Consider the following 72,089-nt stretch of genomic DNA (forward strand, 5'->3'; position numbering starts at 1 on the left):
TTTAGATAACATGATAATAATTTAACCTGTCTGAAACATGTTCTTTCTCCTTTCCACTCAAATCTTCATTCCAGTTCGATAAGCCATTTTAGTAATTGTAATGCCTACTAATATATACTTATTCCAAAATAACATAATAGTACGAATTATATTATTTGATCTCTTATGAATGTGTATAGAAAGAAAGAAAGTGAAGTTGCTAAGTTGTGTCTGACTCTTTGCTACCCCATGGACTGTAGCCTACCAGGCTCCTCCCTCCATGGGATTCTCCAGGCAAGAGTACTGGAGTGGGTTGCCATTTCCTTCTCCAGGGGATCTTCCCAACCCAGGGATTGAACCCAGGTCTCCTGCATTCCAGTCAGACGCTTTAACCTCTGAGCCATCAAACTTGACCATAAGCGTCCTAAGGCAGATGACAGAAAAAGTTCTCATGCATCTAGTTCAATATCTGGAACATAGTAGATAGTAATTATTTGTGTCAGTCAGTTTAGTCACTCAGACGTGTCCGACTATTTGCCACCCCGTGTACTGCAGCATGCCAGGCCTCTCTGTCTATCACCAACACCCAGAGCTTGCTCAAACTCAAGTCCATACAGTTGGTGATTCTATCCAACCATCTGATCCTCTGTCGTCCCCTTCTCCTCCTGCCTTCCATCTTGCCCAGCATCAGGATATTTTCCATTGAGTCAGGTCTTTGCATCAGGTGGCCAAAGTGTTAGAATTTCAGCTTCAGCATCAGTCTTTCCAATGAATATTCATAACTGATTTCTGTTAGGATTGACTGGTTGGATCTGGCAGTCCAAGGGACTCTCAAGAGTCTTCTCCAACACCACCCTTCAAAAACATCAATTCATTTGCACTCGGCTTTCTTTATAGTCCAACTCTCACATCCATACATGACTACTGGAAAAACCATAGCTCTGACTAGACTGTCCTTTGTCAATAAGGTAATGTCTCTACTTTTTAATATGCTGTCTAGGTTGGTCATAGCTTTCCTTCCAAGGAGCAAGTGTCTTTTGATTTCATGGCTGCATTCACCATCTGCAGTGATTTGGAGCCCAAGATAATAAAATCTGTCACTGTTTTCCCATCTATTTGCCATGAAGTGATGGGACCAAATAAGCTACCAAATCCAGTGTTCTTGGGCTTCCCTAGTGTCTCAGCTGGTAAAGAATCCACCTGCAATGTGGGAGACCTGGGTTTGATCCCTGGGTTGGACAGATGCTCTGGAGAAGGAAATGGCTACCCACTCCAGTACTCTTGCCTGGAGAATTCCATGGACTATATAGTCCATGGGGTTGCAATTATTTGTGTAGGAACTATTGTATCTTAACTTCACAAACCTAAGTGTCTCAAAGAAATTATTTTTCCAGAGACAAATTAAATAACTGATATACAGAGTTCCTAAATTTTTATTTAGCAAAAGAACAATCAGACAATGAATTATAACTTTTCTAAGAGTTTTGTTAAATCGCTTCAGTCGTGTCCTCTCTTTGTGACCCCATAGACTGTGACCTTCCAGGCTCCTCTGTCCATGAGATTTTCCAGGCAAGAAAACTGAAGTGGGTTGGCATTTCCTTCTCCAGTTTCTAGGAGTTAATTTTCAACCTTTTATCATCATAAATCCCAAAACAATAAGAAGATCAATTACCATATATTTATTAAGGGGAAAAAAAAAAAAAGAAAAATTGTCTCTTAATGTAAATTTTTCCAAGTGTTTTTTAACACTAGGTACTCCAGAAAACAGGAGGTAAAGTATGAATTGAAATGTGAAAACAATTTCACATGTTAGTAGTCCCAACACCTGCCCGTTGTGCATCAGTCTCCTCCCTTGAACATCTTTAAAGGCAGAAAAAATGCTTAATTTCTGGAGAAATGGCATAAGGAAGCTCTGGAGTCAAGAAAACTAGATAAAATAGGCACAGAGCTGGAAACAGAGTTTTAATCAGAAATTTAACCTGATGAACTTTGAACTTCATTGGAGAATTCCATTTACCACATAACTACATGTGTAACATGACTCACTCAGAGAATCTGACATAAGACCACTGAGAGAAAGACTACCATGGGTTACTAATTAGGATACAACAATTTTAAAAAATCACTTGTTTCCTAATAATATTATAGCAATGAATCCTAAACTGTAGCTTGCATTAGAATCACCAAATAGCTTATTAAGGCACAGATTTCTAGGCATTTAAGGGACTTGACAATTAAGTGGGAAAATGGCAAATGAATAATTAACCCTAGAAAGAAAGTAAAACCCATATGTAACAAACAATACAAAGTATCTCTTAGTTTAATGTGAAATGCTTTAAGCATTACATAGTGAATTAAAATGGAATAAGTTTTGAGAAAATACAAATATGGATGTAAAAAAAAATGAAAATCTCATCATCAGTAGTAGAAAAAAAATCATCATATCAAATTAGCAAGTAAAAATAGCAGAAACCTATATTATTTAGAAACATACATTTTTAGAACCATGAAGAAAAAGAAAAAAAATTTTGAAAAAGTTGTCAAATTGATGGCACTTAGGAAAAGGATGGTGAGAGGTGGAAGACATCTTGTGAATTCTGTATACATATTTTATATTTCTGTCTTATTTATAACCATCCACATGAGTGATTTTAATATAAATAAAATCATTTTCACAAATGTAACTTAGATATTCCCTTAATTTATAGCCATAATCAGCTACACTATTTTCTTTATGTAAATTTCTAATATGCCTGTGTTAATTTGATAACATATTTAATGCAGAAGTCCCAGGGTTTGAATGCACTCTTTTCAATTTGAATAACATATATGAATTCACTATGAATGCTTTATGGAAGACATTTTATCATTTTTGTGTAGCTTTATGATGCTGAAAGTGTGAAAACTTGAAAGGTCATTGTATAAACATTCTTTCAATTACTATTTTTTTAATTGCACCATACATATAGTGATAAATATACTTCTGAAACTTTATAGAACAGATGATTTCATCTTGTAATAGCTGATTAGTATTCAAAAGTATGTACTACTGATATTTGTATTGGTGGCATAATTTTCTATAGAATTAGAATATATACAGGTAGATAGATACATTTCTGTATTAAGTTAATTCTTTTATAACATTCTCCCCCTTCCCTTTGTTACTATTCTCTTTGGTGCATACAAATTCTTCACTAGTATCCATAGAATAATCAAGTGGAAGTAATTGTTTTGAGATTTTATGGATCTTTTAATACCTTTTTCACTTTCTAACCTAGAGGTTATTTGGATAAAATAAATATGCCTAATAAATCCTTTAATGGAAACCAATATTTCAAAAATTTTAAATCTGCTGTGTATTCTAGCTTCCATTTTTATTATTGAGATGATTTATGACATTTTATTTTCTGACATTTTCCTCTTTATCCTCTAGGTATATATTTATCTATTCCTTCTCTCTTTTTTCACTCATTTTTTATATATTTGTTTATGTATTTTTTGGTTGTAATTTGTCTGTTTGATGATGCCTTGTCCACTATCATTGAGTTTATGTGTGTATGTTTTCTCTACATATTTATACTATTTAACTTTTTAAGGGAGATGATTTCATAGACAAACTCAAATATGGTCAATCAGAACTAGTCTTGGGTGTGTCCATCTTCTGCTGATACAAAAAAAATTACTTCTTTCAACTATTATTTATTTAGTAGTTACTATCTACCATGCAAATACATATTTTTTCTAGTGTACATATAATAGTCATGTAAATTCAATTATTCAATAAATATTTTTTTATACAGTTATGTCAACTGAAAAATTACATAACATTCTAACTGGATTTTGCCAAATGAAAGAGACAGAGTAACAAAGGAGAAAGAGAGGAAGAAAGAGAGCAAGAGATTTACGACTATGTCATGATTTTAATCTACATGGAGAAAGAAATAAACACTCATTACTGTGAAGGTTAGTTTTCTGCATCAACTATACTGAGCCATGGGTTTCCCAGATAACTGGCCAAACCTTACTCTGGATATTTCTGTGAGAGTGTTTGAGATGGGATAAACATTAAATTGGTAGAATTAATAAAGCAGATTGCCCTCCTTACTGTGACTGGACCTCATCCAATTAGTTTTAGGCTGAATAGACAAATATCCTCTCTTGGGTATGAGAAATTCCTCTTGTCTGACACCCTTGAATTATTAGCTTTTTCAGTCACTAGCTTGCTGGCCTTTGCATGGTAATTATACCCCTGGCTCACTTGGGTATCTACTTTACTTATTCACTTTCATTCTGCACATCTTAGGACTCATTAGTCTTTATAATCACATAAGCCAAATCCTTTTATATATATATATATATACACACACACATACATAGTATTCATACATATTGCAATACCTGTGTGGAAATACATATAGTATTCACACATATTTAAATACACATAATATATGTATTGATACCATTAATAAATATTATATGTATTTTTTTAATACATTTCATTTCAAGAAATGTAGATACTTTAGTTGAACTGAGAAAACTTCAGTTAATTTTTGGTTGAAGTTCTGGATAAACTTTCAGCTGCATTAATTTTAATATCAATCCTTCAACTTTTGAATCCTTGTTTTTCATGATATGTTCCATTTCCTTGGAGACATCTTTATAAGAAACAGAAATCTGAAGAACTTATAATATCTTTCAATGTAAAAATTCATCTAATATTTACATGCATATATGAGATTCCCTGGTGGCTCAGACAGTAAAAATTCTGCCTACAATGCAAAAGAAGAGCTTCAATCCCTGGGTTAGGAAGATCCCCTGGAAAAGAAAATGGCTACTCACTCCAGTATTCATGCCTGGAGAATTCATGGACAGAGGATCCTAGTGGACTACAGTCCATGGGGTCACAAAGAGTGATTGTCACTTTGAGCAAATGAGATAATACATATGAAAGACTTTCAGGTAAAAAACGAATTGCTAATTAGCTGTTAGCTATTATTTGGTATTATTATCTAATCTGTTGTCTAGTATCTTGAACAAATAACATTATATAATAAGCACTCATTAATCACATGATGAAAATAGATATACACACTTACACACAATATATATATGCAGTCTATGAATTACATACACACATACATATACATATATATAGAGATGTAAAATGATACAAAAGGCAAAAGTAGCAAGCTACTTTAACAGTGCTTCCAAAATGATAACATACCATGATAATATAAAAATTATAAATGAAAATGAAATGAGAAAAATAAAATTAAGTAAAAATCAAGGACAAATAAAATGAACACAAGAAAGAACATTCTTCCTAAGTACTCCTAGTTGGATTATTAATATTTCATTCAGCAAATATTTTAACTACTTATTCACAAAAGAAGCTTTCTAGTTGTGGTGAAGGACACAAAGAATTGGACAATTTACTGTCATCAAGTCATTGCAAGTTAGAAAAGCTGAAGAATAAGTAAGGCTATCAGGTTGCCTAACCCCACTGTTATCATAAAATAGCCACCCAAAGGAAAAAACTGGTAAGGAAATCAAGCCTTTATTCATCTATATACATGCTCTTGGCTTGGCCCTAATAGTAGAAAAGTGATAATTTACATTGTCCTAAGTTCTTTCCCTTTTTGTCCCCCTTGTAAGAGCAAAACTGCCTATATGATACTTTTTTCTTTGGCTTTAAAAAATGTACCATGTAATATTTCTAATTTAGGTTTATTCATTGGTTAGCATTATGAATCTTACAATGCTTTCAGAAAAAGAGGTTCTGAATGAGAACTAGTTTGTCAAAGACTCTTTCATATTAAAGTTACCACCATTGTGCTCCTTGACTAAGTACTCCTCTTCTCTTATTCCTTCAAATAACTGAACTTAGCATAGTTCTGTGCCATTGTGATGTTTTCATAGTTTAAAAGTACTCTTCTCTCTGTGACACATTGTGTAGGAGTCTGCCTTAGGCTACTGAAGACTTGATGGAATAATGTCAAATGCACGATACAAATAATTATTTCAATAAACATCATTTTCTCTTTTCATTGCTTTAAGACTGTCTAGTTATACAATCACATTAGTGTTTTGACATTTTTCTAATGATAAGAAAATAATATTCAAGCATTTATTACCTCTCTTCACTATCCAGGCTGTGCATGTCAAGTATTTTATTAGTACTTTTAAATTTGCAAATAGTTCTAATTTCCACAGCTTGCTACCATATACTCATGTGCCTACTGATAATTTACTTTTGTCAAATTGTGTACAGCATTCACTGCTAGAATCTGTATGATCCAGCAAAGATTATAAGCATGAGAAAAATCACTGTCCCGAATAGTCTATGAGTCCTATGTGTTCATGCTTTTAGAATAAGACTTGAGATGGCATAGTCCTTTATAACTTGATGGAGAGCATACAAATGCATCACTTTTTTGAATCTATATTAAATAATAAACAGCAATTAGATTTCCCTTGTAAAGGAAAGGATGTCAAGAGAGAAGAGGAGCTATGCTAGGGTTTCGCAGGTGGTGCTAGTGGTAAGGAATCTGCCTGCCAAAGCAGAAGTGAGTGAAAGTCGCTCAGTTCTGTCTGCCTTTTTGTGACCCCATGGGTTGTATAGTCCATTGGAATTCTCCAGGCTAGAATACTGGAGTGAGTAGCCTTTCCCTTCTCCAGGGGACCTTCCCAACCCAGGGATCGAACCTAAGTCTCCCGCATAGGGGGCAGATTCTTTACCAGCTGAGCTACAAGGGAAGCCCAAGAATACTGGAGTGGGCAGCCCATTCTTTCTCTAGCTGATCTTCCCAACCCAGGAATTGAACCTGGATCTCCTTCATTGCAGGCAGATTCTTTACCAACTGAGCTAACAAGGAAAACCGCCAATGCAGGAGATTCAGGTTCAATCCTTGGACTGGGAAGATATCCTGAAGTAGGAAATGGCAACTTGTTACAGTATTTTTTTCCTGGAGAATTCCATGGACAGAGGAGCCTGGTAGGTTACAGTCTATGGAGTTGCAAAGAATTGGACATGACCGAGCATGGATGCACTACTGCTTGAAAATCTTCAAATTATTCTTAATGGGTCTTTGTTAGATTAACATTTAGAATTTGTGCCAAAACATTTTAGTTGCTAAATGTCTTTATATTGAAATGTTTATTTTACATTATTTAAAAGCATAAAAGTGCTATAGTTTAAAAGAATGTAGACAGCATGTTTCATCTTACAGATAATATTTAATTACAAAAAAATATATATTAATTCTCATCATGCATCCTCATGCTGAGAAGATTAAATGAGTTTGCTTCTATAGTACATAGCCTGAAAATAAATAAGTGAAACACATACACAAGTGTTAATTGCTCCATCATGCCCAACTCTTTGTAATCCATGCACTGTAGCCTTCCAGGCTCCTCTGTCCATGGAATTTCCCAGGCAAGAATACTGAAGTGGATTGCCATTCGCTTCTCCAGGTGATCTTACCGACCCAGGGATCAACCCAGGACTGCTGCATTACTGGCAGATTCTTTACCATCTAAACCACTAAAGAAGCCCAGATATGAAAAATAATTGAAGAAATCAGTCATTTTACTGGTCATTTTTTCAGACTTATCTTGAAAATTCAAGATTTTTGTCTGTTTGGATATTTTGAACTTGATTTTCCAAAATAACATTAAACAATATCCAATATTGAGGATTTATAGCATTCCTGTGGCAGTTTCTTCATTTCTTCAGGTGTTTTTTGAGCTTCAGTAATATTCTGTTACACTTTTCCCAGTAGTTTGGACATAATGTTGGCGGATTTATTTCTGGTGACTGTGCTATATTTGTTGCTATCATAAATGGTATTTTTAAACTTCTATTTTATTTTCTTACTAGTCATTGATGCTAATGATTCTCATGAATGTGTTCTCTGTAGATTATATATGATCTGCAAAGAATAATACTTTTATTTACTCCTTTCCCAGGCATTAGCTTTACTTTTTCTCCTTTTCTTATTTTTACTCTGACATACACTGTACTTTTGAATGCAACTGAACCACTAATGTTCTTAATTCTCAAAATATATGACTAAAATTGCTTTATCAAGTATATTTACTGTAATTTTTTGATTATTCTATTATATATGAAAATTTTCAGATGATCCATTATATTTAGATTCTTCTTCACAAATGCAAGTTAATTTTTATCAATATTTTGTTCTGTATCTATGAGAAGCTTTACTTTCTTCTTTACTGTTTAGTGTCAAGTGGAATAAATTCATAAATATTTTAATGTTGACTGAACATCATGTTACCTAATTTTACTCATTAAATGAACTGCTATATAATATTTGAAGTTACTTCTATTTAAAATTATATGATCTATACGTTCAAATAAATCATGTACAATCTTTATTGATTACGTATCACTTTTGATATCTAGTATTCCCTGGTGGCTCAGACGATAAAGTGTCTGTCTACAATGCCGGAGACCTAGGTTCGATCCCTGGGTTGGGAAGATCCCGTGGAGAAGGAAATGGCAATCCACTCCAGTGCTATTGTCTGGAAAATCCCATGGACAGAGGAGCCTGGTAGGCTACAGTCCATGGCGTCACAAAGAGTTGGGCACGACTGAACGACTTCACTTTCACTTTATGTAAGTAACATAAATTATTTTAGTTAGAATAACCAACATTTTATATTGTGCAAGAGCTGTATAAGACAACCTATGAAATTATTTAAAATTATCTAGTGTTTTACTCGGAGAAGGCAATGGCAACCCCCTCTAATACTCTTGCCTGGAGAATCCCATGGACAGAGGAGCCTGGTAGGCTGCCGCCCATGGGGTCACTAGGAGTAGGACACAACTGAGCGACTTCACTTTCACTTTTCATTTTCATGCATTGGAAAAGGAAATAGCAACCTACTCCAGTGTTCTTGCCTGCAGAATCCCAGGGACGGGGGAGCCTGGTAGGCTGCCGTCTCTGGGGTCGCACAGAATCAGACACGACTGAAGCGACTTAGCAGCAGCAGCAGTGTTTTACTATTAAAACATTAACTCTTTAAAATTGTAATTGTATTTAAAACTTAAAATGTTTCTTGGGTGAATTTAGTGATGAATTATTTTCTAGAAGAGATACCCAACACTTTTAAAAATGTGTGTATTGTATATTTATAATATTATGAACAATATATTCTTAAAATTTGGTCCACCTATAAGTATGCCCCTTTTCATTGCTAACAATTTTTGATAGGGCTTTGTATAAGTTTGCTTATTTTAAATATGTTACAATTATAATTTTGTCTTTCATAATTATTCATAATACATACTGTCATCATTCTTTATTTCATATTTTTTACTAAAAAAAAAAAAAACTTTTCCTAACTTATGGTAAGGAAAAGTTACTTATAAGTCACTTCATTCGCTTGAAATCTTCCTAATTTATTAGTAACTGCATATAGCAATATATATTTTCTTAAAAATCCATTTATAACAATGCTTTGGTTCCTTGATTATAAATATTTACTTTTTGTTACTATCATTTTAATATCAATACATGTTGGTTAAGAATGTGTTGTTTTAGAATTCAAACACAAACTTTAAGTTTAAATAGTTTTACTATTTTGTTTAAGTAAATGAATGTTCATAAAAATAAGTATTTATTTGGAAAATATTGAGAATTTAATAGTAGTCTGTGATTCTTATTTTGTAAATATTACCTGAGTAGCTAAGAGAATGTCTATTCTTTATATTTAGATTTTAAACTTTCTATGTTTTATAAGAAAGATATATTGAATTTTCAATTTTAATTATTTTAAGACTTCTATATTCTCGTTAATTTTCATACTGAATTAGAATAAATATAAAATTTGATATAGTTGTATTAACTTCCTTGCAAATCTGTATTTTTATTTAAAACAAAATTTGCTTTGCTATTTGGTGCACTTATACACATTGAAGCAGAGCAATTTCTTCATTATTTTAATGATTAAATAATCATTTAATTTAATGATTAAAATAAAATGAAATCACTGCTTTAATAATAATTTTAAAATTTAAAATATAATATTATTATTAATACTCATTTTAAATCTATTTAGTCTAATAGTATTGTGTATTAACACTTCATTGTGTTATCATTTTTTCTCTCTGTTGTGAAATATAATGTGTGAAAAAAATAAAAAACAGTATATACTTTAGGATTCTTTTTTATTAAAATTCCAGAAAATCAAACTAGTCTAAAATAATGTTTATGCTAAACCACAGTGATACAAGTTATATACTGCTACTGGGCATGCTAAAATATTATCTTCATAGAAATATATATTTAAATTCCTCAAATTTTAAAGTTTGCTGCTGCTGCTGCTAAGTCGCTTCAGTCGTGTCCAACTCTGTGTAACCCCAGAAATGGCAGCCCACCAGGCTCCCCCGTCCCTGGGATTCTCCAGGCAAGAACACTGGAGTGTTCCTTCTCCAATGCATGAAAATGAAAAGTGAAAGTGAAGTCGCTCAGTCCTGTCCGACTCCTAGCGACCCCATGGACTGCAGCCTACCAGGCTCCTCTGTCCATGGGATTTTCCAGGCAAGAGTACTGGAGTGAGTTGCCATTGCCTTCTCCGATTTTAAAGTTTAAGCTAATGTAATTTTGTACAATAAATTCACCCTAATAAAGCTCTAACAATACATTCTCTCCCTTTTTCAAAATATTAAAGTCAACTTTTGCTGTGTCACTGTATGAAAAACATTTGAACAGTAATATTTTTGTATTGTGCAAATATATACATGATTTATTTGGCATATGTTCTATTGCTGAACATTTGGTTTAATTTACAGTATTAAGTCACTATACTCTCTTTTCTATTGTGCATAGATGTGTACATGTCTCTTACCTTAATTTTCTCCATCCATTGAAGTCCTAGGAATTGAAAGAATGATGATATTTCCTGCCTACTAACAATAGCCACAAAGAATTCCTAAACTGTCTTGACATTTGCCTACATTCTCTTCAAACCCCTGAAAATAGCTTTATAAAATTCTTAAATTATCAAATTTGAGTAGGCTATCTCGTTTCTGCCAAGACTCTAACAGGTAATATGGTTGTCACAATTTTATATTTTATAATGTTACATGTTATAATTTAAAAGATCATAGAGAACATCACATATTTATCTGTTATTTTATTTTTATTATTGTTCATAATATCTTAGTTTAATTATATTGAAATTCCCAAATTGAAAAATTAATCATACAGAGTGTATTTAAAATTAACTTTTTGATCAGGAAAAAAAGAAAAAAAGATCTCCATTGCTTTTATTCTCTTATTTCTATTGTTTTTAAAAGTAAAACCCAAACCATTATTTTTTTTTTTTCTCTTCCTTCCAAAGTAGTCACTGTTTTTCAAGGCATCTAAATATAAGAATTGTTCAGTTACAAAACATGAATTATCCCAAAGCCATACAACTAAAGTGAAAACTGAGTCATTTATCTGTAGGCCTGTATTTCACTTGCATAAAAGTGAACTGTGAGTAACTCCAAACAGACACTAATTTTGGGAAGATACTTGCTTAATCCACCATTGTCAATTTACATAATGGAGAAAGATACTAGCTTTCCCCTCACTTTTCAAAGAGTTTATTTATTTAAAACAACAACAAAATCTTCCAGCCCTATATTGTACAGGATTTTTTTAGGGTTTTTGTTCTTTTTTTTTTTTAATGTTTTTTCCTCCATGTTTTCCAAACTATATTGAGACCAAACAAACAAAAAATGACAGTTATTTGGTTGGAAGACAGACTTCCATACTTTCCAAATTGCACCCTTATATCTTGTTGCTGTTGTTTAGTTGCTAAGTCATTTCTGACTCTTTTGAGAACCCATCACAACAATAACAACTGTAATGTTTATTTATATTCAAATAAAGCAAAGCAAATAAAACAGAAAACTAGCTTTTGGCAATATTCTAGATGTGCTAGAGAAATATTCACTCAACAAAAATATACTGGTAAGTTACTAAATATGAGTAATATTATTCTGCACTAAGGATATATATGTTATTGTATAATAAACAGATACATAAACAATTACATGTATGTTCATAGTAAATAAGGGCCGATAAAAACATAGTAAATAATAGATGATAATGAAGTATAGCAAAATGTAAAATAAAGAACACTAAATTTTTGTGTGCTTTGTAGTCTAAGTATGAATCTAGTCGATTGTACTCTGTGTGATTAAAAGAGTATTTTTGTTGGGAACTTCTATAGGATTAGAAAAACTAGGGCAATAGTTTTAAAAACAATCAAAAAGATTTTATTATGGCAGAGACTATGCTGAGAAATGAGAAACACTAAAGGAACTAAAGATATGTTAAATTCAGAAAATTTTCCACTGTTTGTATGTGATTGAGTTTTGTGAAATTGTACCTGGTGCCTTTCCTTGTTTCTTAGCTCTTTTCAAATTTTTCGTTATAAAATATACCTTTCCAAACTTCAATCTGTGCTTTTATCTTTTTGTTAGAGAAGAGGTTTTGGAAACATTTGCCATGGCTCAGAATGTGCTGTAGGCACAGATTCTGCTTACACATGTTTGAAGCTACTTCAATACTCTCTTGATTCCATAAAATGTTAGTCTGCCAGCCAGACTAAGAATCATTGATCTGAAAGGCGACTTTCAGTACATGTGATTTAGGCAGTTGTCAGTTAGCAGAAGCTTCTTGGAATATTTTTTCAAATCACGACACCAAGGAAAGGGTACGTGTATTGGTTTGTCATGATTACATGCATGCATGCTAAGTTGATTCAGTTCTGTGTGACTCTTTGTGACCTTATGGACTATAGCTCACCAGGCTCCTCTGTCTATGGGATTCTCCACGCAAGAATATTCAAATGGGTTGTCATGCCCTCCTCTAGGGGCTCTTCCTGACCCAAGGATCCCAAATTTGCATCTCATGTCTCCAGCATTGGCAGGCGGGTTCTTTACCACTAGTGCCTCCTGGGAAATCCTTTCATGATTACAAATCCACCTATTTATGGTTTAGTCATAAACTTATGGCTGAGTCACCTGGGAAGCACCTGAGGTCTTCCCACATGTGTCAGTGCTAAAGAATCACCTTCCAATGCAGGAGAAAAGGGTTGAATCCTTGGGTCAGTAAGAGCCCCTGGAGAAAGAAATGGCAGCTCTAGTATTCTTGCCTGGGGATCCCATAGACAGAGGAGCCTGGCAGGCTACAGTCCACAGGGTCACAAAAGAGTCAGGCACAACTCTGCTAATAAAGAATAATAATAAAAATGGCTTAGGTAAGTAGTATTGACCTTCAAGTAAAGTTGTTTACAGGGCTTCTCAGATGGTGTGAGTGAGTGAGTGAAAGTCATCCAGTCGTGTCTGACTTTTTGAGACTCCATGGACTGCATAGTCCATGGAATTCTCCAGGCCAGCATAGTGGAGTGGGTAGCCTTTCCTTTCTCCAGGTGATCTTCCCAACCTAGGGATCGAACCCAGATCTCCTTCATTGCAGGTGGATTCTTTACCAGCTGAGCCGCAAGGGAAGCAGTCAGATGGTGTAGTGGTAAGAAATGCACTTGCCAATGAAAGAGACAAGAGATGCAGTTTTCATCCTTATCTTAGGAAGATCCCCCGGGGTAAGAAATGGCAACCCTCCCATTCTTGTCTGGAAGAGTCCACCGAAAGAGAAGCCTGGCCAGCAACAGTTCATGAGGTCGCAAGGAGTCTGAAGTGACTGGGGACACACACACACACACACACACACACACACACACACACACATGAGTTGTTTACATTGGAGGAGGGTCCTTTTTAAGTATGATGTCATCAAAATTGCTCTGTTTATGACTTAGTGACTAAACCACCATTGAGTGCTTATGGATATGAACATACAAAGGACAGACTATGACAGTAATATAATATACCAAGAAATTGTGAGCGTTTAGGGAGAGAGTTTAGGGAGAGCATTTAGCCTGGGCAAGGCTACTCTTTGCTGATCTAAATAGCTCTCAAAAGACCTTGAGACATTAGATCCTGCTGTGGCAAGGCTACTCTGCTGGCAGGGATGAAAATCATGCAGAGTTTTCCTGAAGGAGATGCTCTTGGCAGCCATCAGTGGCGCCTTCCTTCCACTAGCATTGTGCTCTAATAACAAGGGGCTTTGGGTCTGCTTTGGCAGCTGGACAGCAGCCCTTGGTTGGTTAAACTAACTCTTCCAAGAACCAACTTGTAGAAAGATGCCTCAAATGAATTTAGACTTATTTCTTTAATCTCCCCTTTTCCTGGAACAATAGTGTGATTAATCTATCATTGTTTTTAGTATGTCATTTTCTTTTTGGCTTATTAAGAGACATTATTTTATATGCTATAGACTTGTAAAATATTGTTATAAATTATAATTCCTATAGTGAATCTGTGTTAATTAAGTGTTGGCAAAGACAATCTCAGTCTTTGAGCATAATTTGCTGTAAACAAAATGATGGATAAGTCAGATTCGGCCAACCAATGCTCAAATGTCATTATATGATTCACATTTAATATTTATATCAAATTTATTTTTTGGAGTGTTTATTTTCTATTGACATTATGTAAAAGAAAATAAATTGATGTAAATAATAAGTATGTTGCTGCTGCTGCTGCTAAGTCGCTTCAGTCGTGTCCAACTCTGTGGGATCCCAGAGACAGCAGCCCACCAGGCTCCCCCGTCCCTGGGATTCTCCAGGCAAGAACACTGGAGTGAGTTGCCATTTCCTTCTCCAGTGCATGAAAATGAAAAGTGAATGTGAAGTCGCCCAGTCACGTCCAACTCTTTGCGACCCCATGGGCTGTAGCCTACCAGCTTCCTCCGTCCATGGACTATTCCAGGTAAGAATACTGGAGTGAGTTGCCATTTCCCTCTCCTAAAACTATGTTAAGTAGATGTCTATTTGACATACACCTTAAATATATGTGAGTCCAAGGAAGCAGATTCAGTATATATGATAATGAAATATTATCATATATATAAAATCAAATAAAATATTTGATAATGAATGATACACATGTTTTTAAGCAATATATTTATTTATATGTTTAAAACAGCATTTCCTTTTTTTTTTTAGATATGCATGTAGGATCTTAGTTTGTTGATCAGGGATTCCACCTGTAGTAGAAGCACAGAATCTTAACCACTGGACTACCAGGGAAGTCCCCCAAATAGTATTTCTTGTGCTTATCTTCCATGAATGTGTGTGGCAAATTCTATTATTTCTCTTTATTTTTTTATTTTTTAAATTTATTAATTTTAATTGGAAGTTAATTACTTTACAATATTGTGTTGGTTTTACCATACAGCAATATGAATCTGCCACAGGTATACCCATGTTCCCCATCCTGAACCTCCCTCCTTCCTCCCTCCCTGTACCATCCCTCTGGGTCATCTCAGTGCTTTTGGCAATAATTGGATCTCAAAAGAAAGGGGACCTACTTAATTGTGTTAAGATGGTTATTACAGATATCAAAAAATAAATATGCAAGAAAACTTACTTTACATTAATTCCTTTATGATAGAAGCCAATCTGTGTTTGTACTACAAGGTTGATGTAGTTTTTCTGGGCATGGTCAGTCATATGCCTATTAAAATTTTATTCAATATTTTATATACCCTTGAAAAACTAAAACACATGAGACTAAGCCAAGATAATTTTTTTAATATCATGTTAATATATAGCATATAAGATATAAATTGTGTTTTATTTATTTTTAAAAATAAATTTATTTATTTTAATTGGAGATTAATTACTTTACAATATTGTATTGGTTTTGCCATATTAACATGTATCCACCACAGGTATACATGTGTTCCCCATCCTGAACCCCCCTCCCTCCTCCCTCCCCGTACCATCCCTCTGGGTCATCCCAGTGCACCAGCCCCAAGCATCCAGTATCATGCATTGAACCTGGGCTGGAGACATGTTTCATATATGATATTATATATGTTTCAATGCCTTTCTCCCAAATCATCCCACCCTCTTCCTCTCCCACAGAGTCCAAAAGACTGAAACTGGAACCTATTATACAGAGTGAAGTAAGCCAGAAAGAAAAACACCAATCCAGTATACTAATGCATATGTATGGAATTTAGAAAGATGGTAACGATAACCCTGTACGTGAGACAGCAAAAGAGACACAGATGTATAAATTGTGTTTTAATATACATTGAATACATATAAATCTATATTTTTTAGTAAAGAGTTATATTTAAAATAATTTAAATACAATATAGGTCAATAAATTATCCTGTATTCATGGGATTTCCTACATATTCAGCAAGCACCTAGAAGTCTAATAGCCCATGAAAACATTATAAACACTATGAAGGGAGAAAAAATCTTCTATGAATCATTTAAAAGTTTTAATATAAAATATGTAAGCCATTATTTCATTTTCTAGATTGAATGAAGTAAAGATTTCAAGGACCTTATAAACTTTTCTAAAGTTGTTACTCAGGAATAACCAATATTTGGATCAATAAATATTGAACTGGAGTTTGTTATAATTGAATTATGTAACTCCTAGAGAACCAGTGGTTTCATTAATTGAGTGTATATCTATGAAATACATAATGAAAAGGAACCCTATAGAAACAGAGGGGGAAAAAGTAATTAAATTTATAGAATTATTTTCCTTCTGTTAAAATAAGGACTTATAACCCAAACCAGACAATTGCAATAACTTGCTTTCTCACAAGCTAAAGCTTTTAAGTCTAGAATTTCTCTAGAAAACACTGTCTCTTTTCGGAATTAGGTATACTGTAAGGATATATATTGGTTAAGGTGGATGGATCACAAGTGCATTCCTAACCTGTTTGTTTTGTTTTGTGTTTTTTTTTTTTAATGTATCATTGCAGTTTTTGTTTATGAGGGCCATCACATAAGGCACATAAATAAGACCCTACACAGCTGTATTTGGCAGCTAAATAGAATAGCAAGGCTCACAGAAAAAATGAATAGAAGCAAAATTACTTCTAAACTGCTACTAAAGTGAATTATAATCCACATATTGAATGCTTTTTACATAAAACTAATTTGCCAAGTGTTGTAAGAAACAGTATGAAATATCTACTTATAAAAAGAATGTATCTTTTTTTGAAAAATGACTAAACAGAAAGAGGTTAAAAGAAGTTCAGGTTGGTCATAGTTTATCATCCAAGGAGCAAGCATCTTTTAATTTCATGGCTGCAGTCACCATCTGCAGTGATTTTGGAGCCTAAAAAATAAAGTCTGTCACTGTTTCCATTTTCTCCCCATCTATTCGCCATGAAGTTATTGGACCAGATGCCATGATCTTAGTTTTCTGAATGTTGAGTTTAAGCCAGCATTTTCACTCTCTTCTTTCACTTTCATCAATAAGCTCTTTAGTTCTTTGCTTTCTGCCATAAGGGTGGTGTCATCTGCATATCTGAGGTTATTGATATTTCTCCCGGCAATCATCCAGCCCTGCACAATGTACTTGCATATAAGTTAAGTAAGCACGGTGCCAATATCCAGCCTTGAAGTACTCCTTTCCCTATTTGGAACCAGTCTGTTGTTCTATGTCCAGCTTCTTGACATGCATACAGATTTCTCAGGAGGCAGGTAAGGTGGTCTTGTATTCCCATCTCTTTAAGAATTTTCCACAGTTTGTTGTGATCCACACAGTCCAAGGCTTTGATGTAGTCAATAAAGCAGAAATAGATGATTTTTCTGAAACTCTCTTGCTTTTTTGATGATCCAACAGAGGTTGGCAATTTGATTTCTGGCTCCTCTGACTTTTTTAAACCCAGCTTGAACATCTGAAAGTCCACAGTTCACGTACTGTCGAAGCCTGGCTTGGAGAAATTTGAAGTTTAGAAAGTTAAAATTCATTTAAGTAATAGATCAAGAAATGGCCAGTGTAACATATGCTTAAATGTCATTGGCAGAGCAAATAATTTGATTAGATGGAAGGAGAGAGTATGGCCAATAATTTTTAGGAAAAAACTGAAGACTAGATGGTATATTAGTTATGGTTTGCCAGAGAAAGAGAATCAATAGGATGAGAAGCAGAAAGAAAGGGGTTGAGAAACTTGAGGCGGGGCAAGGTGGGTGAGGCAGAGGAAGCTGACAAGTATAAAATTTACAGGGCAATTCAGCAGGCTGGAGATCCAGGGAGGAGACGTTGCAGCATGAGCCTGAAGAGTCATCTAGAGGCAGAATTCCTTCTTCACTAGAGAACCTCAGATTTTTCTGTGAAAGGCCTTTGACTTTCAGGAGGAAGCCCATCGACATTTTGGAAGGTCCTCTGCTTTACTCAAAGTCTAGTGATTAAAAGTTCACCTCATCTTAAAAACACCTTCACAGTGTTTTTGACTGACATCTAGACTGACTTTTGACCAACCATCTGGGTACCATGGCCTAAACACTTAGACACACAAGATTAGTCATCACAAATGGTGTATTTTAAGTTAATTTCAAGAATGTTCATCTGAAAGGAATGTCTAAAATCTAGTCCACTGCCCCCAAACTCTCTGCAAGTCAGTAGCTCACGATTGTAATGCTTAGTTGCACATCGGAATAAGGAAAACTTAGATGCCCATATGATGTAACTGATTATCTTATTATTTACTGTTTTTATTAAACTTATCTACAAATAACTTTTAAAATAAATGATTAACAAATATTACAAGTACCTGCATCTCAGATTTCTGTTCACGCCATTTTCCCCGCAAGCATTCAACTCAGTTTTACAGTCCTCCTCACTTATAAAATTTTTTGTCCTCATGGTATCTCATTTACAGTCTATGAAATTAGATAAATGTCTCTGATACATAGGAAGTCTTTTTTTTTAATATCTGATGAATGATGTTAACAACCTATAACATCCTTCACAAATAAAGTATTCAAGTTTGCTTTTTATTTAGTCACTGTTCTGATTTCTGGCTCTGGTCATGGATCCTACTGGATTTTCTCAAGCAATATTTCCACTTCATTCCTCAGTTCCCTCTAGATTTTTACCAGCAGAAGATTTATCTAAGTTATGATGTAAATGGGCGTAATTAACTAATGGATGACAACATTCATCATATGAAACATGAATTTGCTGCTAAATACATAGTGCTGCTTTTTTTCTTTTTTTTCATAACAAGTACATTTATTTGTCACTTGATTTCTTGTCAGATGGCAGGAGTGAGGAGTGAGGAGTTCAGCCCGAGGCCAAAATGCTACATGATTTCTTAGGTTAGATAATAGGCAATCACCAAAGGTTTTACGTAGCAGACCTTAGCAGGGAAATCTACACTCTACCCCTGGACAATGGACAGGCAATATACTGCAGTAAAGGACACCTAGCAGGTCTTGCTGTTTTACATATTTGGATTTCTAGCTCAGAGTCTTTATTCCTGATTTCATTCCTTCATTCCCTTTACCTGGGCCCTGGCCAGAGGTCTTCCAGGAGCCTTTGCTAAGGGCTTCTCCGTGGTGAGATGGAGGCGGGAAAACACTGGAAGCTCCTGAAAAAATATAGAGGCGAATCAAAATGATACTTTTTTAACTGAAAGCAATTGGCCTGGTCACTTCTTTACACTAAGGCTTTTAATATTTATCACTTCAGACAAGTTGATACAGGTCCACATACATACTTCTACAACAATTTGGGATCAAATACAAAATCCTTCAAGATAGGCTTCAACAGTATGTGAACCATGAACTTCCAGATGTACAAGCTGGATGTAGAAAAAGGAAAGGAATCAGAGATCAAATTGCCAGCATCCATTGGGTCATAGAAAAAGCAAGAGCATTCCAGAAATACATCTACTTCTGCTTCATCAGCTACAATAAAACCTTTGACTGTGTGGATCATAACAAACTGTGGAAAATTCTTAAAGAGAAGGAGATATTAGAACACCTTATCTGCTTCCTGTGAAACCTGTATGCAGGTCAAGAAGCAACAGTTAGAACAAGACATGGAATGACTGACTGGTTCTAAATTGGGAAAAGAGTATATCAAGGCTGTGTATTGTCACCTTGTTTATTTAACTTATGTTCAGAGTACATCATGTAAAATGCTAGGCTGGATGAAGCACAAGCTGGAATCAAGATTGCCAGGAAAAATATCAACAACCTCAGATATGCTAATGCTCTAATGGTAGAGAGCAAAGAGGAACTAAAGATTCTCTTGATTAGAGTGATAGAGAACAGTGAAAAAGCTGGCTTAAACTTAGATCATCACATCTGGTCCTATCACTTCATGGCAAAGAGATGGGAGAAAAAAGTGGAAATAGTGACAGATTTTACTTTCTTGGGCTCTAAAATCACTGCAGAGGTGACTGCAGCCACTAAATTAAAAGATGCTTGTTCCTTGGAAGGAAAGCCATGACAAATCTAAGTGAAGTGAAAGTGAAGTCGCTCAGTCGTGTCTGACTTCTTGCAACCCGTGGACTGTAGCCCACCAAGCTCCTCCGTCCATGGGATTCTCCAAGCAAGAATACTAAGCAGTATATTAAAAAGCAAAGGTATCACTTTGCTGACAAAGGTCTGTATAGTCAAAGCTATGGTTTTTCCAGTAGTCAGGTATGGATGTGAGAGTTGAACCATAAAGAAGGCTGAGTGTCAAAGAATTGAGGCATTTGAATTCTGGTGCTGGAGAAGACTCTTGAGAGTCCCTTAGATAGCAAGGAGATTAAACCTGTCAGTCCTAAAGGAGATCAACTCTGGATGTTCATTAGAAAGACTGATACTGAAGTTGAAGCTCCAGTACTTTGGCTACCTGTTGTGAAGACCCAACTCCTTGGAAAAGACCCTGATGTTGGAAAGATTAAGGGCAGGAGGAGAAGTGGCCAGTAGAGCATGAGCATCACTGACTCAATGGACATGAGTTGAAGCAAAATCTGGGAGATTGTGAAGGACAGGGAAGCTGGTGTACTATAGTCAATGGGGTCATAAAGAGTTGGACATGTCTGAGCAACTGAACAAGATTTTCTTTGCTTAAGCAAATTATCATAATTTATCACCATAATTTCAACTCTATTGAAATACACCTGGAAAAATTCGATGGAAAAAAAAGTGTACTTTTCCCACTGATACAGATATGTACATGCATTTATTCATTCATTATACATCAAACAAACATGTATTGAGGAAAGTCTGTGTGTCTTCATCTATATGAAATTATATGAAGCATGGCTAGCAAAAGGATGAAAATACATAGCTTCTATCTGAATAAGTAAAAATTTGGTGTAAAACAAATTTGTTAAAATATAAGTACTTAATTAAAAAATAAAGAAACCTTGGAGAGAAACATAGAGAAATAGTAAACCAATTTAGTTTGGACACATAAGATTTCATGCAGAATATAACACTTAAGCCACCTCTTAAACAATGAATAGAAATTCTCATAGACAGAAAATGTGGCAGATAATATTTTGAGAAAGGGAACAACTTCTACAGAAGTATAAAAATGTCACGAGAGTCTGAAAATGTATATACTGTGCCAGTAAATAATGAGAACTCAATACCACTGAAAGAAAGGCTATGATAGGTGCAAAATGAGACCAACAACAATACATTTTGATAGATAGTAGGTACCATACTTATGAGTTTTAGCTTTGTCATCTAAGGATGGGGTAATATAGAAATGTGCAAATCGAGAATTAATATGACAATGTTTTTAAGGTTGGGTATTCTGAGAAACTTACAGATGTATGCTTATGAGGAAATAAATTATTAAAAAGAAAGCCATCTAGGAGCATTTACTGAAAGCCAGAAACCAATAATAATTTTCACCAAAAAGCCTCATTAATATAACGTCTGAAGCTTTTAGAAAAGATAGATGTTTAGGTTCCAATTCATGTTTTCTGAATCAAGATTTTAAGATGAGGGAACTGATCATGTGTATATTAAAATTTTTAATACTTTTGTATTATGCCCATGATTTGTAAAGAACCATTGGATAATTACAGTGAACATAGAAGACAGGAATAGATTCAAGACACTTTTACAAACTGAATTCAATATACTTTGATGTTTTCTAATTGTTGAAGTATAATGCTGTGTTGGTTATAATTAAGTAGATAGCAATTATATCAACATTTGAACATATTAGAACACAGGAGGGGGAAAATCTTTGAAATAGTAGAAAGGAAATTCAATTTTCACTATACAGATACTATATTTCATCATAATAATAATTTACAAATTTGTTTAATTCACCTATGGATTCTTCATCATCTATGTACATTTATACAGATTTAAGAGGTACTTTATGCTTCAAGTAGAAGTTTTTATATGCTACTGGTGTCACTTATGTGATATTGCAGTTTCCATGATATTTTGACCAAAAATGGTTTCTTTATTTTCCTAGGAGAGATTCATAGAGATATTTGTGTTGTTTATTTTAATATTTTTTATCACTGGGTTGGTAGTCCATTTGAGTACTTTGAATTGACAGGTAACTTCCTTCCAAATTTGATATAAGTGACATAATTCCATTCTGAATCCTCAGGATAATGCTGCTCATTGCCTGTAACAAATATAATTTCTCATATGATGTTTACTGTCATCTCATAAATCTCCCTGGATTTACATGTCTAATCAATTATCTTTTTTTCTCAAGCAAGACATCTAATTTCTATAAAACTCTTGAATGGCTTGTGCTTAGTGTACATTTCTCAAGCTGTGTACTTATTTTATATTTCTGTATACACTTTTTAGAAATTCAATGTTTTCCTGGAAATTGAAATTTTTCTCAGAATATTTTATTTTTTGAAAGTCCAGAATTGTATGAAATAAATCTTTAAATGTACCAAATTGATATATGTATATCAATATATATGTATATATTGATATATGTATATATTGATATATATAGTGATATATATATATAATATGTATATTGATATATGTGTATATATATCTATAGTTGCAAAGATATTATTATGGCTATTACTTAAATATTAAGTTGCAATATTGACAGTTCAATTATCTGTCTATATTATTAGCTAATGGCAGGCAGTTGTGCCAGAATATCATTTTCTATTTTATAAGTGTAAAGACTCACAATAGGAAAACAGTAAGAACTTTTGCAAAAAATTGACAATTTTATCTTTAAGATGGTTTCAGTTCAGTTCAGTTCAATCGCTCAGTAGTGTCTGACTCTTTGTGACCCCATGGACTGCAGCATGCCAGCCTTCCCTGGCCATCAGCAACTCCTGGAGCCTACTCAAACTCATGTCCATGGCGTTGGTGATGCCATCCAACCATCTCATCCTCTGTTGTCCCCTTCTCCTTCTGCCTTCAATCTTTCCCAGCATCAGGGTCTTTTCCAATGTCAGTTCTTTGAATAAGATGGCCCAAGTATTGGAGTTCATCTTCATCATCTTCCAATGAATATTCCGGACTAATTTCCTTTAGGATGGCTTCAACCAACCCAAAATGGATTTGGAAAGATTTCTCTTATGAATAGCAATATTCTGTATTTGAAAGTACTTTGGGTAGACAGGATCTTAACATGATCCCCATGATTTCCGCCCTCTGCTGCATAATCTTGCATGCCCTCTCTTCTTGAGTTCTGGCAGAAATTGTGAATATGGGGAATATCACTCCTGTGATCCTGTTAACTTAATTTAATCAAAGTCAATGATCCCATTGGGCATGATTTGATCAAGTGAACCCTTAAAAACACTAGGTTCTTGCTCATTTCAGACATTGGCAATTGAAATACACTGTGAAGAAGAAAGGTAGCTAAGAGCTGCATGTAGCCTCTTGGAACTGGAAATGGTTCCTGTCAAACAAACAGCAGGAAAATGGTTAGGCAAACACAAGAACGGGATTCTTCCCAAAATGATTTGAATTTGAAAGAAGACCAGGAGCTCCAGAAAAGGTTATTCAGATAACAGCTTGCTTTCAGCCTTGAGACCCTGAGTGGGAAGCTCAACTGAGCCATGCATGGATTTCTGACCTGTAGAAATTGTGAGATAATAAATGAATGTTAAATAGCTAAATGCATGGTAGTTTGTTAAGTAGCATCGTAAAGTGTATACTCACCTTTCTCTGGAAATACTTTGATTATATGCAAATATAAATTGAGAGCTATATCAAAATTTGAATATAAAAATGCAAACTCTGCAATCTAAATGTAGCTTTGAATATTGTACTTTCGTACTCTCCTCTCATAAACCTATTCCAGCTATCAAAGAGATGTTGCTTTATTTTCTTCTTAGAGATATCTTATTTCCTTTCTGGGTAATGTCATTGTGTTTTAATTTTTTTTTTTTTTTTCTGTCCCGGTTGAATCAGATATTCCATGGAAGAAGGCAATAGCCAATAAGTAGATTGAGATTCCTCAGGGAATGCAACGTGAACCAAGAAATAGTCTTTTAACTTTAACTTTAAATTACTTTCAATACTAAAAACGGAAGACATTTCTTAAGGATTTATTAACTGTGAAATTCACAAAAATAGTGTTACCTTAGCAACTTATGACATAGAAATTAAGTTGTCAAAATCTCGATCATTCAAAAAGGGTCACTGATCTTCATGTCAACCCAACAGATGAAAAAGAGCTGCAGTGATATACTTTGCCAGGTTTTTGAACTCTAATAAACAAGTCAAGCTCTGTTTATGAACTCCCGAAAATAGACAAGGGGAGAATACAGTAGTATCAGTGCCAAAGTGAATTTACAGGTAGTTGGACATTGTACACACTGCCAAAAGAATACTGCCTCCATTTCTAATAAGGAATACCAGATTTACCACAAATTGTCAAGCAAAGATAAACCCTATGCTTGCCAGGATTCATGCTTCATCACATTATCTGTCACTAAGAAGAGATTCATTAGGTCAGTACTTCCCTTAAAGAACTCTAAGGTGTCTTTTGAGCTAATGCTTGGAGAGAAGTCAGCATGAAATTCTTCAGCACCTGAATATATTAAGTGAAGATATCACCATTGCCATTTCATTGAGACAAAAGAGAAATTGAGAAATAAAAATTTTTTAAAAAGTCCAGTATAACTCAGTTCCCTAATGTGACTTTAAATAAGTAGTGCACATTCATTCTAGTCCTTAATCTACCTTAATATTGTGTTACTGAGGAAGTTAGCCCAGAATGTACATTTCACATGTCTGCACTAGGGCCAGCTTTTGACCATATCATACCACATATAATAATTATGGCTAGGAAAAGTAGAAAGGATTAGGTTTGTTTTGTAATTGCATTTTTCTCTCAGAAACATTTTTTTTTAAGACATCTCTAAACCATACTTTTGAAATAACAGTTTCACTAAAACTCTAGGCATCTAATCTTGGTACACTTATATTAGTAACAGAAAGTTGTTTCAGTTTTAACATAGCTCAATCATGGTTTATTTTGACTGCTTTTCTGATCCTTTTTTCATCCTTGATTTCAAAAGACTGCAAGTATGATTACTCCATTCCATTAGACTAATCTAGGCTAATAACTACTGAACAATGGTTTCCCCAAAATAATCATACTCTCCTCCCTGGAAGCTGTGACTATATTTAGGTTACATGGAAAAAGGGACTTTATAGATGTAATTAAGATTACAAACTTTGAGATGGGAAAATTATTTTGGATTAACCAGACTGGAGTAAATCTAATTACAAGGACCAATAAAAGTGGGAAACGTTTCTCCTAGTTAGACTGATGTGGTACACGAATGATCTAAAGTATGGAAAGGACTTCATCTGCCATTGTTGGCCTTGAAGATGAGGAGGCCGCATGCCAGAGAATGCAGGCAGCATTTAGCAACTGAAAATGACCCCTGGGCCTAGAACCAACAAGTGAACAGGATTTACAATTGCATGAATCTGGATTCAACAAGAAATCTGAATAAGCTTAAAGTAAATTATCCTCTAGAATGTATAGACAAGGACCTGGGTCAGCTAACACTTTGATTTTGCTCTTGTGAGACCCTAAGCAGAGAAATCAAGAGAATCTATCAGATTTTGACCTATAGAACTGTGGGATAATGAATTTCTCTTGTTTTAAGAGATGGAATTACTGGTAATTTTTATGGCAGCAATAGGAAACGAAAACACTCAACAAACTGTTCAAACATGACATTTGGTCTCTGACTGCATCTGATCCCAAGTCTGTTACTTAGCAGTTTACATTCTTAATGTTTTCTATGGTTCTTTTTTTTTTCTGGTTCCAAGTATTCCCAAATATGTCCCACATGTCCACTTCAAATGGAATCCCAGACACTTGAAATTATGGCATTTACCTTCTTACTCTAGGAATGACTTGGGGAAGTACAGTTTTATAACTGCATACACTGTTGTCATACCTGAAAATCTAAGTGCTGTGATACTAACTAGAGAGCTTGTGTTTCCAAATAAAACCTGTCAGAGGAGTATTCCACAGACCAACAAGATAGCCCAGGGCTGGGAGCCAATTCTGGGAGTCCAGCCAGCACTAAATATCCAAAAGAAGTCTGGACTGTGGCCACAATCAAAGGAAGTAGGCAGAATACTCACATATTGCAAGTGGGCATATTCTATTGTAAGCTTAATTCCTACCCTGAATCTTGAGGAAATTGAGTCTTTTCAGATTTGAATGTCCTTTTCATAGAACACAGATATGTCAACTGGCAATTGCTGCTGCTTCTTCCTTCTCAGAAGGATATTTGTTGTTCATCCTCCTTCTGTTCCTCCTCCTTCTCCTCCTCTTCTTCCCTCTAAATATTGTACAGCTCTGCATGTATATATATTCAAACACCAATGCCATTAGGATTGTTTTACATATTCATATTTCAAAGACTTGTTTTACCTTTCTAAACACATTGGATGAGAAGAGTATGTTCATCTTATAAATGTGTGAGGAAATAACCCAATATACTATCTTGATTAACATTTAAAGAACAAAGCTTGTATGATATATTAGAAAAAACTCATATGGAATTTGAATATTTTCATGTAATCCTTCATATAAGAATACCATTATTTAGAATGGCCATTCTGATAGATGCTTTAAATGTAGTAATCATTACCCAGTTTTCAGGGTGTTTGAATAGGAGAAAGGTAAATATGAAAGGCTTCCTTGGTGGAGAAAACAATGGCACCCCACACCAGTACTCTTGCCTGGAAAATCCCATGGACGGAGGAGCCTGGTAGGCTGCAGTCCATGGGGTCGCGAAGAGTCAGACATGATTGAGCGACTTCACTCTAACTTTTCACTTTCATGCTTTGGAGAGGGAAATGGCAACCCACTCCAGTGTTCTTGCCTAGAGAATCACAGGGATGGGGAGCCTGGTGGGGTGCCGTCTATGGGGTCGCACAAAGTCGGATACGACTGAAGCAATTTAGCAGCCTTGGTGGCTCAGACAGTAAAGCGTCTGCCTGCAATGCGGGAGACCAGGGTTCGATCCCTGGTTCAGGAAGATCCTCTGGAGAAGGAAATGGCAATCCACTCCAGCACTCTTGCCTGGAAAATCCCATGGACAGAGGAACCTGGTGGGCTACAGTCCATGGGGTCGCAGAGTCAGACACTGTAGGGTCAACTGAGCGACTTCATTTATTCATGTATTTATTTCATTTAAATATGAAACAGACAAAGACATATATAATAGTGGGAAAATATCTCCATTACTTTAACAACATATGGGAATATCAAGATCTTCTGATGCAAGTTGGGCTATGTTGAGATGAAAAGCTTCTGAATGGTTTAATCTGAAACATAAAGATTGAATTGAAGTTGATTGAGCAAATGTATGAAAGTAGGAATTGACAAAATACTCTGAGGATCTTGAGATGGAAGATGCTGGACGTATTCAAAGAAAAGTTTAATAAGGAAGGAGGAGAATAGGCTAAGAATAAAAAAAAAAAATCTGTAAAGGCAAAATTATGATGGATATAAAAAGAATTGTTAAATCTTATGAACTTTAACCTAAGAATACTAGGCCATCTAAGTAAAAAAGTTAAAAGATCAGTCACACACACACACACACACACACACACACACACAACTAACCTCTCACACTTATAGATAACTTCCTAATGGATACTTGTAAAGCAGTCTAAGAATTGTGCAATGAAGAAATTAAAACTTGTAAACTATTTTTAGCATTTCCAAAATAATAGTTCATAAAATGCTGAAGATTCTCTACACAATACATTTCTTTACTTTGGCAGAAATTCTCATTACAGGAGGCACATGGTGCTCAGAGACTGAATATATTATAATACCCCAGATAATGTTTGGGAAAAACCAGTCTTTATATGAACAATGGAAATAAATATAAATGAGCCAATCGCTTATAGTGTGACTCTTGGGATGATTCTTTAGTACTTTTCAGTATTATAATTTTGGCAAATATAAATTATTCTCAATGAAGTCGGGTGCTCTTTCCCTCTAAGTGAGAAGGATGACAGTCCTTTCTTTCTACTTTGTCCTAAGGCTGATGTATTCCACAGGTTATCCTATGGGCTGGGAGTAGACATGAATAGTCTATGAATACTGGAACATTTAATTGTTGGTGTAAAGTGAATAGTTGCTTTCTTGTGGAAATATTTAATTGCTGATGTGAGATCTTCTGCTTCTTTTTCCTGGCCTGTAGTTGGGAGGATAAAGCCAAAGGAACAATCAGCATCTCTTAGTCACCACTAGGGGCTTCCCAGGTAGCTGCTACTGCTGCTGCTAACTCGCTTCAGTAGTATCTGACTCTGTGCAACCCCATAGATGGCAGCCCACCAGGCTCCCCCATCCCTGGGATTCTCCAGTCAAGAACACTGGAGTGGGTTGCCATTTCCCTCTCCAGTGCATGAAAGTGAAAAGTGAAAGTGAAGTTACTCAGTCGTGTCCGACTCTTAGCAACCTCAGGGACTGCAGCCTACCAGGCCCCTCCCTCCATGGGATTTTCCAGGCAAGAATTCTGGAGTGGGTTGCCATTGCCTTCTCAGGTAGCTCAGCAGTAAAGAATCCACCTGCAAAGAAGACGCAGGAGATGAGGGTTTTACCCTTGGATGGGGAAGATCTTCTGCAGGAGGGCACAGCAACCCACTCCAGTATTCTTGCCTGGAGAATCCCATGGACAGAGGAGCTTGGCAGGCTACAGTCCATAGGTCACACAGAGTCAGACAAGGCTGAGGCAGCTGAGCAAAGCACGGTCACCGTTAGAGCACCTACTGTTACACCAGTCTCCACAAGGGTGCAAAATAAACTTCTATTAGTTTATGCCACTAAAATCTGAGGGTTTTGTCTTAAAGCTCTTAGGATAGCTTAGTTTATCCTAACTTATTATTTTTGCCTTACGCTTAAGTTACCAGTAATATTAATTTTAGTTTAATGGTTCATTTTTAGAATATATAATTTGATAGTCAGGGAGAAAAAATGTAGGTTACTATATATCACATAAAGAAGACAAGTGAAATTCAGACTATTAGGCCATTTAAGTCAAGTCAAGGGTGCGCTCAGTCATGCCTGACTTCTTACGAGCCCATAGACTCCAGGTTACCAGGCCCCTCTGTCTCTGGAATTTTTCAGGCAAGGATTCTGGAGCAGGTCACCATTTCTTACCTCAGGGGATCTTCCCAACCCAGGGAGAGAACCCTTTGTCTCTTGCGTCTCCTGCACTGACAGGCCCTTCTTTACCACTTCATCACCTGGGAAATTAATATACAGTAACAAGTTAATACTCATTATATAAACTATTTAAAGTGAAAAAAATCCACCATTTTTGTTTGTTTTGCTGTTTGTAATATATGAGATAGTATTGACTTCAAAATGGTCACTGTCGACTTTTAAAAAATATTCTTTTCCTTGGGCTTTTGTAACATTTCACCGTCTGGTGAAAATTATTCTTAATTTATTCATCTAATGCACCAGTTGTGCTCTCAAAGGTTATTCTAAGTGGTGTCATTCTCCAGTTTTCTGTGCTCAATTTGTTAACACTCAAACTGAAATGTGTTAGTTTTTGTTGACATTTCCTTCTTCCTTCAAAACAGGTGGTAATTAAGCCATCAAGGTTCTTCTCTTAAAATGTGTATCATATTGTTCTGTGCTTTTAATTCTCAGAGTGTTGGGGGCTATCCTAAGCCATTTCTGAAACTTTACATAGATTTATATCAGCCACATAAACAAAATGCCTTCATGGTCTCCGCGGCCTTATATATCTTCAAACTGCTGAATACTGAATATCAGTCATTATAAGGCACTGTTTGGATATTACAACTTTCTTCCTAGTGGACTTTTCTGCCCCCCCCCCTTTTTTTTTCCTATTGAACAAAGTAAAAACACATAGTTCTAATATACAAGATTATTTACAATGCCAAAGTTCCAATCTTTTATACCATTCTCTATTTCAGCCAAAATGAAATCTCTCTTCAAACACAGTTTTGTTTTTCACATCCCCTTGGCTTGGCTCACTCAGTTCTCATCATGTGTTTTTATATTTCAAGGTATGGTTTGTGTGTTAAACCTTCCAGAAGATCAGTACAAAGTGTATAAAATTTGTGACATTCTTTTTCATTGTAATTAACTCTTGACTGTCTTTTACTGTAAGTCCCTGGAAGGCAGACAGTTGCTATCCATATACTTGGTTCTTAAATACTGCTGAATATAGTGACATAGTAATGCTAAGGCTCCATGTTAATATGTTTAACAACATTGAAACAAAGTAGCATGATTTATTTTTGATATAGTGTTCCATAGTTTACTTGCATGATATGAAAAGCACACAATTTTATTATCTCTTATATAAATGATAACAATAAAAAAGAAAATGCCTGAATTAGCCTTTCTCAACTGTCTTAGAAGTGAATCATATCTACTTTTCTGAAAGCCTCCCTCTTTGAAGAATATATGCTTGTCTCTGTATGATAGGGACAAAATAATAATTAGCATTTGACAATTCTGTACTGAGACTTGGAGTCTTAAATATGCACTGAAGTAATTTATAAGGCATTTGATAAGGTGAACCGATGATTAGATGTAGGTTAAGTCCCAGCATAAACTTTCTCAAATTGGTCTACTAAATTCAAGGCACTGATTAAGGGAGGATTAAGTGCTATTCAAGAACTACTTTATAATCTGTGGGGTAATACAGGGGCTATTTAATTCTTTTATCCTACTTTTAAAAGCTATTTTAAGAAAGAAGTAGTTCATACATCTATTTTACATTTTTATTTTCTTTGCAGTTTTGCTGTGTTTAGGCACTGTAGACACCTATAGTAATTTTGCTATTTAAGATGAATTGATTTTTTCCAAAAAATTAAGTGAATAAGTAGTTAGCAGTTTGTATTATACTCATTTTGTATTATAGAATTTTTTCTGATTAATCACATTATTTATTTTAACAGATTACTACAAATAATAGGACTCTCCAAGTTACATTAAGCATTGGAAAAATTAAGATCCATAGTCACAGGGTTATGCTCTATAACTTTTAAATTAGACATGACATAAAATCTTTTGAAATCTGCCCTGCTAACTTCTCCAAATGCATTTCCCATAGGTTATCTTGAGTCTTTTAAGGATCGCTAAACTACTCCAGGGAAGGCAATGGCAAAAGGCCACTCCAGTACTCTTGCCTGGAAAATCCCATAGGCGGAGGAGCCTGGCAGGCTGCAGTCCATGGGGTCGCTAAGAGTCGGACACGACTGAGCGACTTCACTTTCACTTTTCACTTTCATGCATTGGAGGAGGAACTGGCAACCCACTCCAGTATTCTTGCCTAGAGAATCCCAGGGACGAGGGAGCCTGGTGGGCTGCCGTCTCTGGGGTCGCACAGAGTCGGACACGACTGAAGCAGCTTAGCAGCAGCAGCAACAACAAACTGCTCATTTTCTTTACATTCATTCTGTACCATTTTTGTTTGTCTTTTCATATCCTTGAATGTTGGCAAGTACTATTTCCTCTATCTGCTCTACCTGGGATGCTTTTTATTTCCTTTTTTCATTTTGGAGATCACTCTTGAGGTGTTGCCTAAACACAGTGAAAGTCCTTCATCAGAATATGACCACTTTAAGCAAAAAGAAGATATAGAACTCATGTGTCTTTGACAATCCAGAACATGGTATTTTGCCAGATACAAATGAAACATTTAATATAATTGTTGACTGAACTGCTTGAGGGGGAAGGGACTACTTCTATTAAAAAATAAATGCCTAGAAGTTTAAAAGGTACAATAAATACAACTGGGAATGGCTCAAATGATTTTTGCAGTGTGTCTCAGGTTTTTGTTTTTGATAGACAGATCTAGATTTCTCTCCTACTTAGAAGTAGAAAGACAGCAATGTTTCTACTTGTTAATTTCCTACTTTATGTGTGTTCCTTTGATGAGTTTTAGAGAATTTAATGTTCAAAAAACTATTGATGATATAAATTAAAATGAAACAAAATAACTTCCCTGGTGGCTCAGAGGGTAAAGAATCTGCTTTCAATTCAGGAGACCTGGGGTTCAATCTCTGGGTCAGGAAGATCCCCTGGAGAAGTGAATGGCTACCCACTCCAGTATTCTTGCCTGCAAAATTCCATCGACAGAGGAGCCTGGTGGGATACAGTTGATGGGGTTGCAAAGAGTCAGACATGACTGAACAATTAGCATTTTCAATTTCAAAATTATTACACATAGAGTATGTGTTAGTCAACCAAGTGAGCAACTAACACTTACTTAATTGTCTGATTCATTGCTGAGTTTACATAAATACAATTTGTTTATACATCCATCAGCATAGCACCTGTTGCACTGCAAACACTGATGCCATATTAAGTACATGAATGAATGAGTTAATAAACTAAATATCAGTTTAAGCAAAGTGATTAGAGTAACTTCCTCAAATACAGTTAAGGGAATAGAAATAATCGAACTATTTCTGGTTCTTTCAGAAAGTTTGTCTAGTCAGGATCCGATGAAGAAAGAGAAACCTCATGCTTATTTTCATGGAGAAAGGTTAAATTAAAAAAAAAAAAATCTCTATAATAGAGAGTAAAAGTATACAGGAATAGCAGCTATAAAGTCACTAATTTTAGAGCTGACATAGAGAATCCAAGCAGGAGTGTACATCCATGACTCACTGAGTGGCAGAGAACTCACTGGTAGAACTTGATGGAAATTTATTCTCTAGGAGCTGAGAAAAGCTGTAGATGGGAAAGTGTCTCACCGGAGGCATTAGGCTAGGAGCCACTGGAGGGGGAGTCGATGAAAAGTTATGGCACAGTAATGCTGCTGACTGCCATGGAATTCCGGAATCTGCCACTAGTAGCTCGTGTGCACTACAGAAACTGGGTCCTGGCCATGTTCACACAATGAAGGAGACTTACACTGGAAAAATCAATGCACTATAAGGGATTGCCTCTCAGAAGCCACTGGTGCTGCAGAAAGAAGCCTGGAACCAAAGAACTTGCCTGAAATCAAAGAAACTGTTTCAGAAGTCTAGTCCCCAAAAGCAGCACAGACACTGCAGTAACTAAATACTGGAGAAGCCAGGTGGCTGCAGGAGATGATGACGAGGAGCACAGCAGAGCAGGAAAAGAGGCCACTTCCCCCGGCAGCATCTCTCTGGTGTTTGCCACTGACAAAGATTATCATCATACTAGTTGACAAAGGAGACAAATATTGATAGGATCAAGCTTCATTTTCACAGAACAGGCAGTGAAATTTAAACCTGTAGCTGAGAGGCAATCATTGCATAACTAGAACTCTCTGTGAATGAAGGGAGAAGGAACAAATATTAAAGAGAATGCAGTCAAAAGCTAGAGATGTTACCTGTTTGCTTTGAAGTGAAGTCGCCCAGTCATGTCTGACTCTTTGTGACCCCATGGACTCCAGCCTACCAGGCTCCTTCGTCCATGGCATTTTCCAGGCAAGAGTACTGGAGTGGGTTGCCATTTCCTTCTCCAGATGGGAGTCAAAGTGCTTGAGAAGAAGGAAAGAAGTGAGACAAGAAAGAAAGTCCTATGGCATGACGCAGGAAATTACCGACAATGAAATCATGGAAACAAGATTAGAAGAAAAATCAGGGACAAATTTTTTAAAGATATATGTATTTATTTTGTGTTTGTAATAGAATTCTAAAGTGATTTTCTACTAAGAGGATTGCTTTTCCACATTTCTATAGCTATATGTATGAGTGAGTGATTTACAGAAGCTCAGTCATGTCTGACTCTTTGTGACCCCATGGACTGTAGCCTGCCAGTCTCTTCTGTACATGGAATTCTCCAGGCAAAAATACTGGAGTGGGTAGGCATTCCCTTTTTCCAGGGGATCTTCCTCACCCAGGGATTGAACTCAGGTGTCCCACATTGCAGACAGATATTTTACCATCTGAGCCACCGGGGAAGCCTGTATATATATATATATAATCCCTAAAAATTACTACTGAAATGTAATTATAGAGTAGTTCAGATTATAAATCAGAAGCATATAGAGGAGGTACAACATTACACCAATATAGACTGTTTTAAAATTATAGCATTTAAAATTCCAAATGTATTTAAAAAATATATATTTAACAAATAAAGTTCCCAGTCAACAGCTTTAGGAATGCCCAGTATTAATTAGGTTCTCTTATTTCTAGACAGTATAGTCAGCACACCTATGTAATTATGGAAATGTTTAAATAATCAGGACTAATAAAACCTGAAAATTCTGGCTCATTTCTCTGTAATATATGAATAGCTATGCACTATGAAATAATCTTTTTTTATCATTGCATATATCAGAAGTACACTTAAATAGGAATTTTATACTATTGAATTGGGTTAAATATGTATTCATTAAGAAAGCAAAATTGACCCATAACTTGGCAAGACAGTCCTCTAAGAATATAACAGTTAGGGCTCTAAAAATGATAAGAATTGCTCTTTAATTGTGTTTCACATAGGCCTTAAACAAATAACTAATTTCTGACAGCTCTTGTTAATGCAGTCTTTACCTCCAAAAATGATATATTTCTTATTTTTAAGTGTAAAATGCTAGCAAATCTAATTTTAATGTCAATTATTTATATTTATTTTTTGTGATATTCTCTCCTCATCATACAGATTACTTTGAATTAGATCTCAGTCAAAAAGAGAATGTATCAAAGGCATCTATATACATTCATAAAAGTATATAGTGAGCATCTTAATGATTGAATATTTGGAATTTACACTTATCCTTTATTAAACTGAAAATAAAATGTGTTTATATGTATATTTATAAATTACTAGTGTTTAACAACATCATAGAGATAATATTTGCAGAAATTTTACTAAAAAATTAGTAATACTACTGATTGTTTTTATTGTTATCTAATAAAATCACTGCAGATAGTGACTGCAGCCATGAAATCAAAAGAGGCTTGCTCCTTGGAAGGAAAGCTATAACCAACCTAGACAGTAGACTAAAAAGCAGAGACATTACTTTTCTGACAAAAGTCCATCTAGTCAAGGCTATTGTTTTTCCAGTAGTCATGTATGGATGTGAGAGTAGGACTGTAAAGAAAGCTGAGTGCTGAAGAATTGATGCTTTTGAACTGTTGTGTTGGAGAAGACTCTTGAGAGTCCCTTGTACTGCAAGGAGATCAAACCAGTCCATTCTAAAGATCAGTCTCAAATATTCATTGAAAGGACAGATGCTGAGTCTGCAGCTCCAATACTTTGGCCACCTGATGCAAAGAACTGACTCATTGGAAAAGACCCCAATGCTGGGAAAGATTGAAGGCAGGAGGAGAAGGGGAGGACAGAGGATGAGATGGCCCAATGGCATTATCTGCTTGATGGACATGAGTCTGAGCAAGCTCTGAGAGTTGGTGATGGACGGGGAAGCCTGGGGTGCTGCAGTCCATGGGGTCGCAAAGAGTTGGACATGACTGAGCGACTGAACTGAATTGAACTTAACAAATGTAGAGATGTTTGGGGACAAAACAATCCTTTGACTGCTGTTAGATCATGGAAATAATTCAAAAGTGACAATTTTATAATACTATAAAATAACTATTAATATCTTACCTTGAATCTTTTATAAATGTTTATATAAAATATAATTGTTTTAACTAATAAGGAAAATACATAGAAAAGTAATTATAAAGCTAAACCAGTTACATTTTCAGTTCAGTTGCTCAGTCATGTCTGAATCTTTGCAACCTCATGAATTACACTTTAGTTTCTACCTTATATTGTTTGAATAGATTGCCAAATTAAATAAAAAGTGATGTTTGGTATGTTTATATAAGAGAGATTTGAGCTAGAACAGAAACCTTATCTGCATGAATAGTAATAGGGTGGTGCCTCCTAGAGTCATCATCACCACTGACTTCAGAAATATAAATTTGATGAAGCCAAATATTGTTGTTTTATCCTTATTTGACAAGAAAATGTGAGCCATGATTTTATTACCAACATAAATGAGGCTGCCCTAATTAAAATGCATGGTCATTTCCTGTTTGTGGCAAAATTAATGTGACCTATTACTGAAATGTGTTACTTGAAAAGCACCAACATATGTATTCTGTGATTATTTGCCTTCCGCATCTTGGTATCCGAGCTCCAGTCACTTTGCATTTTATTCTTTTAGTGCTCTTTCTGATCCAAGGCTTAGATTTATGGTAAAGTATTCATCAATCAAATAGGCATTGCTTTTAGTCACATTTAGGGTGAAAGAATGTTTGAATTTAATCAACAAATGCACATGTTTCACTTCTGGATATGTAACTGTAGGCTTCATTGCAGTTTTAATAGCTTAGTTTGGAGGCTTTTTAGAAAACTATCATTATTTATACAAATGCATTTGAATGTTGTTGTCTATTAGGACTTGAATGAAAAGAAGGCTATGCAAATTTCTTCCAGACGCTTAGTATGCCAAGACTGATACAGCTACTACTTAGACCTGTCTTCAAATGGACTACTTGACTGCCACTGCCAGTTGGATTTGCTTAACTATTATTTCCCGTTAGCCAAAGGCACAGAATGTAGGAAATCTATATCTATTGCTTTGGCAGAAGCTTAGCTATTTATCATTTGTGTGAGGATCAAGCAGGCCAGGTGTACTGTTTACTTTAATGAAGCCAACATAGAAAAGGGAGTTCAGAATAATGATATAAAGCATTGTTCATTTACTTGACCCTTTGCTTGCATTTGCAAGAATGTTGTAGTTTCCTAGACCACAAAATAGCCTGAATTTTAATTCATTTTCACTAATACTCAGAAAAGAAACCACTTCTGTTTAGACACCATTTACACTAGATTGTGCTTTTGTTTACTTGTTAAAAATGAAGATTTCTTTAAGAAAAAAGAAAAAGCTGATCCATATAATGCCTAAAACTGAAAGACAGAAAATTGTGGAAAAAAACTGATGATTGAAGTTAGGATACAGTCTAAATTGTACATTTATGGAATCACAAGTGGTTTCGAAGGTAATTTCAAAGTTCCCTACCTTCTTTCAAGTAGATAGTGTTTGGCCTGATTCCAATTCTTCTATGTATTTCTAAGTTCTAGTGTTGGGAGTGAGAAGAGTTGATTAGGCTCCAAGATAACAAGCAACAATGCTGATTATGATCAAAATGATCAGACTGACACTGAAACAATATGCACCAGTGCTAGTGGCAAGAATACAGTGAATATATGTATGACTGAGTCCCTTCAAGTTCAGTTCAGTTCAGTTCAGTCACTCAGTCGTGTCCAACTCTTTGAGACCTCATGAATCGCAGCACGCCAGGCCTCCCTGTCCATCACCATCTCCCGTCGTTCACTCAGACTCACGTCCATCGAGTCGGTGATGCCATCCAGCCATCTCATCCTCTGTCGTCCCCTTCTCCTCCTGCCCCCAATCCCTCCCAGCATCAGAGTCTTTTCCAATGAGTCAACTCTTTGCATGAGGTGGTCAAACTACCAGAGTTTCAGCTTCAGTATCATTTCCTTCAAAGAAATCCCAGGGCTGATCTCCTTCAGAATGGACTGGTTGGATCTCCTTGCAGTCCAAGGGACTCTCAAGAGTCTTCTCCAACACCACAGTTCAAAAGCATCACTTCTTTGGTGCTCAGCTTTCTTCACAGTCCAACTCTCACATCCATACGTGATCACTGGAGAAAGCATAGCCTTGAGTAGACGGACCTTTGTTGGCAAAGTAATGTTTCTGCTTTTGAATATGCTATCTAGGTTGGTCTGAACTTTTCTTCCAAGGAGTAAGAGTCCCTTCAAAGTTCACCTGAAATCATAGCAGCATTGTTAATCAGCTATACCCCAAGACAAAATAAAAAAGGTAAAAAAAATTGTGTTTAAAGTAGAAGAAAAATGGACAGAGAATAGGATTGACATTCTGTAGAAAATAGATGATACTTTAACATCCAGCTCCAGACCATGTCCATTATTTTCAACATTTGGGACTGCTCAGTGATTAATATCCCACTATCAAGTACATTAGATTTTAGAATAAATATGGGAGAACTTTAACATTGTATCAAGCTAATAGAGATACTATAAAAGATACATTGTCTCCTAGCTTTTCAAGTTCATTTTTTCTTTGATGTGTCTCAGAATGGAATGGATTTTTCTATGCCTTAGAGTCAACAGTTCTGAAGAACGAGTTGACAAAGAAGAATATTTCTCCAATCAGGTACAGTATTAGCAATATCCTTGCCAGACTCTACTAGGTATCACAGAAGCTTGAAATCTAGTAAGAAAAAAAAAAAAAAAAAGCTGAGAAATATTGCAGTTCTTTCTATATTGTCGTGGTTTCTCATAATGCAGACAGCTTAAAGGTAAACTCTCCGTTGAGGAAACCATCCTGTCCTAGAGGAGAGTTTCATGAACTAGGAAGAAAAGATATCTGAAATTGTTACAAAATTTTATTCCTCTTCCTGGAATGTCTTTCCCTAGAGAGTCACCTGATTAAGTATCTCATTTTGTTTCAGTCTCTTTGTAAAAATTTTGTGCCATTCGTCAATTATGTCATCTGGATTTGGAGATTTGCTTGTAAGGAAGACTTTCAGTATAAATTTAATTTCTTTAAATTTTTTTGTGTGTGTGCTTAGTCGTGTCTGACTCTTTGCAATGTCATGAATTTCCCAAGCAAGAATACTAGAGTAGGTTGTCATTTCCTACCCCTACTAATTTTTAATATAGGTCTATTCATGGTATTAATTTCTTCTTAAGTGAGGTTGTTAGTAGGTGTCTTTCAAGGAATTTCACTTTTTTTTTTTTTTTCTAACTTGCCAAATTTATTAGCCTAAAGTCTTGGCTTGGACAGTAAACAATCTACTTGCAATGTGGGAGACCCAAGTTCAGTCCCAGGGTCAGGAAGATTCCCTGAAGAAGGGAATGGCTATCCACTCCAGCATTCTTGCCTGGAGAATTCCAGACAGAGGAACCTGGTGGGCTACAGTCCATAGAGTCCCAAAGGGTCAGACAGGACTGAGAGACTAACACTTTTATTTTCAAAGTCATCTATAGCATCCCCCTATTATTTTATTAATATCTATATCATTTATAATGAATCTTCCCTTCTCAGTTTGGATAATGATAATTATTTTTCTTTCATTTTCTGTTGTCTTTTTTTGTTTAGATTTCTGTTGTCTTAGTTGATTGGGTTTAATTTATTCTGCTATTTCTTAAGAGAGAAGCAGCATCATTTGAATCATGCTTCCTTTTAAGTGAATATTTTTAATACAACAAATCTCTTGATAAGTACTGCAATATCAGAATCCCACGTTTTTTAACGTTATGAATTTTATTTTATTAAAATACACTCTATTTTATCTCCTTTGGTTGATTGCTGTGACTCTTTGGTTTGATATTTTACTAATTACTTTTGGGATTATAGTTTTAATCTTTAATTTATGGTCCATATTCATGTGATATTACATCACTTCACTTACAGTATAAAAATGTGCTATAATACACTTTCTTTCCTTTCCTGTAATATTTTTCTTACTGCCATCATACATTTTTACATATCTTAAAAGACTCAGACTAAATTGCCATTATTTTTGTTTAATGAAATTAATACATGTTGTTAACATTATATTTACAGAGAATTACCTATTTACGGAGATTTGGGAATTAAAAATTCTCTTAGTTATATTTTCTTTTTGTTGCTCTTGTCATGTATATTTCTACTGATCATTATCATCCTGTCTGAAGGACTTCTTTTACGTTTCCTCAAGTGAGAATTGGCTAATGATAATTTCTGCAGCTGTTATTTGTCTAAAATCTCTTCATATGCTCTTAATTCTTGAAAACTCTTTTCTGTAGTTATATACCTCTATCCTAACTCCCCCCACCCCCCCGCCGAGTACTTTAAGAATGCTGTTCTACTATCTTTCAAAATTGCATGTAAATCTTCTGTCATTCTTTGTTGCCAGGTGAATAATGTGTGTTTGTGTTTTCCTCTAGCTGCTTTTAAGATTTCTCTCTCTTTATTATTGGTTTTGAGAAATTTGATTTATAAGGTTTTTGTGCTTTTTTTTATGTTTCAGGTACTTAGATTTGGCTGAGCTCTTTGGACGCATAATTTCATAGATTTCATTAAATTTAGAAAATTTTGGTGTGATTTTATATTTTAAAAATTGCATCTCTGAGGTTCTCACAGTGTTACTTATTCCTCACCTGTAATTTATCCCTTGAACCTCAACCTCTTTTTTTTTTTTTTTTTTTCCTGGTATGACAACTCAGCCTCCTCAGCAAGGAAGTCTCATGGGCTCCTCTACAGTTTGCTTTTTCTAAGCAATGGCCATAAATAGTCATAAGGCACTAAACTTGGACAGGAATAAGACTTACCTTTTCCTTATCTTCAGTGATTACTACCTTTTATTTTCTGAAGCCCAGTGTTTGAAATCTATTGTTCCAATTCCTGCATTCAGCTGTTGATCATTTGTGGTGTAAGAGGAAATCAGGTCCCTACTATTACTTCTCTATCTTGCCCTGAGAACTTTAACCTGGCTATCCTGGATGCTTTCCTCAGTCTCTTGAATTAAGGAAGACCATCATATTCTGATTGCTATCCTTCTATGTGCCTATAAACTGTTTTCATGACAGTATCTATATAGATACAGTTATATTCACTAGGGTTCTTCAGAGACAGGAATTTATTTTAAGAAACTGGCTTAGACACTGTGGAGACTTTGGTAAATCCAAAATATTTAGGGTAAGCTGGAGGGCTGGAGACCTGGAACACACTTGTAATTTCTATCTAAAGACAGCCTGCTAACAGAATTCCTTCTTGCTCAGGAAAGTCTGTGTTCTGTTAAGGTCTTTAACTGATTGCATAAGGCCCACCCACATTATGAACAGTAATCTGCTTTACTCAATATCCAGCAGGTTAAATCTCAATTTCATTCAAAAAGTATCTTCATGAAAACTTCCAGAATAATGTTTAACCAAATATCTAGAAATCTTGGCTGAGACAAGTTGACACATTAAAATGAATCATCACAGTAGGATTTATGCAGTTTGTTTTCCATCTCTCAGGGGTCCTTGTCTTTTGATAGCTATTTTAAAATAGATGTTGTACACAGGGTGTATAGTCAATATTTTATAATAACTTTAGATGGAGTAGAATCTATAAAAATAAAAAAATAAAAGGATTACTATATTTTATATTTGAAATTAATATAATATTTTAAATTAACTATACTTCAATTTAAAAAATAAAATACACCTTGTGTGACTTTCAGCTTTTAAAGTATTTTATAGAAATGCACAAAATGTCCATTTTATTAGAGAAAAACCTTACTAAGCTTATATCCTAAATTTAGAGGACCATGTATCAAATCTACAATTGTAGTTATTGGTTAGATTGGAACCTCCTTGCCCCACCTCCCTATTAGAAATATGTAATTTAAAAAGTCATAGCTATAAGAGAAATAGACATACTACCAGTAAAACTAAAATTATCTGCAGCCTGATTTGAGGAAAAAAGAAGCAGATAGGATAATGTTGCATCAAAACAAAAACACTGATCTAAATAAAGACGCATAATGAATGCAATTTCCTCTTCTTTAAGAAAATTTACATCAAAAATCTCTTTGCTTTTACTTTTCAACAGAGTGAAGTATTACTTGCAGAGTTAATGTATCTTTTGAGAAAAACATTCTGGTTTTAATATAAAAAGGCAGCATTGTATATCATACTGCCATAATAGTTTTCTTTTATAACCAGACTGTATTTTCATACTTTATCCTTGATCATGAAAACAAAACTACATAATAGAGTGCAATAATGCAAATTAATTTTAATACATAATTACATGTATAATGACTCACTGAATAAAAGTTAAGTACAAATTAATCCTGTAGAACATAAAAATATTAACATAAAAAGATGCCTTTACTAATTTTAGCATCATCCTTGTCATTTTTCAGGATAATTTTATGGATAAAGCTTTCATTTTGTTTATCATTTTTCATCCACTTGAAAAATAAAATGGTTATTTAAAATGTACCTATTTATAAAACAGAAATAGAATCACAGACATAGAAAAGAAACTTAGGTTTACCAAGGGGGAAAGATGGAGGGATAGAAATGAGATATTGGGATTAACATATGCACACTACTATATATAAAATAGAAATAAGAACTTACTGTATCACACAAGGAATTCTACTCAATATTCTGTAATGATCTATATGGGAAAAATATTAAAGAGTCAATATATGTATATGTATTACTGATTCATTTGCTGTACAACAGAAACTAACACAATACTGTAAATTAACTATACTCAAAAATTAAATTAAAAATTAAATGTCTAAATAAAATAAAATAAAATCTATTTTTGATGGAACAAGTTCAGACTTCATTAGCAAAATTTTAATGATGGTTAGAAAGATGTAATCACAGTTTTCCATCATTGACACCAATTTCATCAGGTGGGGAAGTTGTCATCACAGGGGATGATATAAAGAAGTAAACAAGGTGACCTGAAATAGACAATTTTTTTCTGGTGTGAAGTTACTGAAACATCATTAAAAAAGTATCCATTATTTGTCAGCTTCTCATATGTACTACCTAATTTAATCATCATAAAACCTCAACAAGTTGTCATTTTTCCCACAGTAATACAAGGATTTCAAATAAGAATACTTGATTCTGAAATCTATGTTTCTGCTAGCATTATGTACAGAAAAGTTAATTGTCACTTTTCATATTGCCAGTAGTTGTAAACTATTTTAATCATTTGTTTGGGGCTTTTTCACTTGACTCAGGACCCCAGCTTTTCATTAGAGTTTGGGCATCAGATGCAATTTAAAAAGGGTCATAGTGCAATATTGACTTTACTTCTTAAAAAAAAAAAAATTAATTATTTATTTTATTTTTGGCTGCACTTGGTCTTCTTTGCTTTATATGGGCTTTTCTCTATTTTCAGAAAGTGAGAACTGCCCTCTAATTGCAGTGCACAGGCTACTCCTTGTGGAGGCTTCTCTTGTTGCAGAGCTCTACTTCTAGGCACTTGGACTTAGTTGTACTGTGGCATGAGGGATCTTCTAGCACCAGGGATGAAACCTGTATTCCTTGCATTGGCAGCCAGATTCTTATCCACTGCACCACCAGGGAAGTCCTTGACTTAATTTCTTCCTGACTTACTTTTACACGACTGTTTCTAAAAACTCTCAGAATGCTGCTGCTGCTGCTGCTAAGTCACTTCAGTCGTGTCTGACTCTGTGTGACCCCATAGATGGCAGCCCAGTAGGCTCCTCTGTCCCTGGGATTCTCCAGGCAAGAATACTGGAGTGGTTGCCATTTCCTTCTCCAATGCATGAAAGTTGAAAGTGAAAAGTGAAAATGAAGTTGTTCAGTCGTGCCCGACTCTTAGTGACCCTGTGGACTGCAGCCTACCAGGCTCCTCCGTCCATGGGATTTTCCAGGCAAGAGTACTGGAATGGGTTGCCACTGCCTTCTCCGAATGCTATGTATAGTAAATAATAGTATCAAAGTGAAAGCCACTCAGTCGTGTCCCATTCTTTATGACCCCATGGACTGTAGTCTGCTAGGCTCCCCTGTACATGGAACTCTCCAGGCAAGAATACTGGAGAAGAGAAATCTAACCTGTGGGTCTCCTGAATTGAAGGCAGATTCTTTACCGCTGAGCCATCAAAGAAGTGGTGATATGCATTCATTTGTTGACAGACATCAGGCTTCCGTGTCTTGGCTATGAGATTATTGTAGTAAGTGAAGTAAGTCAGACAAAGACAAACATTATATCACTTTTATGTGGTACCTTTTTGAAAATGATACAAATAAACTTATTTACAAAACAGAAATAGACTTGACATAGCAAGAGAGTTAGAGAAAAAAATCTATTTTTGCTTTATTGACTAAGCCAAAGCCTTTGACTGTGTGGATCACAATAAACTGTGGAAAATTCTGAAAGAGATGGGAATACCAGACCATCTGACCTGCCTCTTGAGAAATCTGCATGCAGGTCAGGAAGCAATAGTTAGAACTGAACATGGAACAACAGACTGGTTCCAAATAGGAAAAGAAGTATGTCAAGGCTGTATATTGTCACCCTACTTATTTAACTTGTATGCAGAGTACATCATGAGAAATGCTGGGCTGGAGGAAGAACAAGCTGGAATCAAGCTTGCCAGGAGAAATATAAATAACCTCAGATATGCAGATGACACCACCCTTATGGCAGAAAGTGAAGAAGAACTAAAGAGCCTCTTGATGAAAGTGAGAGTGAAAAAGTTGGCTTAAAGCTCAACATTCAGAAAACTAAGATCATGGCATCTGGTCCCATCACTCCATGGCAAATAGATGAGGAAACATTGGAAACAGTCATTGACTTTATTTTTCTGGGCTCCAAAATCACTACAGATAATGATTGCAACCATGAAATTAAAAGATGCTTACTTCTTGGAAGGAAAGTGATGACCAACCTAGATAGTATATTCAATAGCAGAGACATCACCGGAGAATTGATGCTTTTGAACTGTGGTGTTGGAGAAGGCTCTTGAGAGTCCCTTGGACTACAAGGAGATCCAACTAGTCCATCCTAAAGGAGATCAGTTCTGGCTGTTCACAGGAAGGATTGATGATTTAGTATACAGAAGTAAATGTCCCATTTATTTAATTATTTAAATTGTACCTTTCAGGAAAATTATATATATTTACTTTATACTATGTTTGAGAATAATGGTTAAATCATAATTTATTGTATTAATCTTTTTAAAAATTCTCTCATAAAAGTGGGGAAAATCATTAAACGTGTAGCAGTTTTTCTAGGGGCTTTAGGAAAGAAAATCAGTTCGAAGAGCCCAGTAAACTATGTTAATAACAACATTATCTCTTATTTGCTTAAATGAATTTTTTAAAAAATGATTTATATCTGTGTGCCCTGAGTGTGTTTTGATATTTATTTTGACATTTGCTTATTATATATCTACAATATATACCAACTTCTAGCTTGTTTTAATGGAGAAGGCAATGGCAACCCACTCCAGTACACTTCCTTGGAAAATCCCATGGACGGAGGAGCCTGGTAGGATGCAGTCCTGGGGTCGCTATGAGTCAGACAGGACTGAGCAACTTCACTTTCATTTTTCACTTTGATGCATTGGAGAAGGAAATGGTAACCCACTCCAGTGTTCTTGCCTGGAGAATCCCAGGGACAGGGGAGCCTGGTGGGCTGCCCTCTATAGGATCACACAGATTCGGACACGACTGAAGTGACTTAGCAGCATCAGCAGCAGTTTGTTTTAAATAAATATTCTGCATAATTCAAATATATCATTATTTAGTTTGAACTCCAAATGTGGATTCACACATTCGAGGGAATATTTTTTTTTTTCTTTTTAAAGACTTGTGTAGAATAAACTTCAGAGTAAACATTGTTGGCATTTTGGTAAGTGAAAACTACTAAGGTTGCCACTACTAATTTTTCTTAGGAAAAATTTTAATGTCTCAGGGGACACGAATGGATCTGGCCTAGGTCTTTACAAAAGATAGAAATAAAAGAGTTACACATCATCTTACTAAAAGTAAAAAATAAATAAAGAAATTTTGGTTAGAGAAAATGTGCGTACCTTGAAATATATTTTCTCAATATTTAACTATTCGTTAGCAAATGCAATTTTTACCATACTATGTTAAAATCTTCGTGTAGCCTATTAAGAACTTAGAGATATAATTGGCCTCAAATAGTTTATGATATATTTGTGAAGGCAGGATACACTCTTGTTAAAATAAATATCTAAGGATAGTGTGTATATATATATATATATATATATATATATATATATATATACATATAAAGATATTCAGTACAAAAATGATTTAATAAAAATATAGCTCCCTATCTCCTACCAAATCTTTAAGTAACTACTGTATATCATTACCTGGAAAGTTTTCCTAATACATATTAGTAGAAAGCAAGTCATTTATTCTTGTTCTATCTCTGTACACAAGGTGAACATCCATCACTCAAAAATGTTCATTTTATTTTACTTGACTTTTAGCCCTTTTGAAAAGTGATTCCTTAAATAGACATTACTGGAGAACATTCTAAGCCATTGTCAAAGTTTAATTTACATGTAATTTTAAATTTTTAGTTAACTCATGACATCATACCAGTACTACAGCTGCACCTAGTTTTGCTTAGAGTATAAACGGAGTGCTGATTGTTATAGATCAAGCCAGACATCCATGAACATGAAGAATCTGAAAAAGAAGTCTTTCAGATTTATATAAAGTAAATGAAAATGCTATTTTTACTAATAGTATTTTTGACTTATCAGAAATTCATAGTAACAAAATCAAAGCGAATTCTATTGCTAGAGTTTCAAGGAATAAGTGAAACTTTGGTGAATAATTTTGCTAATTTTGGAATAATGAAAAGAGTACAAGGAACATAATGCTCAATTGTCTTTACTACAAACTCACAGAAGTCATATTATATATGTGACAACTTAACTAAGATGCCAGCTAACTTATTTTCTCCTTGAAAATATTTGTTTGTAGTAAATTATGATTCAGAAATCTAACAGAAATTGGGCAATCTCAAATAACTAATCAGACAGCAGTACCCAACCTATTTTATTCCTCTTAAACTATATGTTAGGTAACTTGAATCAACAGGATATTAATCCAGAGCTGGAAAAGGCACAGAGGAGAAGTAAATAGAATAGCCAATATTTGTAAATATGTTGTTGTTGTTCAGTCACAAAGTCTTGTTCGACTCTGTGATCCCCTGGACTGTAGCATGCCAGGCTCCTCTGTCCTCCATTGCCTCCCAGTTTACTCAGAGTCAAGTCCATTAAGTTGGTCATGCTACCTAAACATCTTGTCATCTGCCACGCCCTTCTCCACCTGCCCGCAATCTTTCCCAGCATCAGGGTCTGTTCTAACAAGTCTGCACTTCACATCAGGTAGCCAAAGTATTAGAGCTTCAGCATCAGTCCTTCCAAAGAATATTCAGGGTTGATTTCCTTTAGGATTGACTGGTTTGACCTCCTTGCTGTCCAAAGGACTTGCAAGAGAATTCTCCAGCACCACAATTCAAAAGCATCAATTCTTCCCGCTATACTCAAATTTCTAAACAAAGTCAATCAATAAAAGTCTGTGTTGGAGTAACGCATACTTATTTCTTCTATTTGATTTTAGGTAAACATTGCTAAATTACTTACGTACAAAATGCTTTCTATTTTTAACCCTAAAGCTAAAAATAATTTTCAGAGATACTGATGAAATAGTCAAATGTTTAAGCTGTTTGTCTCTTGGAAAGACCGAATTTCTTGTCACAGCCATTTTATACACATTTCTAGATTAAAAGTCTATCTTGTATGTGACAGTCATCTTACAATGACAGAAAATGTGTCATTTCTTCTACTTAGGGCTACTCTTCTACAAGTGTTTTGGGCTGTGATGTAGCCTGCACCTTCTAGAGGCTCGTCTATGAACCTACAGCCAGCCAAGATTGCTCAGTTGTGTCTGACTTTTTGCAACTCCATGGACTGTAGCCCACCAGGCTCTTCTGTCTGTGGAAATCTCCAGGCAAGAAAACTGGAGTGGGTTGTCATTCCCTTCTTCAGGGGATCTTTCCAACTCAGGTTCTGAACCTTAGTCTCCAGCATTGTAGGCAAATCCTTTGCCTTCTGAGCCACCAGGAAAGTCCCATCTATGACCTCTACTCTCAACTAAAATTGTAAGTTTTCATTCATAGTCTTCTTATCATTAGAATGTAATATATTTTTCCATGCAAAAACTAAAACAAATAAAATCACCACTATCCACAAGAAAATCTCAACTATTATTTTTCTAAAATTTTCAGTAAATCTTCTAATATCCTCTTTATATATGTTCACAAGTTCTTAGCTCAAATTCTCTCCCCAGCCTGCTACAAAGCAACTTCTACTTCAGTGAAACTGTTCTGAATATGTGTAACAAGTTCTGGTTTGCAAAATCAATGTTTAAAAACTTTACCTCTAACTTTCTATTTTCTTTACCAATATTGACCACTGAGTTTGAATCACTCTGTTTCTTCATTTTCTATGATAACTTGATTTCCTGCTCTCCCAGCTGCTTCCCCAATAGAGCTTCTCTTTCCTTGTTCATTCTTTAATTTTTTTATTCTTCCTGAAGATGTTTGTTTGATTCTTACTCTATAATCTCATCTCATATGGTCTATATAAAATCCAATTTTGGCTATATTTGTGTGTCCCAAATCTAGATCTATAAGCCTTGTTGCAGTAAAGATCAGAGTATTAACGTATATTTTTCTTACTAAAAATTGGCATTTAGAGCTACAGAAATATTAAAATGGTGATTTTCAACTTCTCCTGTAAAATAGGAAAATTTCGGCATATTAGCTAACTTTGTTTGTGGCAACAATGAGCTTGAGCTAATTAATTTTTATTCTTTTTAAATTGGACATGTAAGACTTAAAGTCATTTGAGTTTTATAACTGCAATAAAGAAGAGAGATATAAATTTGGAGTTTAACAGACTAATGTCTTTTGGCCTAATTGCATTAGTCAAGCCAATTTCATATCTTTCCATCAATATGTAATATAAACTAAAATAAAGTGTACATTTACTAGGATTTTTATAGACTTAGCTAAATATCTCTTCTTTACTGATTTATTAGTGACATATATGCGCTTATGTAACATATTATGTACCATGTACTGAGTTGACAACTGGAGGTAACACACAGCTTCTGTTCCTGAAATTTTATGTAATGTGTGACATAATTATGTAATGAACTGTTCAGGTCAGTTCAGTCACTCAGTCATGTACAACTTTTTGCCACCCCACGGACTACAGCACACCAGGCTTCCCTGTCCATCACCAACTCCTGGAGCTCAAATTCATGTCCACTCAGTCGGTGATGCCATCCAACCATCTCATCCTCTATCATCCCCTTCTTCTCCTGACTTCAATCTTTCCCAGCATCAGGGTCTTTTCCAATGAGTCAGTTCTTCGCATCAAATGGCCAAAGTATTGGAGTTTCAACTTCAGCATCAGTCTTTCCAATGAATATTCAGGACTGATTTCCTTTAGGATTGACTGGTTGGGTCTCCTTGCAGTCCATGGGACTCTCAAGAGTCTTCTCCAATACCACAGTTCAAAAGCATCAATTCTTCAATGCTCAGCTTTCTTTATAGTTCAACTCTTACATCCATACATCACTACTGGAAAAACTATAGCTTTGACTAGATAGACCTTTGTCAGCAAAGTAACATCTCTGCTTTTTAATACACTGTCTAAGTTGGTCATAGCCTTTCTCCCAAGGAGCAAATGTCATTTAATTTCATGGCTGCAATCACCATCTGCAGTGATTTTAGAGCCCAAGAAAAGAAAGTCTCTTATTGTTTCTATTGTTTCCCCATCTCTTTGCCATGAAGTGATGGGACCAGATGCCATGATATTTGTTTTTGAATGTTGAGTTTTAAGCCAGCTTTTTCACTCTCCTCTTTCACTTTCATCAAGGGGCTCTTTAGTTCTTCACTTTCTGCCATAGCAAGGTATCATCTGTGTATCTGAAGTTATTGATATTTCTCCCAGCAATCTTGATTCCAGCTGTGCTTCATCCAACCCAGTGTTTCTCATGACGTACTCTGCATATAAGTTAAATAAGCAAGGTGACAGTATACAGCCTTGACATACTTCTTTCCCAATTTGGAAGCAGTCTGCTGTTTCTTCTAACTGTTGCTTCTTGACCTGCATACACATTTCTAGGAGGCAGGTCAAGTGATCTGGTATTCCCATCTCTTTCAGAATTTTCTGTAGTTTGCTGTGATCCACAGATCCGCACAGTCAAAGGCTTTGGCATAGTCAATAAAACAGAAATAGATATTTTTCTGGAATTCTTTTGCTTTTTCTATGATCCAACAGATGTTGGCAATTTTACTTCTGGTTCCTCTGCCTTTTCTAAATCCAGGTTGAACATCTGGAAGTTCACAGTTCACAAACTGTTGAAGACTGTGGTAGAGGATTTTGAGCATTACTTTGCTAGCGTGTGAGAGGAGTGCAATTGTGTGGTAGTTTGAACAATCTTTTGCATTGTCCTTCTGTGGCATTAGAATGAAAACTGACCTTTTCCAGTCCTGTGGCCACTGTTGAGTTTTCCAAATTTACTGGCATGTTGAGTGCAGCACTTTTAACAGCATCAGCTTTTAGGATTTGAAATAGCTCAACTGGGATTCCATCATCTCCACTAACTTTGTCCGTAGTTATGCTTCCTAAGTCCCACTTGATTTCACATTCCATGATGTCTGGGTCTAGAAAAATGACCATACCATCATCATTATCTGGGTCATGAAGATCTTTTGGTATAGTTCTTTTGCGTGTTCTTGCCACCTCTTCTTAATATCTTCTGCTTCTGTTAGTATGTAATGATGTAATGGTGTGTCATTAAATAAATAATCATGGGTTGTGCATAGCATATATGAGACAATAAAACTAGCTCTTTTAATATTGTATAAATTAGCTTGGAGCATAGAATTCCTAGAAATTAGAAATTAAATGCAGTTACATTAGAGTAGGAAAGTTAGAAAATTTAGCCACAGTTAGGATTTTATTTTGAAGATAATGCTAACACTGTTACTCTTTTATTCTTCAAGTGTCTTTTCAAAGAGTTGGGATGAACATTATCCATAATTTCAGATTTTAATAACACATATAAAATTACTGTGCATGTGTGTAAACTTACAATCAAATATAATGTCAATTATCAGTGTTGTCCCTCAAAAAAACCAAATTATAACCTTGCTTCTCCAAGGACTACAAATGTAAGTGGACTACCAATAAAGATAATAGGAAAATATTTTGCTGAGGAAAGGTAATTTGTACAAGTCCTTAAAATTATTAGTTTTATTTGTGCACTTTAAACTTTTTATCAGTATAAGTTGGTGCTTTAATGGTCCATTGTAATGAGATTCATTGCTATTTATTAAGTATTATAAAGGGGTTTTCTTGGTGGTTCAGTTGGTAATGAATTTGCCTGCAGTGCAAGAGACCATAATTTGATCTCTGGGTCAGGAGGATCCTCTAGAGAAGAAAATGGCAACCCCCTCCAGTATTCTTGCCTAGGATATCCTGTGGCAAGAGGAGCTTGTCTGGCTACAGTCCATGCAGTCACAAGAGTCAGACACAGCTTAGCAAGTTTCATGAAAGTGTACACTTCACATCTGCAGAGATTATCTGAACAAATTCTCAAGACACTTGTTATTAATTACTACAAAAATAAAATACTAATATTTTCATATCTTATGTCTTTCAGTGAATTAAAAAAAAAAATAATGCAGACCTCAAGTTTCTGCTTTTACATGTAAGTATCTTGGAATCACCACCTCATTCTAACAAATAAAAGCTTAACAGACTCCAGTGTAACAAGTCTTCTTGGCTAAGCCAAGATGAGAGAAAAAAGAGATAGAAAAGGAAGGACAGAGAACAAACCACTCCCCTCGAGACTGGAGAGACTGACAAGTGAAAGCAGAGAATAACAATTTACCAGAACAGACTCACAGATGGAAATCTCCAGAGGAATCAGTGTAGGAATTGGAAAGCCAGAAATGTGGTCAGTGAGTATCCAAGGTTCGTATGTATGCAAGACTAAGAGTTAAAAACTCCAGAAGACCCAGCCATTGTAAAGTCCCCATGGTTTTATAAGATTTACCTCCATGAAGTTCATTAGATTCCCACAATAAATATTGATAACCAGAGAAAAATCCACTCAGGCTTTCAGCGTGGGGAAGGCAAAAGGAAGCTTTTTGAAATACTTCAGATTACTCTGTTCTACTTAGAAAAGGCATGCTTTCAGGAAAAGCTAGTTAACTAGAGATTAACCTGTTGGCCTGTTATTGGAGGATAACTGATTTAAAAGAGAAACACTCAACTCCAGTCAACACTAGTCTTTAATATGGGACAAAAAAAATACCTACTTCAGCCCACTCTAGCTTTACTGTCCCAATTAATTGGGAGGAAAAATTGAGAAACACTTGTGAAATTCACAGTCCAGAGGCACTGACTGGCTCACTGAAAGATTAAGACCTAATCATAGAGTTGTAGAGTGCTTCCCTTCTTCCAACATCTTACCATCATATTGTGCTAAGTTGCTTAGTCATGTTTGACTCAGGCTTCTCTGTCCATGGAATTCTCCAGGCAAGAAAACTGGAGTGGGTTGCCATGTCCTCCTCCAAGCGATCTTGACCCAGGGATCAAACCCACATCTCTTATGTCTCCTGCATTGGTCAGAGGGTGCTTTACCACAAGTGCTACCCGTGAAGTCCAACTATCCCATTACTAAAGCTTATCTGGAGCACTTTATTTTAGCTGGTACATCATGTGTAGATATAAACAGAAAATTATCTACCGAAAGAGTACCAGGCAAATATCTTGAACCAGACATCACAGAGGTATGGGAATTATCAGATTAGGTATTTAAAACAACTATGATTAGTATGACAAGGACTCTAATGAACAAAGTAAACAGCATTCAATAACAGATGGACAATGTAAGCAGAGGGCAGCAAATCCTAAGGACCAAAAAGAAATCCTAGAGATTAAAATCACTGTAACAGAAATGAAAAATATCACTGATGGACTTACTATTAACAGTAGACTGGACATCACTACGGAAAACATTTCCCAGCTAGAATATATATCAGTAGAATCATCAAAAACAAACAAAAAAGAACCTCAAAAAGCAAAGAGAAAATGACTGAGGGAAACATAAAAGGGAATGTCCAAGAACTGAAACAACTACAAAAGTTGTAACATACGTGGGAATATCAGAAGAAAGAAAGGGACAAGCCAAGTCAAGGAAGCTCAGAAAATGCAAAGCAGAATAAATGAAAAAAAAAAAAAAAAGAAAGAAAGAAAAGAAAAAATACACCTAGGCATATATATTTTCAACTACAAAAAATAAAGAATAAACAAAAATTTCAGAAGCCAGAAAAACAAAATAAAAAAGGCATTGGACTTTTCTCCTCAGAAACTATGCCAGCTAAAGAAAGCGGAGTGAAATATTCAAAGACAATATCAAGAAAATTAAAAGACAAACCCCAGACTAAGAGAAGGCATTTGCAAAAGACTCACTGATTTAAGGTTTATTTTCCAAAATATACAAAGAATTCTTAGAACTCAATAATAAGCAAAAAACTAACCTGATTATAAAAAGCAGCAAACATCCTAACAGGCACCCTACCAAAGAAAATATACAAAGGGAAAATAAACATATAAGGATATGGTCCATATCATATGTGGTCAGGAAAATGCAAATTAAAACAACAATATGACACCACTACACAGCTAGTATAGTGCTTGAAATCGAAAAATTGACAGCATCATATGTTGATAAGGAAGTGGAGCCAAAGGAAGTCTCACAGATTGCTGCTGGGGATGTAAACTGGTGGAATCATTTTGGAAGACATTTAGCAGTTTCCTTCAAAACTAGTCGAATGCTTTTTTTTTGTTTTGTTTTGTTAGATGTCAAGGCAAATATTTACAAAATAGGTGGAGCAGACTGGGCCAGTGAAACTGAAATTTAATATCTCTTGTGTAATAAAGTTTGTCTATTTAATATGGGTATACTTGAGCCCTAAACTAAAATTTGAAGACTGTGACTAGCGGAAAGAGTACTCATTGATAACCTACTATCACATCCTTGATGATAGGAAAACATGGTAGTATTGTATTGTGGGACTATAAAAAGCACTCTGTCAAAAGGTAGCAAAGGCCCACATAGCAGTTCCTGGAAAAGGTGCTCTATTGTATGAATCCTGGGCATAATCTAAATGTAAGAACTTATAGAAGCTACAGGCATGGTCGTGTCAGTGGTACTGAGAGAGGAAGTTGTGATGGTAGATAAAGGAAGAAATACCTGGTTTGGACTTCCGCTTTAGAATTAACAAAGTGACTGACAAAACTCCTCTTCGAATGTTGCTTTGGAGAGATATAAAATAATTTGTTTTTATACCATAATGAGAGCAGCTATGGAAAGGCAACTTTGAGTTTTGTTGGCCAACTTAGAATCAATCACATTGACTGTATGACACTCTAAATCAGTCATTACGATGGATGAAAACACTGAATCGACCTTGCTACAATCCAGTGTTTTGGTCATACAGGCATGAACCATGTTTATATGCCTGCAGCAAATAGATGAAGGAACAGCAATGGGATCAATAAGTTTCACTGGCCCAGTCTGTTCCGCCTATTTTGAATTCCTATAGCATCCAAACAAGGCCGTGGGATCAGTCAGCAAAACAGCCAATTGCAGACTGCTCCAATAACTAAGCCATAGTGCTGTGGCATTTATGAGGGTATAAAGCTGATAATTAAGGCTTTTGTTTCTTCCCATCTTTAATAACTGTTAACCATCATTTCCTACTGTCAATACTCTTCCTTCCAAAACTTGTAAATATTTATCTTGACACCTAATACACATTAAAATCTGAAAATCTATAAATAAAAAAAAGACTGTTCCAAAATATAAAACAGGTTCAGCATTATTAAAAAAAAAAATGCATCTAATTGTAGTCTTCTAAAATGCTGCAATATTGTCTCCATTGCTAAACTGATTATAAAGAAAGCTGAGCATGGAAGAACTGATGCTTTTGAACTGCTTTGAACTGGTTTTGAACTGGTGTTGGAGAAGGCTCTTGAGAGTCCCTTGGACAGCAAGGCGATCCAACCAGTCCATCCTAAAGGAAATCAATCCTGAATGTTCATTGGAAGGACCGATGCTGAACCTCCAATATTTTGGGCACCTGATGCAAAGAACTGACTCACTGGAAAGACCAGATGCTGGGAAGGATTGAAGTCAGGAGAAGAAGGGGATGACAGAGGATGAGATGGTTAGATGGGATCACCGACTTAATGGACATGAGTTTGAGCAAGCTCCAGGGGTTGGTGATGGACAGGGAAGCCTGGCGTGCTGCCGTCCATGGGGTCGCAAAGCGTCAGACACGACTAAGCAACTGAACTGACTGACAGAGATGTTTGAAGTGAAGTCAAGTCGCTCAGTCATGTCTGACGCTTTGCGACCCCATGGACTGGAGCCTATCAGCCTCCTCCGTCCATGGGATTTTCCAGGCAAGAGTGCTGGAGTAGGTTGCCATTTCCTTCTTCAGGGGATCTTCCTTACCCAGGAATCGAACCTGGGTCTCTCGCATTGCAGGCTGACACTTTACCATTTGAGCCACCAGGGAAGCCCAACAGAGATGTTTGGAAAAGTGTAAAAATCATATGATTTTTTTTTCCTCTGTAGCTTTTGGGACTTTTTAAAAATATTATTTTCATTCATTTTCTAGGCTATTTCCAAAATCTTTGTATTTATTTTAAAATTATTTTTTATTCACTGCTTCACTAGGTGTTCTACTATATCTCTTAGAGCATCAGGTTTATAAACGTGTTATATTTTTATGGTATATTTGAATGAAGATTAAAGGGCTTCAAAAAGACCATCCTTTTTATTTTATTTTTTATTTTTATTTTTTAATCTCTTGGTCATACTGCACAGCACATGAAATCTTAGTTTCCTGACCAGAGATTGAATCTACACCCCTTGTATTGACAGCACAGAGTCTTAACCACTGGACTATCAGAGAAGTCCCAAGATCATCCTTTATTAGACCATATGCTATTGAATCCTAACAAAATTATTTCTCACATTTTTCACAGCAGATAATATGTATTCATTATATATACATATACAGATATATACACACACACACTTTTGCTATTCTCTGATAACAAATAACTTTTGACCTTGTTTAATTGCAGATATTCCAGTTCCCCACCTCAAACGTTTCTGAATATAATTTACATAGACTTTTTTGTGCTTTATTTTAATCTCAAGCATGATCATAAATTGTTGCCTTTAAATCTAGGATAGTATCAGCAAGCTCACGATGCATCAAGCTTTGTACCATTTTGTAGAAAAAAACCAAAAGTATATATTTATAAATTATATATATATGTATAGTATATGTGTGCTTATATGAACAACCACAGTCTTGTTAACCACTATTCTATAACCCTGAAGTCAAGAAGAAAATAAAACAAAGAAAAGTCCTAGCCTTTATAGTGTTAAAATTCTGGTGGAAGAGACAATGAATAAACAAGTAAATAATAAAATGCATAATAAAATATCAGATATGCAAAAGAACTAAAAAGAAAGATTACATATTATAGCAGTGAGATGTAGTGTCATATTTTAATGAGGTGAGGAAGAGATAGAAGATACATAGATATAAAGCATTTCACAGAGAGATGATTAGAGGTTTGAGTCAGAAGGATGCTTGGCTTATCTAAGGGACATGAAGTATAGCAGAGTAACTGGAGTATAATGAACAAAAAATAGAGGCACGTTTGATGATGCTCGAAACAGAATTAAGAAAAGATACAGACATTTGTAAGGCATAGGACTTTATATGTTGACCTAAATATGATGTGTAATGGTTATTACCACAACAATTGTAATAAACCACCACACAATCAGTAGCATGCACAAATTAGCATATGTGTTTCACTTCTGCATCTGAAGGTTGCCTGGGACCAGATGGGCTCAGTAGATGTGCTCCCAAGTGGTGAGTGAGATCCAGTAGACTCAATGTTTCCCACTTTCTCAGATTACTACATTTTACTGTTCCTACTCTGAACCTATTTCCATGTAAATGCAGATTACTTTTGTGTTTATTTTCTTCTATTTTTTCCCTGAGTAAAAGCTATATTGAAACATGAACAGTACTTGACTTTTTCACTACTGTCATACTTGTGGCTAAGGATGAGGCATGGAGCTGAGGTACTTATTGCATATTTTCAGACTCCTTTCTTCTGGAGAGGTGTTTTTTATTTATTTATTTAATTTTTTTTTTTTTTTACTTTATTTTACTTTATAATACTGTATTGGTCTTAAATTAACATCATTGTTAGATGCACAGATAATTCTGATATACTCCTCTGTAACTCTCCACTCTTCAAAAATGCTTTTTTACAAACTTTGAAAATAAAAACCATTCTGGGCCTTGTCTTGTATAAACTATAGCAGGCATGAAGTTAAGTCAATATAATGTTGCCTGGCTCTGGCAGGTGTTCTTCTCCAGACCAGGGATTAGCAAACTTTTTCTATAAAATGTCAGAGAGTAAATATTTTATTCTTTGCCATGACAGCTGAACAACTCTGCTGTTATAGTATGAAACCATCCATAGAAAATACATAAACAAATGGGAGTGCTTGTGTTCCAATTAACATTACTTACCAAAAAAAAAAAAAAAAACAGGTACAAAATCGGATTTGGTCCATGGGTCATAGTTTGCTGACTTCTGTTCTTATGGACATCACTTGTTTCCATATTACATCTATCTACCCCTGTAGTCATTTTTCCATCTCAAAAAGGTGTGGCATCCTGTAAACATATTAAATGAGTTCACAATTTTTTTTTTTTGTAGGTTTCCTCACAGTCTCTTGTTTTATTTGCTTACTGATTGGTGCTTTGTGTCTACTGCCACACTGCATCTGCTGAGGCCAGAGCCCATGTTGAGAGCATCAGTGGGCAATACATCATGACATTCATATAGTTTGAATCCTCAAAGTGTCAATATAGTGCTGGTCTCAGGACCCTTAATGTACCAATCTATATTGTATTCTGTCCACAAATGGAAAAATCATCTCTGTCTGACATAGTTCTCATGTTAATGGTACTTATGGTATAGTATAGCAAAGATTTTGTCCAGGAAAGTGACTTTTCAGTTTTTTCTTTCAACCTCTGGAATAATAACTCTAGGCTTAGACAGAGGTTAGAGGCTAAATCAATGCAAAATAATAAACAAAAAAATATGCCTTTATTCTTATTCAGCCAATCTGTTAGATATGCTTAGAGAGTTGGCAAGTACCTGGAAGGATGCATAAAGTAGACAGTATAGGCATTTGCTACTAGAAGATCAATCCATAAATTCTGAAATTTATAATAAGCTTCAGATATAATAAACTGCAAAGTCCTCCACACCTGGTTGATTTAAAGTATTTATTAAGCTTAAAGTTTATAAGAAAGACTATCAGGAGAGAATGATGGCAGTTTTTAATCTTCTGTGGTTGCTTCTCTGGATTATAGAATGAGCATTCTCTCTTCTATTCCTCTATATTCTTTTTTGGATAAATATCTCTATAGAGAATGCCCATAAAGACAAATATATTACTCTAAAAGGAAATATCCCATTTTTAGGGGGCAAATTCAAGTCAGGAAGAATATTGGGAGCCTAAAACTGGCCAAAGATCAAGCCACATTCTGCAAATTAACCTCACTTCCCAGGTGGTGTTAGTAGTAAGAACTTGCCTGCCAATGCATGAGATGTAAGACACAACAGGTTTGATCCCTGAGTGGGGAAGATTCCCCTGGAGGAGAGTATAGCAATCCACTCCAGTATTCATACCTGGAGAATTCCATGGACAGAACCTGTTTGTCTATAGTCCATGGGATCACAAAGAGTAGAACATGACTGAAACGTCTTAGCACTCATACTTGAGCTTGTATTTCCTATCTGTTGAATTGATCATTTGTATGTTGCAAAATGTTCTGAACTTTAGTGAATACAAGTATGTAGTTTATTGGCTCCATTGAACTTTAAAATGGATTACCAAATATAATATCTGATATAATTCAAAATGTGAGAAAAAAATTAAAACATGCTATTATAAATTTACCAGCAATTTGGTTTTCTGGTAACTTGAAACATCACAAAATAGAATGGCTGTCTGAAGTTTTTGCAATTACCAAATTAGAAAGATAGTTTAGTTAATAATATACTTCATTATTTTCCTTTGCATTATTTATATTGTTTGTTTACAAAAGAATTCCAAGAAGCACATATTCATTATAGAATATTGTAAAAAATGAATGCAGAAGAAATGCTGAATATTTTTATTGCATTTACACAGTAAATTTTCTTGCTTCAATTGATTTAATATATTGCACTACCTTAGGCATAATCCAGCTAGAACTTCCCTAACTGTTGAAGTTGATATGTGAGCATTTTAATAAGTTTTCATTTTCTTAAATGTGACATGGAGAAACAAATGAGATTGAAAGTAATGAGGCATAGTGATTTTTTGTTTTTTGTTTTTTCTGGAAGAAACCATTACATCATGAGGGTAATAAACTCTTTTAGAAATAAGGACACCTGTCACAATGGGCGCAAAAAAGAGAGAAGCAAAGCAGTAGTAAGATTTCATTTTTATTACCTTTTTGAGCCATTTATTTTCTTTACCTCTCTTTATGTACTCTCTGAGTATTTTTACTGCTGTTTTCTTCTTTCCCTCATTCACAATTTTTGATCTATTTGCTCCACCCTTTAAGAAACCTTGGATGGAAAAAATAGTGCATAATTGCATACGAAGTTCAAAGTCAGAGAAGCATACAGAAAGCTAGTATTGTGGGAACAAACATGCTATGGCCCGATTTCAGGTGTCACTAACTGCCAGGTTTGCATTATTAATGGTTCTGTTCAAACTAATTTTTTCAGTCAAGTATCTGGCTCTTGAAGTTTTCCTCCTGGCAAAAAATCTTCCTCATTTTATTTTCAGGAAATAAATTTCTTTTGTTTATCAAACATATGGCTGACAATAATCTGTATTAGCAATTAACTTATTGCTAATAAACACTATATTTCTAAATTTACAAGAAAATATTGTAACACCTCAATATCTTAGAAAATAATTTTATATGATATTCAGATATTAGTAATCTTTGAAAGTCAAAAGAAATTGGAGGATTTGCAGTTGTTCAAAGCTGCTATTCTGAAATTTGGCATTATAGAAGACTGTAGACATTCAAAAGTATAAAAAATTGATCTTGGTCAGGGAACATACTCTGAATGTTTCTTGCTAGCAGTTCTTTTGTGTAATTCTGTGGCATAAACTTATTTATGTGTCATTTGATCTCATCTTACACTAGATTTATAATGAGGCAATTAAGACATTGCTATGGAAAATTCATATAGAAATTTGTATTATATCCATTAGTGACTATTTATTGAAAATTTAACTTTTGGGAGTGAGGTTGAGTAAATTTTAGGTCATAAGTCCTTTGTGAAGAAGGATAGTAGAGGTCTCATGTCAAATTGGATACATTTTTGGAACGAGCACAACATTTCTTTCATTTATAAAAGCAGGAAGTTAGGGTATAATTACAGCTTCTTTGTGGCTCCAGACTGATGTCTGTCATTAAACTAGCTGCATGTAACTATGGGTTTGAAAATGAATTCATATTGACACACATCATTAACATAGCAAGCTTGAGAACAGAGGTTATGTCATCATTATATAAGTATCCATGCAAATGAGATTCTTTGCTTTGTTCAGAGGTGAGATTAATTTTTATTTTCTATTAGAAGGTATTTTTTCTCTCAGTGTATTGCACTGGCAAAGCAGTCAATATGAAAATAATTCTAGTAGGATGTTAAATTTTAAGTGAAAGAAATTGATCTCTATATCCAGGCATGTTGATTATTAATTGTTCGACTCAGTAAACTATTTCAGCAAGTAGAAAAATAAATACTTGGTTTGGAGCCAAATCCAGGTTCTTCTACTTATGAGCTACATAACATCATAAGAAATTAAACAGATAATGTAATACTGGACCCATAGCATTGTTATGAGTGTTAAACTAATATGCATATAGTATATATGCTGCAGTATGCTTAGTCCCTCATTCATGTCTGACTCTTTGCAACCCCATGGACTAGGGCCCATCAGGCACCTCTGTCCACCACCTTGTCCAGGCAAGAATACTGGAGTGGATTGCCATGCCCTCCACCAGGGGGTCTTCCCAACCCAGGGATGGAACCCAGGTCTCCTGCATTGAAGCTGGATTCTTTATCATTTGAACCACCAGGGAAGCCCATGAATACAGGAATGGGTAGCCTATCCCTTCTCTAGGGGATCTTCCCAACCCAAGAACTGAACTGGATTCTCCTGCATTGCAAGTGGATTCTTTACCAGCTGAGCTACCAGGGAAGCCCATATATAGTGTATATATTTGTCACCTAATACAGTATGTGGCCTCTATATCAGATCTGATGTTAAATTTTAGTAAATAATGCCATTATTCAAATTTAAATAGTGTATTCATTACTTTAAGAATTATTCCAACAATTAGTTATGAGTCATATTTTTCTTGTATTAACTTATTCAACATCTAATAATATGAGTATGGATTTGTTCAAATAGTTGTTGCATCAGAGTGTAGAAAGGGAAGCGAAAATACTAGGGATCACTTAATGAGTTGTTGCCTAAATGGCCTCCAACTCTAGTTCCATTACAGGAAAGATTTTTTAAAACATAAGTTCATATGCCAACCACAGATATTGTGGTTCATAATGACAATACTAAGATGCACAGTTATCTCTTGGCCCTTTGCCCAGCTTACACAAATCTTACTGCAAACATACCTTTGTGTAGACACTTAGGTATATTGCACTTTCCTATTGGTCTAAAGAAGAATGAACTGGGAAGATACACACTCTTTTATGAATACTTTCTGTATGGGCAGTGGATGGGGATGAGAAGAGAAAAATCAATGATTCTGTTCCTTCTGTCATCATGTTTGCTCATCCTCTTTATTCATTTCTTTCAAAAAAAATCACCCTATTATTCTGTGTCCTATAATAAATGGGAAAATAGCAACATTGGCCCCTAATTTCATCATTTATTCAGATAACACATACTAACCTGAAACATGTATAATATAACATTGACCTGAAATTCAATAGAAGAGTAAGAAGGTGGAAAGTGAAAGCCTTCGACTGTGTTCCTTGCCATGTCCATAAGTCATGCTTTTAATATTTTTGTTTGTCTCTACCTCCTCCCCCTTGAACCTACCATCCTAAATCTTTCTCTTTCTTAATCTATTATTGGTGTTTACATTCTCAAGTAAGATCAGTTTGGTGGCAAAAGGAGAAACTAGGATTTGACATGGAAGCTATAATTCTACATCAAAGTAAATACACACGCTATTTATGTTCAGTAAAGAGTGATGGGTTTTCTTTAACAAATCTAGACAATTTTAATATTATTTTTGTGATCTTATTCTATAAATGTTTGATCTGTTTCATGACTCCCACCCACCTTCTGCTGGGTGTCAGCAATCCATAGCTTGTCAGAGTTCCTTAGCTTGTAGACACGTCATTATAATATCTGCTTCTGTCTCCACATGGTGTTCTTCTTTCTCCACATTCTAGGATACGTAGAAAGGAAGCCAGAGGGCTGACCATAGTCACATTTGAAAAATGTGGCAAAGAAAGGGAAATGCATGCACACATGCACGCATGCGCATGCACACACACACACACACAGCAAAACAAAACCCAGCATTACCAACTTTCTTTTTAAAAAATATATTTCTGTTATAACTCATCTTTGCTAGCTAGTATCAAATTCCTTCTTGAAACATATATTGGCCAATTTGGTACCTGTGTGACAATGTATATTTTCAACATAATTGTTTGATTAATATAAAGTATTTCAATTAAAGAAAACAAAATCTGATTTTTAAGGTTAGTATAGATTTTTGTCTTAAAAAGTATAAATATCTTCTGATTTCCTTTTATTAATATAATTTGCATTGATTTTCAGTGAAGTTCTCACATAAAACTTATTGGTGGATTGGGGTTTGTGATGGAGTGATTTTCATGTCTATGTTGTTACACTATAACATTCTTAAAATACTTTTATAAAAATTATTTAACATTATAATTTTTCTTATATAACACTAATTTGACATAATATGTTTTATTTTTGAAAAGAAAAACACTTTAAACCCACAGAATACTTTGAAGCAATAATATGTTGTTATTATATTTTGCCAAATTTCAAGATGAAAAGTAATAGTATAAGAAATAGATTACTTTTCACACTGACTCGGTGTTTTGCTTTCATTGTGGTGCAGGGCTAATGCAATTTTCAAAAATTTTAGATGTTTATTTTGTGTGATTTCCCTAGACCAAACTGTATCCTCTTTAAATTTTGGTACTTTATTTTTATTTTTAATTTTTATTTTTACTTTATTTTACTTTACAATACTGTATTGGTTTTGCCATACATTGACATGAATCCTCCATGGGTGTACATGAGTTCCCAATCATGAACCCCTCTCCCACCTCCCACCCCATATCATCTCTCTGGATCATCCCCATGCACCAGCCCTAAGCATCCTGTATCCTGTATCAAACACAGGGAACCCTCTTACACTGTTGGTGGGAATGCAAACTAGTACAGCCACTATGGAGAACAGTGTGGAGATGTCTTAAAAAAATTGCAAATAGAACTGCCTTGTGACCCAGCAATCCCGCTGTTGGGCATACACACGGAGGAAAACAGAATTGAAAGAGACACATGTACCCCAATGTTCATTGCAGCACTGTTTATAATAGCCAGGACATGGAAACAACCTAGATGTCCGTCAGCAGGTGAATGGATAAGACAGCTGTGGTACATATACACAATGGAGTATTACTCAGCCATTAAAAAGAATACATTTGAATCAGTTCTAATGAGATGGATGAAACTGGAGCCAATTATAAAGAGTGAAGTAAGCCAGAAAGAAAAACACCAATGCAGTATACTAATGCATATATATGGAATTTAGAAAGATGGTAATGATGACCCTGTATGTGAGACAGCAAAAGAGACACAGATGTGTAGAACAGACTTTTGGACTCAGAGGGAGAGGGAGAGGGTGGGATGATTTGGGAGAATGGCATTGAAACATGTATACTATCATGTACAAAACAAATTGCCAGTCTATGCAACATTATAATTTTTTACTTACAGAAATCTGTCCTCCCTTTACCATCAATTTTAAATGCAGTCTTCCTTAGCCTGCCAAGTGTAGCCTTTTTCCTTCCTTGTTTTTTGCCCCATGTACATTCAATCATGTACACACGTGATGCAGTAAATTCATAGGTTTAAGGTAAAATAATTTAGAAATAGTTTTCCAATTTATCATTAAAATGTCACAAAAGGTAAGAAAATGTCTCAACATATAGCCTAACAGAGAATACTAAGAAAAGTAGGACTATATTTGTCTAATGATTAAGATATTTGTACTAATTTATATTCACAAAGTTACCTAACTATGAATGGTTGTAGGTTGTAACTTAGGAAATGAACTCTGAGCAGAAAGAAGCCTTTAATTTCCTTTAAATTTTACATTTGTTTTTTTCAGGTGAAACAAAGGTCTTAAGGGAAGTCTCTAACTGTAAATTAGGGGTGAGATTTTTGAAAGAGTCAATGCAGTGCTTAGATGGGGAAGAACTGAATCAAGTACTGAATAAACAGGGAATTCAAATGTGGTTTACAATGCAGTGAGTTTCAGGGATGGACATAGTGTTTTGTTTCATCTGGATGTAAAATCATGATTCAGTGAGAGACTCTCCAAGAACTTTTGGGAGTCTAAGATCTCTGAAGTTCCACAGAAACATATAATCAAAAGTTTCATATAGAATAAAATACGTGATCAGGATAATTCACATGACCTATGGGTTCTATTCTTTCCTCAAAATGTGTTTTAGGCACTCTAAAGGATTTTAATTATTTTCTACAAGGATTTCAGTCAGAAAGGTCTCAGTGTCAGTGGCTAAAAGTATATTTGGCAAAATGTCTTCACTACACCCTGCCATCTGCTAGGAGATACCTGAATATCAAACCAAATCCTCAGCCAGACAGAATTCTAGGGTATCCACTGCTCCAGAGATGTGTAAACATCTAGATATTTGCTAAAGGTGATTGCAGACCTGGGGATCTTGATAGCTCTCTGCCTATGGTTCCATTGCTCCTGCTGTATCTGGACATATCTGTGAGAGACCAGCATTCTGGGGAACAGTAGGATGAGAGAAGGACAGTCAGTACTCTCACATTCAAAATGCTCTTTAATTCTTGAGAAACAAATTCTTTACTGTGACATAGTGCAATGTCTTGAGAAAGGTGTTTACTGAATTACAAGACCAAAGTTTGTGAACTCTTTCGCTATTAACAACTGCAAAAAATATTTGATAAGTGCTTAGAGAATATATTTTTGGTGATAAATCACTTGGCTGACAAGAAAGAAACCATCTTATTCATTATTTTGGCATCAGTCTATGATCAACAAGTGTTTTTATATTCACACAGGCATATATCTATTGCTAATTATATATTTACAAACACACATATTAACACTATACTGAAACCAGCTTAAATATATTTCAAACATAAGGTAAATCATAAGTAAAGAGAAAATAAGATATTAACCTGGCTAATAGTCTTCCATTGCCTTACATATTTTCTTAGCATTGTTGAACAATTATTTAAGTGTTTGAACAGCTGATGGATTTTATTTGGTAAATGCTTTTGATGGTATGGCAACTTGAAGATAAATTTAAGTTGTAATGGGTAAAGTTTCATAAATATAATATGCATATAGACACTGTTTCAATGGATTTCATATATATGCTTCAAATGCTCTTCAGTCGTGTCTGACTCTTTGTGACCCCATGGACTCTGGAGCCCACCAGGGTCCTCTGTCCATGGGATTCTCCAGGCAGGAATACTGGAGTGGGTTGCTATTTCCTTCTCCAAGTGATCTTCCTGACTCAGAGATTGAACCTGAGTCTCTTATGTCTCCTGCATTGGCAAGCAGGTTCTTTACCACTAATGTCACTTGGGAAGCCCCCTGCAGACTTAAGGGAAATTATTTCTAAAAATTTCTAAATTATTTTAAAATTATTTCTAAACATTTATAGTCAAATTTCTGCCAATTCTTTTTAAATTAATTATGCTAAGCTAAATGTTAGAGGAGTAAACTATGAATCAGCAGAGTTCAAATAATTTATTTTCACAAGTGTCCTAATAAATTCAGCAAATAAATCAAATATGACAACTTAACCTATTCAACCTGTTCTACATACCATTTGCTTACAGTCAGTCCAACACAGATGCTTTAGAATCCATCTGGGTGCTTTCTCTATACCCATCACTAAGAATACAGTCTAGGATTTATCCCTGTGCTTTGTCCATCTTCCAAAGTCTCTCAAGCCAGCAGCAATATTTCAAAATGCAATTTTTCATGTCTGAATAAACAACTGTCACATTTTATGTAGATGAATTAGTTTTCTTGGGCTTTCATAGTAAAATGTCACAGACTGGGTGACTTAAACAAAAGAACTTTATTTTCTTTTGGTTTTGAAGGTGAGAAGTCCAAGATCAGCATGTTGGACTTGCAGACAGTTGTCATTGTTTCATGGTCTTTCTTCTATGTGTGCATCCCTGGTGTATCTTTCTTTTCTTACAAAAACACCAATCATATTGGATTAGGGCCCCATTCTCATGAACTAATTTCACCTGCTGCTGCTATTTTGTCACTAAGTCATGTCTGACACTTTTGCAATCCCTTGGACTGTAGCCCGCCATGCTCCTCTATCCACTGGATTTCCCAGGCAAAAACACTGGAGTGGGTTGCTATTTCCTTCTCTAGTGAATCTTCCCAGCTCACAGTTTGAACCCACATCTCCTGCATAGCAAGAGGATTCTTTACAACTGAGCCACCTGAGAAGGCCCTTCATTTAATTTTAATTACCTCTTAAAAGGTCCTGTCTCCAAAGAGAGTCACATTGGATGTTCAGGATTCCATATTTATTCCACTCTCTCAAGAAACTGTTGATTAATCTAGTGATGATACTTTATGACAGTTTTTCTTTTAGTATTTGAAAAAACACATCATTCTCATACCTTGGAAATTTATTTTCTTATTTTTCTTCATTTAAAATATTCTCAGCTTCCTCGGTTTCTGAGTCAAGTTTGAAAGTCATTTTGGTCTGCTTTCTCTTTTTCTGAACACATTTCATTAAAGATCTCAAACTAGGTGTTATTAATCAGTCAGTAAACTATATCTGAGCTATACTACACTCTCAGTTAATCTAGTGTATGCTGCTGCTGCTGCTGCTGCTAAGTCGCTTCAGTCGTGTCCGACTCTGTGCGGCTCCATAGACGGCAGCCCACCAGGCTCCCCTGTCCCTGGGATTCTCTAGGCAAGAACACTGGAGTGGGTTGCCATTTCCTTCTCCAAAGCATGAATGTGAAAAGTGAAAGTGAAGTCACTCAGTTGTGTCTGACTCCTAGCGACCCCATGGACTGCAGCCCACCAGGCCCCTCCGTCCATGGAATTCTCCAGGCAAGAGTACTGGAGTGGGTTGCCATTGCCTTCTCCGTGAATCTAGTGTTAAATATCATTCAAAAAAAAAATGAGACACATATGCTTCTTACATACAGTAACAAGAAGCTGCATTTTCCACCTACAAAACAAGCATTGTAACACAACTCTAATGGTAACAGTGGAATTGAGGACTATTGTCTAATATAGCTTACAAAAATAAAATTGAAGAATTCTCCCCAACATTTTCATCAAAAAGTTACCTCATTTTCCTTAAGTTTTACAACATGTCATTAATCACTCAAAAAATAATACTTTGAAAAAAAATTCCTTTTACAAAATTGAAGTAACTAGTTCATTTGTGATTCACTAGAATCAATGTGAAGTTTATAACATACACAACGACTATGTTCTTTCTTTCCTTTGCAAAATCAAGGATGTAATTTATCTGCTAAATAGCATGATTGATCCTCTCTCACTATAGTCTTGTCTGAGGTAATAAATCAGGACACAGCTACGATCTCTAAATGTTCAATTCTGACCCTACAATTAGTTTCCACTGACTCTGGTTCCTGATTATCAGCACAAACCTCTACTTTGAGTTATCCCATAATTAGTCAGACAATACAGTATCATGTGCTAAAATATCCTAGCTGGTAGAACATTTGCTAACCACTGATCTGTCAAATCCGCTGGATGGGTCTCATGCCCTGGTTTAGATAAGAGGATCATCAGCTCTGCTTTGCATTACATTAACACTAATGTGGCATCCAAAATTTAAATGCATCAATTAAAAGTTTTTAAGCTTTTCTTAAGTGGCACCAAGCCAAATCTTTCATGCAAAACATTGGATGATCTTTCTTAAGTATGGATAAAAATATTCAAATATTAAACAATTCTGAAGGTGCTACACCAATACACCATATGCATGGAATTTTGCTTTTTACCAAAAGAAAAGAGCAGAATTAAAACAGATCTCTCCAGCTGAATCAGAGGACATATACTTCTTCATTATTTTTTCTCGATCTTTTATTTTTCCTTCAATTATCTGTAGCTTTCTTTTTTTTTTTAATTTTTATTTTTACTTTATTTTACTTTACAATACTGTATTGGTTTTGCCATACATTGACATGAATCCAGCACGGGTGTATATGCATTCCCAAACATGAACCCCCCTCCCACCTCCCTCCCCATAACATCTCTCTGGGTCATCACCGTGCACCAGCCCCAAGCATGCTGTATCCTGCGTCGGACATAGACTGGTGATTCGATTCTTACATGATAGTATACATGTTACAATGCCATTCTCCCAAATCATCCCACCATCTCCCTCTCCCTCTGAGTCCAAAAGTCCATTATACACAGCTGTGTCTTTTTTGCTGTCTTGCATACAAGGTCGTCATTGCCATCTTTCTAAATTCCATATATATGTGTTAGTATACTGTATTGGTGTTTTTCTTTCTGGCTTACTTCACTCTGTATAATCGGCTCCAGTTTCATCCATCTAATCAGAACTGATTCAATGTATTCTTTTTAACGGCTGAGTAATACTCCATTGTGTATATGTACCACAGCTTTCTTATCCATTCATCTGCTGATGGACATCTAGGTTGTTTCCATGTCCTGGCTATTATAAACAGTGCTGCAATGAACATTGGGGTACATGTGTCTCTTTCAATTCTGGTTTCTTCGGTGTGTATGCCCAGCAGTGGGATTGCTGGGTCACAAGGTAGTTCTATTTGCAATTTTTTAAGGAATCTCCACACTATTCTCCAAAGTGGCTGTACTAGTTGGCATTCCCACCAACAGTGTAGGAGGGTTCCCTTTTCTCCACACCCTCTCCAGCATTTATTGCTTGCAGATTTTTGGATCACAGCCATTCTGACTGGTGTGAAGTGGTACCTCATTGTGGTTTTGATTTGCATTTCTCTAATAATGAGTGATGTTGAGCATCTTTTCATGTGTTTGTTAGCCATCTGTATGTCTTCTTTGGAGAAATGTCTATTTAGTTCTTTGGCCCATTTTTTGATTGGGTCGTTTATTTTTCTGGAATTGAGCTGCATATGTTGCTTATATATTTTTGAGATTAGTTGTTTGTCAGTTGCTTTATTTGCTGTTATTTTCTCCCATTCAGAAGGCTGTCTTTTCACCTTGCTTCTATTTTCCTTTGTTGTGCAGAAGCTTTTAATTTTAATTAGATCCCATTTGTTTATTTTTGCTTTTATTTCCAGTATTCTGGGAGGTGGATCATAGAGGATCCTGCTGTGATTTATGTCAGAGAGTGTTTTGCCTATATTCTCCTCTAGGAGTTTTATAGTTTCTGGTCTTACATTTAGATCTTTAATCCATTTTGAGTTTATTTTTGTGTGCGGTGTTAGAAAGTGATCTAGTTTCATTCTTTTACAAGTGGTTGACCAGTTTTCCCAGCACCACTTGTTAAAGAGATTGTCTTTACTCCATTGTATATTCTTGCCTCCTTTGTCAAAGATAAGGTGTCCATATGTGTGTGGATTTATCTCTGGGCTTTCTATTTTGTTCCATTGATCTATATGTCTGTCTTTGTGCCAGTACCATACTGTCTTGATGACTGTGGCTTTGTAGTAGAGCCTGAAGTCAGGCAAGTTGATTCCTCCAGTTCCATTCTTCTTTCTCAAGATTGCTTTGGCTGTTAGAGGTTTTTTTGTATTTCCATACAAATCTTGAAATGATTTGTTCTAGTTCTGTGAAAAATATGGCTGGGAGCTTGATAGGGATTGCATTGAATTTGTAAATTGCTTTGGGTAGTATACTCATTTTCACTATATTGATTCTTCTGATCCATGAACAAGGTATATTTCTCCATCTATTAGTGTCTTCTTTGATTTCTTTCATCAGTGTTTTATAGTTTTCTATATATAGGTCTTTAGTTTCTTTAGGTAGATATATTCCTAAGTATTTTATTCTTTTCGTTGCAATGGTGAATGGAATTGTTTCCTTAATTTCTTTTTCTACTTTCTCATTATTAGTGTATAGGAATGCAAGGGATTTCTGAATGTTGATTTTATATCCTGCAACTTTACTATATTCATTGATTAGCTCTAGTAATTTTCTGGTGGAGTCTTTAGGGTTTTCTATGTAGAGGATCATGTCATCTGCAAACAGTGAAAGTTTTCCTTCTTCCTTTCCAATTTGGATTCCTTTTGTTTCTTTTTCTGCTCTAATTGCTGTGGCCAAAACTTCCAGAACTATGTTGAATAGTAGTGGTGAAAGTGGGCACCCTTGTCTTGTTCCTGACTTTAGGGGAAATGCTTTCAATTTTTCACCATTAAGGATAATGTTTGCTGTGGGTTTGTCATATATAGCTTTTATTATGTTGAGGTATGTTCCTCTATTCCTGCTTTCTGGAGAGTTTTTATCATAAATGGATGTTGAATTTTGTCAGAGGCCTTCTCTGCATCTATTGAGATAATCATATGGTTTTTATTTTTCAATTTGTTAATGTGGTGAATTACATTGATTGATTTGTGGATATTGAAGAATCCTTGCATCCCTGGGATAAAGCCCACTTGGTCATGGTGTATGATCTTTTTAATGTGTTGTTGGATTCTGATGGCTAGAATTTTGTTCAGGATTTTTGCATCTATGTTCATCAGTGATATTGGCCTGTAATTTTCTTTTTTTTTGTAGTATCTTTGTCAGGTTTTGGTATTAGGGTGATGGTGGCCTCATAGAATGAGTTTGGAAGTTTACCTTCCTCTGCAATTTTCTGGAAGAGTTTGAGTAGGCTAGGTGTTAGCTCTTCTCTAAATTTTTGGTAGAATTCAGCTGTGAAGCCGTCTGGACCTGGGCTTTTGTTTGCTGGAAGATTTCTGATTACAGTTTCAATTTGTGTGCTTGTGATGGGTCTGTTAAGATTTTCTATTTCTTCCTGGTTCAGTTTTTGAAAATTGTACTTTTCTAAGAATTTGTCCATCTCTTCCACATTGTCTGTTTTATTGGCATATATCTGTAGTTTTCTAGAAGTATTTTTCTCAATTGAGCTCTCAGTTCTATATCATTAACTAATTGTATTCTACTTGCATACATTTATAAAACCTTGTAAGAATTATACCTTCCATATTTGTTCTCTTGACAACATATATGATCTGCTGTTTAGTTACTCTGACTCTTTGTGACCCCTTAGACTGTAGCCTGCCAGGCTCCTCTGCCCATAGGATTCTCCAGACATGAGGAGTGGGCTGCCATTTCCTTCTCAAGGGGCAATTATTAGAGGTTCCTCTGTAGGAGGAAATGACAACTCACTCCAATATTTTTACCAGGAAAATCTCAAGGACAGAGGAGCTTGGTGAGAATTCAAAAGAAGACCATCATATTACTGACAATTACAGTGAAGATAAGCAGGAACATTTAATTGTTGTTTGGCTAAGAAAACAAGGCATCCAATGAGGAAATGAAAGTTTCTCAATTTTCATAGAAACAACTCTAGATATTTGGAGCAACAACAAAAGATAAGCTTTGATTATGTTATACCACACATCAAATTTAAGGGAGGATGAATTAAAAACACAAGTATTGGGGTTAAAACTATAGTGCTTC

Source organism: Capricornis sumatraensis, chromosome 7, assembly GCF_032405125.1.
Source record: "Capricornis sumatraensis isolate serow.1 chromosome 7, serow.2, whole genome shotgun sequence".
Lineage (NCBI taxonomy): Eukaryota > Metazoa > Chordata > Mammalia > Artiodactyla > Bovidae > Capricornis > Capricornis sumatraensis.